The following is a 72,089-nucleotide window of genomic DNA, read 5'->3' as shown; positions in this document are numbered from 1 at the left end:
CAAAGAATGGCTAGGGCATTCAATAAGGGTGTCTGCACTTGGAGCATTGAAGAAGGAGATTTGGTCCTTAGAGAGTAGCGAGCTCCAATCCGTGACCCAAGAGGAAAGTTCCGACCCAATTGGAGTGGACCCTATAAAGTCAAGACCATATTGCCAGGATAGGCGGTCCAACTCTCTGATCTTGACGTAGAAGATCTTCGGGGTCTGGTCAATATGGACCCGCTAAAGAAGTATTTTGTCTAAGATATGCGAAGCAATTTGAACTACGTTCGACCTGATTCCTCCGAAGGGATACGTAGGCAACTCAATGTATTCGGGTGCGGTCTCAAAAAAAGAAAAAAAAGAAAAAAAAAAAAGAAAAAGAGAGAGGGCATTGTATTGGTTTCCTCCCATAAATTCCGCCAGCCGGCGTCCCTTGCACATATGAGTAAATCTCGCCATTTGGCCTTCTATTCCTTGACCTAGCTTAGGAGTAAAGTCATCTAGAGCTGGTTATTAACAAAGGATTTATTCATTCTGTGTCGTAAAATGCTAACCCAATCCTTGATGCAGGTAGTATGAGGGGACCAAAGAAAGAAGGACTCGACGAATAGTTACGTCAGTGGACTCTCCGGATGAATGTGGACGAGCCTACACTTCTAGAGGATCACCATCTTATAGTATTGGGAAGGATCAGTTGCTTCAAGCTCCATCATGATTTACTAAGGGAGGTGTCGAAGTATTGGAACCCCCAATTGCACGCGTTTCACTTTGGAAAAGTCTGGCTTGCTCCGACCCTTGAAGAATTCTGGGCTTGCATGATGTCACCCCCTCGAGGAAAGTTGTTCCTCCCAACTATGAAGAAAGAACAGCTTTTTAAAAATTTGGGAGATTTCTTTGCCTTGAATAAGAAGGAGTTAAAGCAAGTTCTCAATTATGACAAGGTGGATGCGTTGAAAGTTGCGAAGATCTTCAACAACAATGGATTTGAAGAAGAAAGACAGATCCGATGCAGAAAGTGGGCGTACTTATTCTGTATGATTGGGAGGTACTTGTTAGCATCTCCGAGAAAAGGCATGTCTCCAATAATTGCAGAAGTGGTTAGGCAAATTGAAGAAAGATGCAACATCGCTCCTACCATTTTAGCAAAAACATTCAAAGGGTTTGATACCATGAGTCAGTCTCAGAAATATGGAATAGACTTCCTTCATGGATCTCCGGCTGTGTTCCAAATGTGGTTGATGGAAAAACTAAAATTGGTCACACCAATTCCGTGTCCTCACCTCCGGCCTATGCATTATCAAATACAAAGGGAAGAGTCAGAATTCCACAAGGTCCAAGACTGGAAGAAATATTTGGAGGAGTGAGATGTCCAAGAAATCCAATGGAACTGCCCTTGGATGAAGGCCGAGATAGAAAAATCAGAAACATCAGGGTACAATTATGTGAGATTCATGGGTTTAACTGACACCAGTTTTTATATCCCTTCCTTAGTATCCCCAAGATAGGAACGACCTAAGATGGAGAATTTCAGAACCCCAGAGATGTGACACAAGAAGTGGTGATTCTGTTATCCGAAAAATGTTATAAATAAGTGATATCAGTTTGATGTTCCTCTCTTTACTTATTTGTCTGTCCTTTCTCAATTTCTCTGTCCTTTCTCATGTAATGAAACCATTTACCAATGGAATTTTTGCTTCTAAGGAAAGGGATGGAGTCTCATGTGCATTTCAAAGAAAGAAATATCCAATGAATTCATAAACAATTCGTTTATGTGTACAAAAAAGAAGAAAAAAAGTGTACATAAAAATTGCACCAGTATCCATACCATAATGTATAAATGAAAAAAGAAGAGGGGAAGGAGAGTAAATGTACATAGTTGTAACAATACTTCCAAATAAAAAAAAAAAAAAAAAAAAAAGAGGAGCGGTCATAACTCAGGGGAGTAATCGTCAACATCCAAGCCTTCCCCCTCTCTGCTTTGGGACGCTATTAGGGCATCCCTCTCGACCTCAGCCCGCGTAAGGTTGAACTGCAGCTGCTCATTTGCAAGCCTGAGTCTCTCAATCTCTCTCCGACAATGGTCGAGCTCAACCCTCTAAAAAAAAGAAAGAGAAAGAGAGGAAAATCAAAAGATAAGCAAAAAAATAATAATAATAATAATAAAGAATTTTTTGAAATAAGAACAAAAAAAAGAAAAGAAGGGGGGGAAAGATACGAAGCATTTCCATCCTATGGCCCGCGTCCACACGCGAGATGATCGTCTCATCCATGCTCGCCATCATGCGCCTCATGTCGGCGTATCGGCTCGCATCCACCTAAACATGATAATCATCCAAGATGTTAAGAATTTGAAAAATAATGGATGAAGTTAGGAAAGTTGGATGTGCTTACCCCATCATAAGGAAGAGGGAGGACTAGGTCCGTGTCTGCAGCCCGAGGAGGTGGTAAGATGACCTCAACCATCCCAGGCTCGTGGTGGCGAATAAACCATGAATGATACCCTGGAATGTGGTCATCTGGACCAGCAATCCGCAGGGCTGGAACCTCTCCAGAAGGCCCGACACCTAACTCCACCTCCCCTACTCGGGAGGCGCGAGAAGAGCTCCCACCACCATAGACCCCTGGAATCATGGGGCAACCTAGAAACTGTCAAGAAGAGAAACACATCAGAATAAAAGCTAGATTAACAATCTGAGGAGAAGAGGGGAAAATGGAGAATATCTTACCTGAGGTCCCTCACGGGTGAGGGGGACGTAAACTGTTTCTCGGAGAAGGAAGTCGGTATAGTCTATCTCGGCTAGCACCAGCCCAGTCGTAGGCTCACCAACCCTCCAGTGCCTGATCTCATCACGATCCATCAAGGCTGGCTGATGGACCCGAGCAGGAGGAGGGCAGGGCACCAAGCAAGCCTCAGACCACTGTAGGGACACTCGCTCTCCCACGTAAAAGGTAAACCCCCATGGGCCCTCAAAAAGGACCCTGCGAGTGGAGAGAGTTGAGGCCCTGTCAAACATGTCCGACTCTAAAATCAACTCCCCCAAATAAGGATGGAGAGAAGCCTGTCAAGTAAGAGTCAAGATCAATGCAAAAAAAAAAAAAAAAAAAAAAGAAGAGAAGAAAAGAGAAAAAATAAGATAAACAACCACTTTAAATTTACCTCGGTAGGTTGCAGCTAGTTCAGGAGGCCGCGAATGGACCCAAGGTCCTTATGGCAACCGCTCCTGAGCAAGTGGGACTTACGCCATCGCGTAGTCCGAGGAAAGGTGGTTCCGGGGTCATCCCCAGGTCTGAAAGTAGGGACCCCGAACCGAAGGATCTCATAGCTCCACGTCTGTAATAGACAATCATAAATGAGCTCAAATAAGTAAGAATAAGATAAAAATAAAAAAGGAAAGAGAAAAAGGCAAAGTTGAGAGAACTAACCCATAGGACATAGCAACATCCGATCAGGTTCGGCGACCCCACAACCAGATAGTCTAACATATCCAGGAAGTAGGCGTACGCCGAGCCCCCCCAATCGTATTCCGCAGCCACGTCAAAGTGCTCAAAAAAGTGAACATATGCGGCATTGGCTGTCACCGTACCCGTCATATCGCTAAAGATCACCTCTGCCAGCAAAAAGAGGAGGAAGCATCGAGAATGCTGATCCTGAAGCACGGACGACGATTGGTCTGTAACGACCTCTCATCCCAGCTACCCCTCAGGACCGACGCAGGGATCTCTCTCCCTGGAACGACAATCCCCAACTGCTGCCTGTAATACTCCAGACGCTCTAATGGCTCCATCGAGGCTATAATCCTCTCCTCTGGAGTCAGTGTCACGGGTAACCCACTAAAGGGTAATCCCGTAATCATGTAGAAATCTAGGGGGGTGACCGTCGCCTCACTAAAGGGAAGGTGAAACATATGGGTGCTCGGCCACCACCTCTCTATCAGAGCCCTCGCAGTCGGACTGTCCAACTAGCGAGCTAGGGACGAGGTGATGTATCCCAGCCCAATTCGAACTACTCGCGACTGTACCGTGGGGCAAAGTGTGCGGTACCACTCTGAAACAGCCTCCAGTCCACAATACTTCTTGGGCGAAGGAAGGGAGCTGCCTTGCAAAGAATAAGGCAAATGGTTAGCCAAAATAATAGGGACAACAATTAAATAAAAAAAAAAAAAAAAGAGAAAGAGGGAAAGACTGTAAAAAGGGGGCATTACCTCAAGTTATGTGCCAAATGATACTTAGGGTAGTGTCTAATGGCCTTGCTTTAATTTACGTGCCACTAGGTGCCTAAGACGGTATCTAGAGGCATTACCTAGATTTGCATGCCAAAAGATACTTAGGGTAGTGTCTGATGGCTTCACTTTGATTTACGTGCCACTAGGTACCTAAGAGGGTATCTAGAGGCATTACCTAGATTTATGTGCCAAAAAGACATTTAGGGTAGTGTTGATGGCATCGCTTTGATTTACGTGCCACTAGGTGCCTAGGAGGGTATCTAGAGGCGTTACCTAGATTTGCATGCCAAAAGACACTTAGGGTAGTGTTGATGGCATCGCTTTAATTTGCGTGCCACTAGGTGCCTAGGATGGTATCGAGAGGTATTACCTAGATTTGCATGCTAAAAGATACTTAGGATAGTGTTTGATGGCATCACTTTGATTTACGTGCCACTAGGTGCCTAGGATGGTATCTAGAGGCGCTACCTAGATTTGCATGCCAAAAGACACTTAAGGTAGTGTTTGATGGCATCACTTTGATTTGCATGCCACTAGGTGCCTAGGATGGTATTTAGAGGAGTTACCTAGATTTACATGCCAAAAGACACTTAAGATAGTGTCTGATGGCTTCACTTTGATTTACGTGCCACTAGGTACCTAGGATGATATCTAGAGGCATTACCTAGATTTACGTGCTAAAAGACACTTAAGGTGGTGTCTGATGGCATCGCTTTGATTTACATGCCACTAGGTGCCTAGGAGGATATCTAGAGGCGTTACCTAGATTTGCATGCCAAAAAACACTTAGGTAGTGTCTGATGGCATCGCTTTGATTTACGAGCCACTAGGTGCCTAGGAGGGTATCTAGAGGCGTTACCTAGATTTGTGTGCCAAAAGACACTTAGGGTAGTGTTTGATGGCATCACTTTGATTTGTGTGCCACTAAGGTGCCTAGGAGGATATCTAGAGGCATTACCTTGATTTACGTGCTAAAAGATACTTAGGGTAGTGTTTGATGGCATCGTTTTGATTTACGTGCCACTAGGTGCCTAGGAGGGTATCTAGAGACATTATCTAGATTTGCGTGCCAAAAGATACTTAAGATAGTGTCTGATGGCCTTGCTTTGATTTACGTGCCACTAGGTGCCTAGGATGGTATCTAGAGGCGTTACCTAGATTTGCATGCCAAAAGACACTTAAGGTGGTGTCTGATGGTATCGCTTTGATTTACGTGCCACTAGGTGCCTAGGATGGTATCTAGAGGCGTCACCTAGATTTGCATGCCATTTGGTGCGTAGGGCAGAATCTAGGGACGTTACCTCGAATCTATGTGGTGAGGTATGAAGCTAATATAAATAAAATGAATGAATTGAAAGGGAAAGAGTAAGAATATTGACCTGGCCCTATATGGAGCGGCAACCATGGCGGGCAGTGTCGGCTAGGGTAACCCCTGAAAGATACCATGCAGCTCGTGCATCGCGAGTAGTAGTACCGAGTAGTGGCTCCCGGTGAGACTGGCGTCCTCGTCGGCGGAAAGACATGATGTGAATGAATAAAAAGGGAGTGAAAAAATAAAAAACAGTAGTGCTTCGCAGTAGAAATGAGAGTGAAGAAATGAGGGAGGGAGCCCTCTATTTATAAATTCTCTATAGCGCCCACGGCGCCGTGGAATTCTCCACGGTCTTGTGGAATAGCGGCCTATGGCATTGTGGAGGTTTACCCACGGAGCCGTGCACATGGGGCCGTGCAAGCACGGTGCCGCCCATACATTGGGCCGTACAGACCCCCACACGACACCGTGGACCAAAAAAAAAAAAAAAAAAGAAAGAAGAAAAGAAAAGAAAGAAAGAGAAGAAAAGAACATAAATAAAAAAATAAAAAAATCCCTAGTGAAATCCCTCAATACTGACTTTCGATCGAGTGGTGCCTTATCACCCTCCAAACTTGATGGTTTCGGTCGAGTGGCACCTTATAACCATCCAAGTTTGACTCTTGGTTGAGTGGTGCCTTATCTAGATCTTCGGTCAAGTGGTGTCTTATCACCCTCCAAACTTGATGGTTTCGGTCGAGTGGAACCTTATAACCATCCAAGTTTGACTTTTGGTTGAGTGGTGCCTTATCACCCTCAAAATTCTATCCCAATGGAGTCCCTCATATTCGATCTTGTGGGCCGAGTGGTGCCTTATCTAGGTCTTTGGTCGAGTGGTGCATTATCACCCTCAAATTTGATCTTCGGACCGAGTGGTGCCTTATTTAGATCTTCGGTTGAGTGGTGCCTTATCACCCTCAAAATTCTATCCCACTGGAATCCCTCATATTCGATCTTGTGGGCCGAGTGGTGCCTTATCTAGGTCTTTGGTCGAGCGGTGCCTTATCACCCTAAAAAATTGTTTGAGCAATGCTCACAAGATAAAGATTTGGTTCGTCCGACCTTTTCTTTTGAGGATTATCGAAAGATTTCATCGCGATTAACCTCCTGTTTTTAGCAATTATGTCGCCTTTGAGTAAAGCGTTAGCAGTACATGCTCTTGGTGACAAAATTAGTTGGTCTTTTGTCTTTACCCTTCGGCTGTTGGCACAGGTCTCGGCCAAAGAGGGGCAAACTGTAGATGCTGATTTTTTGTCACCCCCTAATTGGCGATGATGACAACGGGACATGGACGATGAACGACGCACTCTCCCTCTTTTCAGACCCAAAGATACCTGACCCATAAGACCAAGAACCATGCTGAGCACAAAATGGCCCATTTTAGGCCCAAAAATAAGGAAAAATGGCACTGCGCTCCCACGGCGTCGTGGACGCCTTGCCACGGCACCGTGGGTACCTTCCCACCGCACCGTGGGGATGTGTACCAGATTTCCACGGCGCCGTAATTCCACGTGGACATCTCCACGGCGCTGTGGAGGACTTATCCGGCCAGGAGAGAGAAGGGGTCCCTCCCTATAAATAGGAGGGTCCCCTCCCACATTTCCAAAGGAATTTTGGGTGGAGAAACCCTCCCCAAGTGATTCCTAGCCTCTTTTCCTCCCTTTTCACCCTAATTTCTCCTCCTTCTCTCATGAGAGTGTGAGTGCTTGAAGTTTTCTTGTGACGGACAGATCCTTCGATTGTCCCTCTGAGTATAGTGCGCTTTTGCTCCTTGGCGTTGTTATCCCTTCTGTGCACAGATAACCATCAAAACTCCTTTATTATAGACAGTATTCTGTCTGTTTACTCCTCTCCAAATCACTCAAAAGAGCCGTTACTCTGCCGAGAAAGAAGCAGCGTCAGTCCATTCGTCTATCTCCCCTGAGCCAGGGGAATACAACCATACAGGTATAATTATTGCATTTTTGTTGATCCAATGTAGTCCTTTCATATTTCATCGTTTTAGTCCGCATTTTTCATATATATAATGTAGTTTATTATGCTTTAGTTCAATTCATAGCATCTGAATGTAGTTCATAATATCCCCCATCCCCGTAATAAAAGAGAGAGAACATTCGTCCTTATGCAGCATCTGACACAGAGAGACCGACTTCGGCCGGGCGAGGTTGGTGCCTAACACCTTCCCACACTCGTAACCTGACCCCTTACCCGAACCTTTGGTCGGACCATATGGAGTCACATAGCCCGATTCCGCTCACAACGGGTAGGGCTACACTTAATGGGTCCGAGGCCTTAACCCTAGGTGGCGACTTCACATTATATTAGCATATTTTAATGCATGATCCCAATCCCCTATTTATCAATATTATCCATATCCATATACACACACACATACATCTCCCAAAAACCCTATGTCGCCATATACCATAAGGGCTGAGGAAACCCTCGTCCTGAGGGACCACAGTACTTACCCCTGGCGTCAAGCCTCCATTAGAAGCTGAAGTTTATACATGAGCAAAAGGTGATTACCATTTTCAGAGACCCAGAGATGGTACACACTTTGGCTAACACAGAAGTGGGTTGTTCGCCTCTACCAGAGGTACAATTAAGAGGGTTTGAAATTGGAAATATTTGTGTCATGTCCGCAAAAGAAGAAGAGCCAATTCCAGCAAAATTCCCAATGACATGGAGTATGGCCTCCGAGAAGATCATGAAGAAGATGAAATATTTTCCAGGGTTAGGGCTGGGAAAGAATCAACAGGCGATTCTGACTTTTTCGAAGATGCAAACCAACATTAACCTTCATGGTTTAGGTTAACCCAAGAAAGAATCCGAAGAAGAATACCTTGAAACAAATAAACAATGCAACTAAAAGCTTTCCTTATTTCAGGACCTTGAATGGCTACTTTGTGAAGGAAGGAGAGGATTTTCCTTATTGTGGAAACGTGGAAACAGAGAGCCATGGTTCAATCAAGAGAAAGGCAAGCTTCAGCCAGGGTTCGAGAATTCTTAAAAAATGAAGTGGACTGGGTAGCCATGGAATTAGACCAAGCAAGTAAGGCTGGAGTCCAATAAGATCAGGGAATTGACAGACTATTCAAAATAGTAGTAATCATCGAGGAAGAAGGAGGGCCACCACCTCAGCTCCTCATACAACCTCTTCAAGGATCCATATTAAATTGGGCAAGGGTGACGAAAAATTTCCATATTAGTGAGTCTAAAGTTGTAGCCAGCTCCGATTTAGTCTCATTTGAGTCTGAGTCTGTATTTACTTTCCCAAAGAAAATTGGAAACTTCTAATTTGTCAAGTCCGTTTGGACTTCCTCTCCTATCATGAATGAAATTGCTGATTCTAAGTATGACTTATTTTCTTCTTCTTCTTCTTCTTATTCTTCTGAGGACGATAATGTTCTCGAGCATCATTACCTATTGGAACAACTGGAGCAAAGGAAAGCTCAACCCCTTTAAGAGGACACTTATCTTAAAATCTGGGAGCTGACCAATGCCCTCGAATGATCAAGATTGGTTCTTCTCTCAATAATGACAAAATATCCTGAATGACCTTTCTCCTTAAGGAATTCGAGGAAGTCTTCGCCTGGTCTTACAAGGACATGCCTGGCATCGACTCAGAAATCGTGCAGCACAGGCTACCTATGTATCCAGACGCTCGCCCTATCAAGTAGAAGCCGAGATGGATGCGACCGGAATGGAGTAAGAAAATCAAGGAAGAAGTCATCAAACAATGGAATGCAAGATTCCTCCAAGTGACTCAATATCCTCAATGGTTGTCCAATATCGTCCCAGTTCCTAAGAAAGATGGGAAGGTCAGAATGTGTGTCGATTTTCATGACCTAAACAAGGTCAGCCCCAAGGATGATTTTCCATTGCCCCATATCGACATACTGGTCAACAACACTGCAGGCCATGCCTTGCTGTCATTCATGGATGGTTTCTCTGGCTACAATCAAATTAGCATGTGTCCAAAGGATCGAGAAAAGACGGCCTTCACTATACCATAGGGAACGTTTTGCTACAAGGTGATACCTTTTGGATTAAAGAATGCTGGGGCAACATATCAAAGAGCCACCACAGCCATACTGCATGACATGATACACAAAGAAGTGTCGATCATATGATAGTCAAGTCGATTGATCGACAAGGCCATTTTGTAGCACTGAGGAAATTCTTTGAAAGAATAAAATAATATAAGCTGAGATTGAACCTCCAGAAGTGTGTGTTTGGAGCAAGGGCAGGCAAACTGCTGGGATTCCTTGTCAGTGAATGAGGAATAGAGGTGGATCCTGACAAACTAAAAGCCATCACGAAAATGTTGCCACCAAGGAAGGAGAAAGAAGTGCGAGGATTCCTAGGCCATATCCTATACATCAGTCAGCAGATTCATATCTCGCTTAACCGCGACGTGTGAACCCATCTTTAAACTTCTGAGAAAGAAAGAGCCGAAAGAATGGAATGATAAGTGCCAGGATGCTTTCATGAAAATGAAGGAGTATTTGGTCCGTCCCCCTATACTTGTCCCCCTGGTATTGGGTGAGCCCTTAATTTTGTATCTATCAGTGGAGGAAGTGTTGATTGGATCAATAATGGCATAGATTGATCAAAGAGATGGAGAATAACATGCAATTTACTACTTGAGTAGAAAATTGTTAGAGTACGAAACTCGCTATACTCTAATAGAAAAGACATGCACCTCTCTTATCTGGGTGACTAAGAGATTGAGGCATTATATGGTATCACACCCCGTCAGACTTGTTTCAAGGATGGATCCGATCAAATATCTCTTTGAGAAACCAACATTGATCGGAAGGATGGCTAGGTGGCTATTGTTATTGTCAATTCGACATAACCTACGTCAATCAAAAGTCTATAAAAGGGTGAGCAATCTCGGATCATTTGGCGGTATATCCTTTAGGGACGGATTCACGACCAACAGAGGATTCCTTCCCAAATGAAGTTTTGTGCCTTGTGGAAGAAGACCAAAAAGAAGAATGGCAATTATATTTTGATGGAGCGACAAATCAAAAAGGGTTTGGGGAAGGAGTATTACTCGTAACCCCAGAGGATTTTTACTTACCAATAACATCGCGGAATATGAAGCTTGCGCCATTAGTCTAGAAATGACATTATCTGTGGGAGTAGAAAAGATTAAAGTCTTTGGAGACTCTTCAGTCGTGATTTGTCAGACTCAAGGGAAATGGAAGACCAGGGTGTAAGTGCCGTGGTCCTCGGGACGAGGGTTCCTCAGCCTTATGGCAGCAAGGATTGGCTTCGATGAATAATGGTGTATCGTTTCGATATATCGTCATGGGGATTGGGATCATGCTTTATAAAGAAATGGAGTCGCCACCTAAGGTTAGGGCCTAGGACCCAATGGGTGTAGCCCCATCCGGGGTTAGCGGAAAGGGCTACGTGATTCCATATGGTTTGGTCAGAGATTCAAGGTAAGTAGTCAGGTTATGAGGGTGGGAAGGTGTTAGGCACCCACCTCGCCCGGATAAACCGGTCTTTCTACTTGATGCTAATTTTTGAATATTCTCCCTTGATAATATATCTTATTCTAACATGTAAGGCTAAGTTATGATACACTAATCTTAACAAAGAAAGAGAAAATCATATATTATGTACACTAAATGAGTTGCTTTAATTGTCTACATTATGCCAAAAATAATGAGAGGGGAAGAGACAGATACCTGTCTAGAGATGTAAGAAATAAATGAAAGCGCACCGAGGGCAAAATATGTGATGTCCCACGGCTCAGGTGGAGACGGACGATCGGCTTGTCTCTCTCTTGTCGGACAGAATGAGGCTATATGAGATGAGTTTTGTCACTCAGACTTCAGGCAGAGTAACGACTATATAAGAGATTCTCGTTATCTGTATACAGACAGAATAATGGCTTTGAAGGGGGTTTTTCGTTATCCGTATACTGACGGGATAACAATACCCAAGAGTAGAATCTCTCTACGCTTGGATGGGTAACCGAAGGATCTACCCACGTCGAAGAACTCTACTCACTCACATACTCATGTGGGAAAGACGGAGGAAAAGAGGGTGAAAAGGGGACAAAACAAGCCCTGGAGGGTCTCCTTACCCGAGCAAAACTTGTCCTTTGGGGTAGGGGGACTCTCCTATTTATAGGGAGGGGTCCCCTCTCTCTCCTGGCCAGATAAGTCCTCCACGGCGCCATGGAGATGTCCACAGCACCTTGGCGGACTTTTCCAAGGCGCCATGGGTGACGTCAGCAAGCTGATGTCACACCCCCCCGTGGCACCGTGGAAATCTGGTACACATCCCCACGGTGCCGTGGGAAGGAGCCTACGGTGCCATGGAAGGAGCCCACGGCGCCGTGGGAAGGAGTCCACAGCGCCGTGGGGGCGCAGTGCCATACTCTTGTCACACGAGTATAGAGAGGATCAGAAAGTTCAATGATTAATTTGTACATAGCGAGACCACCATGATGGGGGAGGGTGAGCAGTACCTCCTTCAGCATTTGGTAAAAGGGTCTTATAAATCATTTTAGGGATGTTAGGGTGATTTGGTTTAGATGTAGGGACAAGAGTCGTTCTTGAGAGAGATACCGATGTCTGTCCGTGTCCTGTTGTCATCATCGTCGGGGGGTGACAAAATTCAGTGTCTACAGTTTGCCCCTCTTTGGCCGAGGCATGTGCCAATAGCCGAAGGGTAAAGACAAAAGACCAACTAATTTTGTCACCAAGAGCATGTACTGCTGACACTTTGCTCAAAGGCGACAGAGTTGCTAAAAACAGACGGTTAATCACGATGAAATCTTTTGATAATTCTCAAAAGAAAAACTCAAAAAAATCAAATCTCTATCTTGTGAGCATTGCTCAATCAAATTTTGAGGGTGATAAGGCACCGCTCGGCCAAAGAATTAAATAAGGCACCACTCGGTCCAAATTTCAAGATAAGGCACTACTAAGCCAAAAGATCTAGATAAGGCACCACTCGGCCCGAAGGTCTAGATAAGGCACCACTCGGTCAAAAGATCAAATATGAGGGGCTCCACTGGGGATAGAATTTTGAGGGTGATAAGACACCACTCAACCGAAGATCTAGATAAGGTACCACTAGGCCCAAAGATCAAATTTGAGGGTGATAAGGCACCACTCGACCGGAGTTGCCAAACAGGCGGTTAACCGCGATGAAATCTTTTGATAAATCGATTGATCTTCATTGGGAGCAAGTGGACTCGATTGATCTTGATTGGCAACAAGAGGACTCGATTGATCTTGATTGGGAGCAAGAGGACTCGATTGATCTTGATTGGGAGCAAGAGGACTCGATTGATCTTGATTGGGAGCAAGAGGACTCGATTGATCTTGATTGGGAGCAAGAGGACTCGATTGATCTTGATTGGGAGCAAGAGGACTCGATTGATCTTGGTTGGGAGCAAGAGGACTCGATTGATCTTGATTGGGAGCAAGAGGACTCGATTGATCTTGATTGGGAGCAAGGGGACTCGATTGATCTTGATTGGGAGCAAGAGGACTCGATTGATCTTGAAAGCAAGAGGACTTGATTGATTGATCTTGAAAGAATTCATTTGATCTTGAAAGCAAGAGGACTTGATTGATCTTGGTTGGGAGCAAGAGGACTCAATTGATCTTGATTGAGAGCAAGAGGACTCGATTGATCTTGATTAGAGGCTAGAGGACTTGATTGATCTTGATTGAGAGCAAGAGGACTCAATTGATCTTGATTGAGAGCAAGAGGACTCGATTGATCTTGGTTGGGAGCAAGAGGACTCGATTGATCTTGATTGGGAGCAAGAGGACTCGATTGATCTTGGTTGGGAGCAAGAGGACTCGATTGATCTTGGTTGGGAGCAAGAGGACTCGATTGATCCTGGTGCTAACATCTTGAACAAGAGTTAGTATGATTCATGATAGATGATTGGAGTTTATGTATGAGGACTTTTCCTCAACATTTAGGGTTTTTCCCCTTTTCAGGGCCTTTCTTGAAAATATTTTTCTTTTAGGTTTTTTTTTTTTTGTGTTCTACAGGCTAAGACCCTCCTGATGCGGAAGAAGTATTGTGGTGCAGAGAAGGTGCTCGCATGGTATAGACATCATTTTGTCGATGATGGCACGTGGAAAGCCACTCTTCAGTCAATCTAAGACAATGGTATGACGTACTTATAGCTGATCTAGCTGACCTGTGGAATGACACACTCCAGTCGTTCCGAGGGAAAGATATGGTTTCAGTGAGGGATGGGTCTCATCTAAAATGCTTACTGAGGAATGAGCCATTCACGAGTTTTGACAATGGTTGGACAACAAAATTATGTGCAAGTGCAGAAGTGGTCAAGAGATCATGACGATCAGACCATACATGAGTCTGGTAGTGGCCAGATGAAATAATGATTTGGATGATAAATTATCCATGGGTTTAGACTAAAAAGGATCGATTTGTACATGAGTACAATGGAGCCCGAAAGATTCATGGGATGATCGAACTACACACGAGTATAGAGAGGATCAGAAAGTTCAATGATTAATTTGTACATAGCAGGACCGCCGTGGTGGGGGAGGGTGAGCAGTACCTCCTTCAGCATTTGGTAAAAGGATCTCATAAGTCATTTTAGGGATGTTAGGGTGATTTGGTTTTGATGTAGGGACAAGAGTCCTTCTTGAGAGAGATACCGATGTCTGTCCATGTCCTGTTGTCATCATCGCCGGGGGGTGACAAAATTCAGTGTCTACACAGGGATGAAAAGCTGAAGCCTTACCAAGTATATCTGGAGCAGGTGGCTAAATGTTTCAAAGAGATCTCTTTCGAGTACTTGCTCAGAGATAGAAATTGGTTTACGAACGCCTTGGCTACCTTAGCTTCCACGATAGAATGTGATCCTCAGGACAAGATTCAACCTTTTCTAGTGGAAAAAAGAACTAGCTCGGCATACGGAGAGCCAGTCAATCTACTCATCGAGGATGGAAGGCCCTAGTACACGCCGATAGTTGATTATATCAAAGAAAGGAAGTACCCTGAATACTTCACAGAAGGGAATAGAAGGCATCTATGAAAACATGCCACTCAATTCATTCTCCAAGGAAACCTATTGTATAAAAGGTCTTATGACGGCATTCAACTGCTATGCGTAGATGAAGAACAGGCTCAGACCATTATGGAAGAAATCCACCAAGGGATCTGCGGACCACATATGAATGCAAAAATGCTCGCCAAAAAGATCCTCAGGATGGGATATTATTGGATAACAATGGAAGCTGACTGTGCTGCCTTTGTCAAGAAATGCCATCAATGTTAGATATTTGCCAACATCATACACATTCCTCCTATAGAGTTGCATTCGTTGAATGCCCCTTGGCTGTTTTCTACATGGGGAATCGATGTGATTGAAAAAATAACTCCAAAAGCATCCAATGGTCACGAGTTCATGCTAGTCGCCATTGACTATTTCATAAAATGGGTGGAGGCTCAGTCTTATGCGGTCTTGACCGCTACTAAGGTATCAAAGTTCATAAAAGAAAACATCATTTGCAGACATGGCATACCTCAACAACTGATTTCGGATTAAGGCTTGCATTTTTGAGAAAAAGTGGAAGAACTTTGTACCAAATTCGGCATTGAAAGGCATAGGTCCACTACTTACAGGCCTCAAACCAATGAATGGAGCAATGGTAGCAGCCGATAAAAATATAAAAGTCATATAGCAGAAAATGGCAGATGCACATAATGACTGGCCCGAGAAGCTCCCATTAGCTTTATGGGCTTACCGGACGTCAATCTGGACCTCAATGGGAGCAACTCCATATCCCCTTATATATGGGGTAGAGGCCGTTTTTCCTGTAGAAATTCAGGTTCCTTCCCTTCGAGTACTGCTTAACAGCCAGTTGCCAGAAGGAGAATGGGTGAGGTCTAGATAAGAAGAGCTCAATCTCTTGGATGAAAAGAGAATGAAGGCCATGGATAACCTCAAGAAGTATCAGCAAAGGATGGCTAGAGCATTCAACAAAGGGGTAAGCCCACGAAACATTGAAGAGGGAGATTTGGATTTGAGGAAGCAAATGGCCCCAATTTATGATCCAAGAGGAAAATTCTGACCCAATTGGAGGGGCCCTTACAAGGTGAAAGCAATATTGGCAGGCAAAGCAGTGCATCTCACTGACCTTGACGAGGAAGATCTTCGCGTATTGGTCAATATGGATCAACTAAAGAAATATTTCGTCTGAACTCTTTGATCAACTTGAATTACGTTAGACCTGATTCCTCTCAAGGGATACGTAGGCAACTTGGCATGTTCAAGTGCGGTCTCAAAAAACAAAAAAAAAAAAAAAAAAAAAAAAAAAGAAAACCAGAAAAACAATAAAAAAAGAAAGAGGGCATTGTGTTAGTCCATTCCGTAACCTTGCCAACAGGCGTCCCTTGCAAATATGGTAGATCCTGCCATTTGGCCTTCAAAATATGTTCTTTGGATTTATAGTATACCTAGGGTTGTTAAGGGCTGGCTATTAGCTGAAGGCTTACTAATGTCCAGGGTACTAACAGGATCCTTGATACAGGTATTATGCGAGGACCAAAGAAAGAAGGGTTGGATGAACAGTTATGTCAATGGACCCTCCGTATGCATGTAGATGGTCCTACGTTGTTGGACGATCTCAATTTGTCGATACTTGCACGAATCAGATGTTTCAGGCTGCATCATGATCTACTCAGAGAAGCATCCAAATATTGGGATCCTCAATTACATGTCTTCCATCTAGGAGAGGTCAGAATAGCCCCAACTATTGAAGAATTTCAGGCTTGCATGTTAGCGCCCCCTCAAGGAAAGCTGTTCCTCCCGGTCATGCAGAAGGTGCAGCTTTTCAAAACTGTGGAAGATTTCTTCATCATGGGCAGAAGAGAGATAAGGTAGATTCTCAATTATGACAAGATGGATGCGTTAAAAATAGTGAGGATCTTTAGCAACAATAGAGTTGAGAAGGAAAACTGGATCCAATGCAGAGAGCGAGCATATCTATTTTGTATGATTGGAAAATATCTCCTAATGACTCCAAGAAAGGGCATGTCTCCAATGATTACGGAAGTTATTAAGCAAATGGAAAAAGGATGCGGCATCATTCCTACAGTCTTGATAGAGACTTTCAAAGGATTCGATATCATGTGCCAGTCTCAGAAATACGGAACAGATTTCTTCCATGGATCTCCAACAGTTTTCCAAATGTAGTTGATGGAAAAGTTAAGATTGATGAAGCCAATTCAGTGTCCTCACCTTCGGCCTATGCACTATCAAGTAAGAAGAGAAACACATGAATTTCACAAGATCCAAGATTGGAAGGAATACTTGGATAAAAGGACTGCTCAAGAAATCTAATGGGACTGTCATTGGATGAAGACCGAGATGGAATTACCAGAGACGCTTGGGTGCAACTATGTCAGATATATGGGTTTGACTCACACCAGTTTTTATGTTTCCTCTTTGGTGTCCCCAAAGCAGGAACAATCTAAGTTAAAGAACTTTAGGGATCCATTGGAGGAAAAATGTTGTAAACAAGTGATATCAAGTTGATGACTGGCTCATCCTTTCGTTTTTCATGTAATTAAATCCATTTTCAATGAAGTTTGTGCTTCTAAAGAAAAGAGAAACCATTTTGGTATTATGATACAAATGTATATACATCAAAAAACAAAAAAAAAATGTGTACAAATGGTACAAATAATTACAGTAATCTATTCCAAAAAAAAATAAATAAATAAACGTATATACATAAAACCAAAAAATATATATAGATCATCCTAGAGATAATCCTCCACTGAGAGGCTCGCTCCAGTACCCTCGACATTATCCCTGTCTAGTCGAAGACCCTTGATCTCAGCTTGGGCACGGGCTAACTCGGTCTGATATCTCTCAAAATCGAGTCAATGCCTCTTCGACTCCACCTGGTGGAATGTAGCCTAGGCCCTCTGAGAAAGGAAGGAAATAATCAATGAGCACAAAAATAGAGAAAAGTGCATAGATATAAAGGGGAGGGAGGAAACTCACCCAATGATGCATCATGTCCACCCGATAAATAATGGCCTCGTCCATGCTGGCCATCATGCGCCACATGTTAGCGTACTGAGCGACGGTCAGCTGGAAACAGGGGGTGAGGATTTTCAGTTTACAAATTTAAATAAACACAAAAAGGGGGGGGGAGATCTGCTTACCCTATCATACTGAAGAGGGAGGCCTAGGTCGCAATCCGGGGAGTTGGGAGGTCCCAACTCAATATCAGGCCGACTTGGTTAGGTATGTCTGACGAACCACGGATGATAGCAGGGGATGTGGTCATCCATACGCGCTAACCTCAAAGGAGGGACTCCGCCAGAAGACTCTACCTCAAGATCTACCCCTATCGTCCGAGAGGCATACGAGGACTGTCCTCAACCAAACCTCCCAGGGAAGAGGGGGCGGACCGGGTCCTACAAAAGAACCAAAATCAATTAGCATGATTCAATAAATTTCTTGGTTAATTAACAAAGAGTAAAAGAAGTCATACCCAAGGAACCTCTAGAGTGAGAGGGACGCAAACAGTCTCCTGGAAGAGAAAAGCGGGATAGTCCCTGTTAACAGTAGCCAGCTATGCCACTGGCTTGCCGATCCTCATGCGCTGGATCTCCTTCGGCTCCAAGAGGAAAGGGGTGTGCATGCGAGCTGGAGGGAGACAAGGGATGAGTCTCTCCTCAGACCACTGCAAGGACACCCACTCTCCCAGGTAGAAGGAGAATCCCCACGGACCCTCAAAGAGGATCCGTCGGGAATAGAGAGCGAAAGCCCGAGCAAATAGGACCGGCTCGGGGAGGTACTCCAGAAGGAAAGGGCGAAGGGAGACCTGCCAAACAAAAAATATATTGATAAGTAAAATAAATGCAAAATCAGGATTAAGAGTAAAAAAAAGTAGTCTTGAACTCACATCCTCGAGCTGCAACTTGTTCAAGAGACCTCGAATGGAAGGAAGATCCTTATGGCGGCCGCTCTTCAAAAGGGTTCCCTTGGACCATCGCTTGGCCCTAGGGAAAGTAATACCCTGGTCCTCTCCCCCCTTAAAGAAGGGAGTCCGAAAGCATAGGACCTCATAACTCCATGTTTGTGAAGAAACAAAAAGAATCAACAAATAAAGTTGGGCAGTAGTAAAAAAATTTTACTTAAAAAAAAAGTGAAAGAGACTCACCCAGATGACATAGGAACCCGATAAGGTTTAGGGAACATAGGACTAGGAAGTCCATCGTGTAGAGGAGGTGGGCATAAGCCGAACCTCCCTAGTCGAACCCTGCCGCAAGGTCGAAGTCCTCGAAGACGCTGCAGAAGGTAAGGTTGACGATCACGGTCCCAATCATATCACTAAACACAACCTCGGCCAGCAGATACAGGAGAAAACACCGGGCCATCTGGTCGTGCTCCACAGAGGGCGACTGGTCCGTCACCCCCTTCTCCTTCCAGAACTTCCTCATAGCTGCGGTAGGAAGGCCCCTGTACGTGACATGGATCCCTGTCATGCTCCTCCAGTAATCAATGTGGTCCTCTTGATCCGTCGGGGTCAACACCACATGCATCCCTCCAAAGGGAAGCCCTGTGATCATGTAAAAGTCGAGAGGTGTGATGGTCACCTCTCCTAGTGGAAGGTGGAAGGTGTGAGTGCTCGGCCACCACCTCTCCACTAGAGCCTAAACTGTCACGCTATCTAGCTCTCAGACAGGGCAGGCAACAATGTGCCCCAATCTGGTCTGACTCACCCGGGATAGTACCTCCGGGCGGAGCTCTCCATACCACTCTTGCACTCTCTCCGTGCCGTAATACTTCTTCGACATCGGAAGGGTCTTACCCTGCAGAAACATAAAAATCTTTTTTGATTAGATTCCAATAGATAAAGAGAAAACAAGGATTAAAATGTCTAAGTCGGTGTTCTAGGGTTTTACCTCGATTTATGTGTCAAAAGATATTCAATTTGATATCTGATGGCTTTGTCTTTATTTGCGTGCTGAAAGATAATCGATTTGGTATCTAATGACTTTATTTCGATTTACGTGCCTAAAAATACCTAAGTCGGTGTTTTAGGATTTTGCCACGATTTGTGCGTCGAAAGATAACCGGTTTGGTATCTGATGACTTTGTTTAGATTTGCATGCCTAAAAATGCATAAGTCGGTGTTTTTGAGTTTTGCCTCGATTTGTGTGCCAAAAGATAACCAGTTTGGTATCTGATGGCTTTATTTTGATTTACGTGCCTAAAAATGCCTGTCAATGTTTTAGGGTTTTGCTTCGATTTACACGCCAAAAGATATCCGATTTGGTATCTGATGGCTTCGATTTACGTGCCAAAAGATAACCGGTTTGGCATATGGTGGTTTTATTTTGATTTACGTGCCTAAAAATGCCTAAGTCGATGTTTTATGGTTTTGCCTCCATTTATGCACCGAAAGAAAATTGGTTTGGTATCTGACTATTTTATCTTGATTTGCATGCTTAAAAATGCCTAAGTCGATGTTTTAGGATTTTGCCTCGATTTGCATGCCAAAATATATTCAGTTTGATATCTGATGGCTTCACCTTGATTTACGCACCAAAAGATAACCGGTTTGGTATCTGACGGCTTTGTTTCGATTTGCATGCCTAAAAATGCCTAAGTCGGTGTTTTAGGGTTTTACCATGATTTACGTACCAAAAGATAACCTGTAAACACTGAATTTTATCACCCCCCCGACGATGATGACAACAGGACACGGACAGACATCGGTATCTCTCTCAAGAAGGACTCTTGTCCCTACATCTAAACCAAATCACCCTAACATCCCTAAAATGACTTATAAGACCCTTTTACCAAATGCTGAAGGAGGTACTGCTCACCCTCCCCCACCAAATGCTGAAGGTGGACTCCTTTCCATGGCGCCGTGGGCTCCTTCCCACGGCACCGTGGGGATGTGTACCAAATTTCCACGGTGCCACGAGGGGGTGTGACATCAGCTTGCTGACGTCACCCACAGCGCCGTGGAAAAGTCCCCCATGGCACCGTGGACATCTCCACTACGCCGTGGAGGACTAATCTGGTTAGGAGAGAGAGGGGACCCCTCCCTATAAATAGGAGGATCCCCCTACCCCAAAGAAAAAGCTTTTCTCAGGTAAGGAGACCCTCCAGGGCTTGTTTTGCCCCCTTTTCACCCTCCTTTTCTCCGTCTTTCCCTCGCGAGTATGTGAGTGAGTGGAGTTCTTCGACGTGGGTAGATCCTTCGGTTACCCATCTAAGCATAGAGCGATTTTGCTCTTGGGTATTGTTATCCCGTCAGTGTATGGATAACGAAAAACCCCCTTCACAGCCGTTATTCTGTCTGTATACAGATAATGAGAATCTCTTATATAGCCGTTACTCTACCTGAAGTCTGAGTGACAAAACTCATCTCGTATAACTTCATTCTGTCCGACAAGAGAGAGACAAGCCGATCGTTCATCTCCACCTGAGCCATGGGACATCACATATTTCGCCCTCGGTGCGCTTTCATTTATTTCTTGCATTTCTAGACAGGTATCTGTCTCTTTCCCTCTCATTATTTTTGGCATAATGTAGACAATTAAAGCAACTCGTTTAGTGTACATAATAAATGATTTTCTCTTTCTTTGTCAAGATTAGTGTATCATAACTTAGCCTTACATGTTAGTATAAGATATATTATCAAGAGAGAATATTCAAAAACTAGCATCTAGTAGAAAGACCGGTTTATCCGGGCGAGGTGGGTGCCTAACACCTTCCCACCCTCGTAACCTGACTACTTACCCTGAATCTCTGACCAGATTGTATGGAATCACGTAGCCCTTTCCGCTAACCCTGGATGGGGCTACACCCATTGGGTCCTAGGCCCTAACCCTAGGTGGCGACTCCATTTCTTTATAGAGCATGATCCCAATCCCCGTGATGATATATCGGAATGATACACCGTTATTCATCGAGCCAATCCTTGTCGCCAAGAGGCTGAGGAACCCTCGTCCCGAAGACCACGGTACTTACATAATCGATTTGGTATCTGATGGCTTTGTTTCAATTTACGTGCCTAAAAATGTGTTTAGGGTTTTGCCTCGATTTACGTGGTAAAAGATAGTCGGTTTGGTATCTGATGGCTTTGCCTCAATTTACGCACCAAAAGATAACCGGTTTGGTATTTGACAGCTTTGTGTCAACTTGCGTGCCTAAAAATGCCTAAGTTGGTGTTTTATGGTTTTGCCTTATTTTACGCGCTAAAAGATATTTAGTTTGGTAACTAATGGATTCGCCTTGATTTATGTGCCAAAAGATATCCGATTTGCTATCTGATGGCTTTGCCTCGATTTATGCACCGAAAGATAATCGATTTGGTATCTGACGGCTTTGTCTCGATTTGCATGCCTAAAAATGCCTAAGTTGGTGTTTTAGGGTTTTGCCTCGATTTATGCACCGAAAGATAACCGGGTTGGTATCTGACGGCTTTATCTCAATTTACGTGCCTAAAAAGCCTAAGTCGGCATTTTAGGGTTTCATCTTGGTTTGCATGCCAAAAGACATCCGGTTTGGTATCTGATGGCTTCACCTTGATTTACGTACCAAAAGAAAACCTATTTGGTATCTAACAGCTTTGCCTCGATTTACGCACCTAAATGCCTAAGTTGGTATCCGGCTATAGTATTTAGCAATTGTTACATGATTAAATAAATATGAATAAATACAAAGTAGGATAAGTATGCTTACTGCTTGTGACAGCCCCCTGATAGCACAACAAATGTGGCTAGTGGTGTCTCTCAGCGTCGCCCCAGATGGATACCAGCTCGCTCGATCATTTGTGTCGGTCGTACCCAGCAGTGGACCATGCGAGTACTGTTGAGGACGTCTGTGGAAGGCCATCTCACTTAGAAAATGCAGAAAAATGCAAAATAGCAAAGTCTGAGGGTCTAAAAAGATAAAAAAAAAATATCAAGGGGGGACCCCCCCTATTTAGAAGTTGAGGCAGCCGTGATCACGGCGCCGTGGAAAACTCCACGGCACCGTGGAGGATCTACATGGTGTCGTGACTCTGGCGCCTTGTAGCATCGGTGCCATCCACTCCACGGTGCCGTGTAGACCCCCACACGGCACCGTGGACCAAAAAAAAAAAAAAAGAGTTTTACCGTGATTGGACCACATGATTTTTGTGGTTCAACAAGGGATTTTTAGCTGCTTAGTTAAGCTGCTTGGTTAATTCCTCCAAGAATTATCGAAAAGTTTTTACTGCGATTAATCGCATGATTTTCCTTTGTGGTGTAACAAAGAGTTTTAATTTCTCCAAGGATTATCGGAAGATTTTCGCCATGATCACACGATTTTTTTTCCTTTGCGATTTAACAAAGGATTTTAGCCGCTTAATCGATTTCTTTGAGGTTAATTAAGAGATTTTATCGCCTGGTTTCCTTGGCAACTTTGCCACCCTTGAGCAAGGTATCAGTAGTACATGCTCTTAGGGACAAATCAATTAGTCTTTTGTCTTTACCCTTCGGCTGTTGGCATAGGCCTCGGCCAAAGAGGGGCAAATTGTAGATACTGAAATTTTGCCATCACCTTTGGCGATGATGACGACGGGACACGGACGATGGACATCGCATCCTTTCCCTTTCCTAAGACCAGAAAGATAGGGCCTATGGGCCCAGACACACTCTGAACACCAAAAATAGCCCATGTAGGCTCAAAAAGGTGAGAAGAAGGGGACCACACTATCCACGACGCCGTGGACGGTGCCCCACAGCCCTGTGGAGGCCTCCCACGGCAATAGGATACGGAATCACGCCGCCGTGGAGGGCTACGACGTCAGTAGGCTAACGTCATCCACGTCGCCGTGGATAAGTCCTCCACGACGCCGTGGAGGACCTATCCAGGTCAGAGGGTGTGGGGCACCCCCCTATAAATAAGAGGGTCCCCCACCCCTCATTTGAAGGAATTTTGGGGTAGGGAGACCCTTATAGTCCGATTGTAACCCCTTTCTGGCCCGATTCCTGCTCTTTTGAGCGTCTATTGAAGCGAGATTCTGAAGGGCGGGTAGATCCGTCGATTACCTGTTCAGGAAAAGGGCGATCCCATTCCCTTTCGAATCATTATCTCTTCAGTGTATGGATAACAAAAGATTTCCTTCACCACCATTATTCTATCCGTTTACAGATAACAAGAGATATCCAAAAGAGTCGTTACTTTGTTCCAAAAAACCAACGTTGGTCCATACGTCCGTCTCCCCCTAAGCCAGGGGATCGTCAAGATCTGAGGTATACCCATATAGAGGTATAATTGCTGCATTGCCCTTGTCACAATGTAGTCTCTCGTATTTTTACCGTTTTAATGTATATATTGTAAATATAGAAATAATGTACATTATATAGTCTCATTGTCATAAAAAGAGAGAATATTCGTCATTCTAGCATCTATAACAGAAAGACCGGTTTTCACCAGGCAAGATGGGTGCCTAACACCTTCTCATGTTTGTAATCTGACCCCTACCCAAATCTCTGACCAGACCATGTGGAATCTTGTAACCCGTTTCTGTTCGTAACGGATAGGGCTACACCCATTGGGTCCTAGGCCCTAATCCTAGGTGACGACTCATTATTTTTAATATTTTATGAGACATGACCCCAACCCCATGATGATGTGTCAAAATGATACCCCCATAATTACAAACTAATAGTTTGTCGCCAATAAGGCTGAGGAACCCCGTCACCGGGGACCGAGGTACTTACAGTATCCTTGGCCTCCATTGTACATCATCATACCACCTCAAATGACTCTCTCAGAACTTGTCATTGATTGGGCAATTCCCAAGTTAGCTCTAATACGTTCATTCCTTACTTTATCCTTCTAGTTTTTCTGCACATCTGATGAGCACATTTATGTGTGAAATTATTCCATTTAATTCTGCATTTTTATCTGCTTAGAATGGAGCTATTTAGGTACTTTTATGTATTTTCAAGGTACAGGGGTATTTTTGGCATATTGGAAATATTGGACGACAACTGCATTTTCGGAGTCTAAATTGAGAAAACCAAGTTGGAGGAGTTCAAGGCTACTCAAGCCTAGCCCAATGAAGACCTCTTGTATTTTCGAGTTCAGGGGGTGGTCCCCACCTAGCTCCATCGAATTTGGTCTCAGGGGTATATTGGTCATTTTGCATGAAGATGATGCAAACAAAGTCGAGCTTAATTTTATGGGCCAGATGTAATTTTAGAAGTTTTGAAAGAGAAAAATATAAAAAGGGAATAATTTTAAATGTAAGGGCAAAAAGGAAAATTGGAGTTTGAAGAGAAAGAGAAGCCATGTGCTGGCCACATTCTCCTATATCTCCTAAAACCTCTCCCTAAAATCTCTCTATATTTTATCTCTCCCACGTCCTCCACGTGCTCTCTCCTTCCCATCTCTCCTACTTCTCTCAATTCTCTTCTCTCTCTCCTATTTCTTCTCTCATTCCTAAAATCTCTCTTTCCTAATTAATATTTCTCCCACCATATCTCTCTCACATTCCTTGTAAACTCCTTCCACGTGATCTTTCTCTTATCTCTTTTCCTTAAATCCCATTCCTTTCCTAATTGTTGCTTACGATTCTCTTCCCTCTCTCCTTAAAAACCAAAAATCCCATCACCACTTTCTCTTTTTGACGTTATCTCATTTTCCTCACAAACTCTCTCTCTCTCTTTCTCGATTTTCTCTCCATCTCTCACGCTCTCTCTTTTCTTTTGCCATTATTATTTCCTTTTTAAAGGGAGTAAACCTTTCCATCATTCGAGAATTTTTTAGCTTCCAATTCCTTTATTCTCCACAGGTTTTTCTGGACATCATTGCGTAGAGATCAACACCATCGTTAGTTATCACACCATCGTCTCTACAGCCGCTGCCTCCGTCAACATTACATCACCATTCACCTGTGCATTGTGTTCCATGAAAGATCGTGTAAGAGTAAAATATCATGGGCAACAAGTATAAGACTAGAAATACAATAAACAAATAGTAAATACAAGACTTATCTGATTGGTATGGCAATAGTATCGCACCGCATCAACAATACACGTCCTCTTGTGTAACCTGAACAATAAATGGTAGAGTTGAGTCGCATCAAACGATGCTCTCTTTAAGGTTTTTAGATGCCCCAATTCTGCAATCTAGGTTGACCATGCATCTATACCTCAAAGATAAAACAACTCTCTAATCACATAGGTTGCAGTTCCAAATGTGATTACAAAGGGCGTCCAAAGGCTATATTCACTAGTTCATTGACACTGATCAACTATGGTGGGAAGGAAAAAACGTATTTAAAAAACAATTGTTAGAGAATGAGCAAGACCTCCTCTCTTTATATAGGAGAGGAAGAGACACCCCTAAGGGATGTCTCCAAGAGATGTGTCCCAACTCATGTCTTTTCCCATAAGGCTTGTTTCTTAGCCACTCAAACAAGTCTTCCAATAGGCACCTATTGGCTATTTAGGTGTCTATTAGGAAAGCACTCAACCCTCCAACAAAATCGTATTTTGAATCTTTAATTTTAAAACAATTAAAAATCCAACAGATCGTCGTCACCATTGCTGCCCCCTGTCTCTTAGCACCATGAGCGGCTATGTATTCTCTATCTTTAGGTATAGATGAACCTATGGTAATTGTTTAAAATTCTGATTTGCATTCTTAATTGCTTGATGTTGAGACTCCATCCCTATTTGGATGATTTTTAATTGATGTATTTAGTTGAAGAATTTTGATTCTGTGATTCATTGTTCTTTCATTTGAGCAATAATATTCTTTTCTTATGTGGTTGTACCAATGATGGATTATAGCTGAACGAACTAGTCGTAACAAGTCCTTAGGCAAAGGACGATAGTACTTGTCAAGATAATCCATACCTAGGAGGAACCTTACATTCTGTGGTGTTATTAGACCTGTGGTTGTAATAAACCGAAGCATGCATCAGAATTGAATAATAATTCCATTAGGAATTCGAACCCTAAAGATAGCCTTCTTCCCATAACTTCATATCCTCGTTAATTTAGTTTTGTTTCTTTTATTCTTAGCTTAATTCAAATTTACTACGATTTAAATTCCACTACTTCCATCTTATTATCTTAGTTAATTTAGCCTTCTAATTCCCCGTAGTTCGATCCCTTTCTTACCATTATATTGCTAGTTGTAGTTTTAGGGTTTATTTTCTATCACTTAATGATACGATCAACATCCATCTTGACACCCTTATCTCTTTGCTACATAAAGCTTTTCAATATAACACTTCTTAACTACCTAACATTCCTTCCCATACATCATAGCCGGTCGTACAATAGTCCTATAGAACTTCCTTTGAAGCTTTAAAGGAATACATTAGTCATATAGTACTCTTGATGCACCTCTTCACTTCATCCATCCCACTTTAATTCTTAGTGAAACTTCAACTTCTGTCATCTTTTTTATTTATGATTGACCCCAGATATCTAAAGTAGTCATTTTGCGATATTTCTCTTTCCTCAATTTGCACCATGTCGGTATCCATCATTATAGGACCAAAATTACACATCATATATTCCGTATTCGTCCTACTAATCTTAAAATCTCTTATTTTTAAGGTTGATCTCCATAACTCTAACTTAGCGTTTTTTGTCTCATCCACCAAAACAATATCATCGGCGAAGAGCATACACCACAGGACCTCATCTTGAATGCTTTTGGTTAGATCGTCCATGTTAAGCGCAAAAAGATAAGGGCTTAAAGTTGATCCCAAATGTAACCCAATCGTAATTGAGAATTCCTTGCCCTGATCTTCCATAGTTCTTACACTAGTCACCACGCCCTCATACATATTTTTAATTACATCCACATATTTACTCAACACCTCTCTCTTCATTAGAAAATGTCAGGTTAAATCTCTAGGGATTCGATTAAAGGTTTTTTCTAGGTCAATTAAGACCATGTGTAGACCATTCTTGCTATCTCTATATCTTTCTATGAACCTCCTCAATAAGTAGATAATTTCTGTCGTGGATTTATCTGATATAAGCCAAATTGGTTTACCGAGATATGAGTCTCTCTTCTCAAACGGGCTTCAAAACCTTATCCCAAAGTTTCATAGTGTGACTCATTAGATTTATGTTTATACAGTATTCTAAAAAAATTTATCAATCTATGTAAATCCCACAGTTTTATAATAGATAAAATAAAATAAATACTTGTGTTAGTTGTGTGGGGTCTTCATTTCTTATGAAAGAGTTTGGGAAAGAATCCAAAAAAGTATTTTCCCCATTTTGGTGTTATTTACATTTCAGTCACCTGATACACCCAAAAACATCCGACCACCCAACGATCGACACATGGCAAGATCCTAATCGATAACAGACAAAACAGATCGCGCGACACATGTAACCAAATTTGGCTTGGGGGGGCAAGCAACCACTCAAAACACAAACCAGATAATTGTTCCCTCTAACGACACTTGGGAAGGAATCTCGTTTCCCACTAGGAGACATCCCCCTCATTGAGGCAAGTAACAAACCCCACTATGGCATGTGTCAGAAGGTGGGAGACAGGGAGGCCACCAATCACCTCGATAACCGTGCCAAGTATAAAAAGAGGAGGGGACCTAGGTATGACACTCTAATTTTTACTGACTAACTACTCTTTCCACACCGCTTCTCTGACAAATCATCTGTGTGTTGGACTGACTTTGGCATCGGAGAGTCCCCCCTCGGAGTCCGCTCTAGGCCTTTTCTTTGTCTTTTCTCCCCTTGCAGGTCGTGCATGTCATCAGAAGACTTTCCGGCCGCAACATCACCCAAGAAGGTGAAAGGAGCAAAGACAGCTTAGGTATAGGGTTTAAAAGAACGGAATCAGGATCTTGATCTATCCCGCCGATCCAGATCAAATTGAAATTGGTTGGATCAGTCAGAATATGCCCTAACCCTAGAAATTCAGTATGGATTGACCGTAAGAATTTATTTATTTATTTATTTTTTGGTATAAGACCAAAAGAATTGACCGATCTGATTCCAATTCTTAACACTTCTTAACACTGGCTAGGGGAATTTTTGGGCCAAAGCAACTTCGTTCACAATCAATGAGCCCTCCCCAACCATGGAATGAGGTGTCGGTATGAGGCCGATACTGATACTTGGCCGATCTTGGATCCGGTATCGGTATCTGGTCAAGGTTAAAATCTTAAAAATAAAAACACTTAAATTTTAATGAAAAATAGAGATAAAATTGTCCGATATAGATCGATATCAGCAGAGACCAATACCGATCCCGATATCCCAATCCCTGTCCCCACCTATACTCATACCAGATGACATACTTATTCCATAGCCAACAAACTATTTTATGTTAAAGGTGGATGTGTTACACTGATCATTCGTCAGCCCAAGGCAATATTGTAAACCTAGTAATGGTTAACTTCTTCCCATACTTGTCTTTCCATCCATTTCCAGTTTTACTTCGAATGATTCACGCCTTTTTCCCCAAAAAAATGGATAGTGATTTCTCATTTGTAGCACAAAATATTACAATTTAGAAGCATTGATCAGAGAGGTGAGTAACCTTGACATGCACAGAAGCTGAGAAAAAACCCTCCAAGATCTGCCTGATTCAGGAATCACATGACCACTACCCTCAGAATAGGAAGATTTGGGTAACTATAATTAGAATAAAACTCACTCAAGATTCATATAAATACATCTGTTAAATTTTTTTTGAGTTTATCAAAACCTTCCATTCACTCTGCTGTTAGACTTCAGGCCTTTTGCATCAAATGATGATGAACTTGGAACACCATAGCTTGATCTCTTCTTCTTGTGGGTCTTCCATGTGAAGATATCCCCACTCCAACCACTTCCCCCGGAACCCTCAGTTTCAGGCCTATTGCACTGCATGGGTCCAGATTTGAGCCTTTTAGGGGTCTGCCCAAAGGAAACTTCAGTTGCTTCCTCACTGACTGTATCATTGGCATTCCTTGGATCTAATGCTTTTTGCTCTCCCACTACATTATCACTGCTTGATTCATTTGCCTCATTCTGAAGCTTTTCTCTTCTCCTCCCTTTAGACATAAGCTTTGACAAGTCTTCTCCATTTTCAACAGCCTTTATCCACTGCATTTCACTCAGTGTGTCAGCATAAACCACCTCTTTTCTGCGTCGCTTTCCTGTACTTTCGTTAGTATCAGGTTCATCTTTAGACTTGTTTCCCTTATTATCAGGGATGGAATATGCCCAGTCAGGTACTTCATGTTCTTCCATCAACCTTGATCTGTAGTTCTCCCTTTGTCGTCTTTCTTCATCCATTCTCTCAAACAACCAGAACTCCTCATCCGATCGAGCTGCAAGACGGTTGATTTCTCTCTCACTTGGCACGTCTGTCCCAAGTGAATTTGTACCTCTTCGCATGATCTCCTGCAACATATCTTTTCTGTCCTGAGCTGCAGAAAAAACATTCTGTTTATTTCACCCAAGTTTCTTAACAAATTTGGTAACCATTACCAAACAAAGTAAAATATGCATATATGCAAACAATTCAGTGAATAGTAATAAAACAGTTGCACATAATGCCAAAGACAGCCACTTCATGCAAAAACAAAGCAAAAAACATAAATCAATGTAAACTCGTGAAGTGACTAAAAACTGATATGACAAGGCGTGCTGTCACAAGGCAAAACCTAGGCATCTGAGGCGGTCTCTTTTCTTTCATCAAACAAGGTGTGTTGTTGCCTTGGACCAAAGAAGGTGCCTTGACAACCATGCTATACATGACTTATGATTTCTATAAAAAGGCCGTACCCAGTACACAAGGCTCCCACGTTTAGCAGGGTCTTGGGAGGGTCAAATCAAATGTACATAAAATAAGCTGGACAGCAGAACATCGGTTTTGAGCATGAATTTAATCCCAATCAGTGAGTTCAATTTCATAACTGTTATAGCTGTTTGAATTACAACATTCTATAACATAATTAGATTACCTGATATAACCAAAAAAAATAGGAACTGTAGAAGTGTTTTCAGAAGTCAGCTCTTAAAAGATTCCCATTCATATTCCTTATTTGGGGTTCCTTCCCTCCCCCCCCCCCCCTTTCCCCTTTTTTTTTTTTTTTTTCTGTTCAAAATTTATGATAAGGAAAAAGTCTTCTTTTGTGGATTTCACTTGGCTTGACGAAAACCTAGACTGGAATAAACCTTGATAAATTTCTTACCGTGGCATCAATCTTCTATAGTATTATTGTTCTAGAATGGCATTATAAAAAGGGCATACCCAGTGCATGAGGCTCCCGCCACTGCGGGGTCTGGGGAGGGTCATAATGTACGCAACCTTACCCCTGCTTTCACAGAGAGGCTGTTTCCAGACTCGAACTTGTGACCACTTGGTCACAATGGAGCAACCTTACCGTAGCACCAAGGCCCTCCTCCAGTAAAAACTAATTTACATAATTAAATTTTCAATCACTCAAATATTAATTCAAATTAAGTAACACGTAACACATATCCTTCTTATATCTTCTTATTCACTGTGTAATTTCTGCAACTCAGGTTAGTATATAACACTTGGTTCTACAGTTTTCCAGCATAACTTTCTAAATCTGAAATTGATAGATTCCTGAAGTTATAGATCTGAGATCACAACTCTGCCCTCAAATTTGTTAATCGAAGGTCAATCTGACCACCCTACTGTTTCAGAATTGGAGTCTGGTTTTAGATCATTAGAGTTCCAGCATGATCAGTAGCTTACAAATTAAGTATCGATTTTGTTACTGTTGTGTTCAAGTTCTGTGGTCAAGAGATCTGATTTGATCATTACTCATTACTTGCTATTGAATAGAGATATCTGAACCTGTTAAAAGTATCAACACTGTTATCTCCCATCAGATCTGCATTTAATACTCAGTCAAGAGAGTCCTATTCTGATATGGATTGTTCTAGTAGGTATTGTTGAGGTTAATTAGTCTTCTACTACCAAAAGGACTGAAGAGTCTTGTAGTCATTGCAGTATTATAACTGGTTACCTATATAAACAATGGGGAGATGACTACTGCAGGTTATGGACTGTTACTCTACCTGATGTAAGACAAAACATGAAGAAAAAGAGGCCAAAACACTGTTCACGTTACTGCTCATGTGAACGTCACAGCCCCTTATTTTTTGCATGGTGAGAATATTCCTTAAAGAATTGTTTTAAGTATTATTAGTGTTGAATTATGTACACCAGAATACCGTGGGGGTATTCTGGTCCTTTTGGGTTGGTTATTTATTATTTCATTATGTATTGCCTGCTCCTCTTATAGAGTCGGCTAGTGTAGGGGTAATTCTGTCCCTTTGTATTGTTCTCCTTATTATAAATAGAGAGCTTGTCTGATCGATTAGATCATTCAAGCATTACAATCCAAATTGTTTTGTTAACATGGCATCAGAGCCAGGTTCTCTGATCTAGGTTATACAGACACTTTTTTCCATCACTTTCTCCTTCCTTTCACTCTTTCTCGATCTCTCTTCTTCTTCTCTCCATCCTTCAAGGGCACCACTAATGAGGTGATCATATTATGATCTAGATGCTGCCCTCCATCCCACCTCACCATAGATTATCTAAATATTTTTTCGATAGCTGCTGCCTCCCCTCTTATACGATTTTTTTGTACTCCTGCTATTTTTGAAAATCAATCCTTTATCAGTTTGGGAGATTGATTGTTCACTTTGGAGCTCCACTAGCAGGCTTCAGACAACATCTATCAAGTTACTTCATCAACAATTGAAGACCTCACAAGTTACAGCCTTTTCCCCTATATCGATCTCAATTGTCAGGGTTTCAGCCATCTGATTGAGGAGATTTTTTTGATGGACGCCTTCGCTATCCTATTGGTGCACTCAACCTTAATTACAGCCCCTTCTGTTGAAGATTTTTGAAGATATCAAGTTCCCTAATTTTTTATCGATTCTGCCCATATCAATCTATTTTTTTGGTTATTTGCTTGGCTGGCTGCATTAACCTTTGCGGATTTGGTAACTTGATCTTCTCATTATGTCTGATCTTACCACAACTACCTCTGGAAGTGATGGTCAGTCAAGGACTAAGTACCTTCCTTATGCTGCTTCTATTAAACTTGATGGTACCAATTACTTAATGTGGGCCAGATCTCTCTCTTTGACTGTGGCTGGAAGAGGACTTACTGGCCATTTTACTGGTACCTCTAAACAGCCACTTGATGAAGGTCCCCTTCAGGATCGATGGACTGCTAATGATGCTATGGTTATGTCATTATTATTGAATTCTATGCAACTTGACCTTTCTAGTCAGTATCTCCTACTTGAGACAGCCACACAAATATGGACTGCTGCCAAGGAAACCTATGGACAAATGGGGAATGATGCTTAAGTATATGAGATCTGTAAGACACTCCATGCCACTACACAGAAGGAGTTATCTGTATCTAAATATTATGCTGCCCTCAGGAACTTATGCAACAATTGGATCATTACTCTATTTTCCAGCCTTCTTCCGCTGCGGACATTGCTGCCTATGAAAATATGTGGACCAGATTCGTGTTTATGATTTCTTAGCTGGTCTCAATGCTGAATAAGATCCAATTCGTGTGCAAGTTCTTAGTCGGGTTCCTTTTCCAACATTGGAGCAGTCTTTTGCTTTTGTTCACACTAAGGAGACCTGTCGGGCTGCTATGTTGTTCACTCCTACGGTTGAGAGATCAGCTTTACAAGTTGCTGGTTTCAACCCTATTTCTATATCTGAGGGCAATGTTTCGGCAAAGGAGCCTGTAAAGTGTGAACATTGCAACAAACCCTATCACACTAAGGCTAATTGCTGGAAATTACATGGGAAACCTACTGACTTTGAGGCCAAGCGTGGTCGAGGCAAAACTACAAACAAGGCTAATCGCACTGAATGTGTGGCTACAACTTCTACTACTGACACTAGTCTCTCCCAGGAGGAATTACAGGCTTTCAGGCACATGTTACAGACTTTCGCTGCCTCTACTACATCTCTTCCTGCCAATTCTTCTACTACTTCAGGTTCTAACTTTGCCCACTCAGGTATTTCATTTGGTGGTCATTGTGCTTAGGTTATCTCCACTCCGTGGATTATAGACTCCGGTGCCACTGATTATATGACAGGTTCTTTTAGTTTTTTTCATAAATATTATCCTACTTTTGGAAAGGATAAAGTCCGGGTAGCTGATGGTTCTCTTTCATTTGTTTCTGGAAATGGTTCCATTAGTTTCTCTCCTTCTATTTCCTTATCTTTGGTTTTGTATATTCCTAATTTTACTACTAACCTTCTTTCCATTAGTAGTCTTACTAAAGATCTGAATTGCAAAGTCACTTTTTTTTCCAACCCATTGTGTTTTTCAAGACCTGGCAACAGAGAAGGCGATTGGATGTGGTAGAGCATGGTGGATTGTAATTACTCGATGATGGTGCTTCTCCACAAAATTCTCTACCTTCTCAATTATATCAGAGTTCCTCATTCTCTTCTGAGCTGCTTCAGTGGCATTTTCGATTAGGTCACCCACCTTTAGGCACTTTATTTACTTTATTTCCAACATTGGTTAAAATTTGTAATAAGGAAGAATTTTTTTTGTGAGGCTTGTGTTTTGGCCAAACAGACACGTTCTACCTATTCTATTTCTAATAAACGAAGTTCTTCCTTATTTCATTTGGTTCATACTGATGTGTGGGGCCCTAGTCATAAAGCTTCTCTCTCAAGTCAACGTTGGTTTGTCTCGTTTATTGACTGTTACTCTAGGACCACCTGGGTTTACCTGATGCACTCTAAAAGTGAAGTTTTTTCTTGTTTCAGCATTTCCATAAAATGGTTAAGACCCAGTTTAATGCCACTCCCAAAGTCTTGAGAAGTGATAAAGGCAAGGAATATATGGAAGGTCAGTTCCAATCCTACCTTGCTGCCCATGGGATCCTACACCAAACTAGTTGTGTTGATACCCCAACCCAAAATGGTGTGGTTGAAAGAAAAAATCATCACCTTCTAGAGGTGGCGTGTGCTCTTCTATTTGCTCGTTATGTCCCCTCCCAATATTGGGGGAATGATGTCCTTACTGCTACATACCTTATTAATCGGATGCCTACTCGTGTCCCTGACTCTCGTACCCCTTGTGAGCTGCTACATGGCTCCTCCTCCTTTGTTGTTCACCCTAAGGTGTTTGTCAGTGTTTGTTATGCCTGGGATACTAGATCCCCTGGTAAACTTGAGCCTCGTGGGCTCCATTGTATTTTTTTGGGTTATTCTGCTACCCAAAGGGGTACAAATGCTATCATCTTCCTACCCGGCATACTATGGTTAGTATGGATGTTGTCTTTTATGAACATCTTTTCTATTATCCTTCCCCACATCTTCAGGGGAAGAATCATAGTGAAGATGTGCAACCTTTATAATGTAGCTCTAGATAGGAGAAAATCCCCACTAGAGGCCAAGCAATAGGATCTAAAAAAAGGCTGCTGGTTTGATTGGGCAGAATTAAGGTTTTTAGGTTAAATTCTAGGGTCAGGAATGGGGGAATGGGGTAATGTATATCTGATTTTAATAGGCCGGTTTTGGGGAAGCTATTAAAACAGATTTTAACAAGTTTTGAAACAAAATTCAATTTCCAGAATTTTTAGGGTTAGGGTTTGGGTTTTAGGGTTTAGAATCTAGGCTGAAACTAGGGTTTGGACTAATCAGAATGGGCTGCAGGTCTGGTCGAGTGGAGGGATTGGTATGGGGAGGCTGTGATCTGATTTTGGTGAAAAACAGATGTAGGATGAAGGCTGGACAGGTTCTAGGGTTTCACAGAGACGATGTCAGATTAGGGTTTATGAGGAAAATCAAATAAAATACAGGGGGATCGATTGGGGGGAAGGAAAAGGAATGAAAACAAAATTTAAAAATTCAAACTTACAATAGGAACCCACCGGCAGCAGCTTGAACAAAGGACGGAACAATCTTCAGTGAGAGATCCTCCCAGCTGTCACGGAGTAAGGAGTCAACTGGAGTCCACCGATCCCTTTCCACCTTGAGATCCACAAGGATGCACACTCACAAGGAGCAACAACAGCAACAAAGGCAGCAAGCATAAAGCTGAGTTTTTATTAATCAAAATTCGTATTCAATGCTGGCCTCCTTACAAACTTACATAGAAGACTAAAAAATAGACTTAGACACTAAAAAGGAAAGGCCTAACCCTATCCCTAACCTATTAGGTAACTTAAACTGACTAGGAAACTGAAATACTAAAGGAAATAGACTCAAAACATGGCTGGACTTATAGAGTCCTAATCCAGCCCAACTTACATCACATGACCACTTAAGTTGTCACATGACCGCTTAACCAAGTCACATGATCACTTAAATTGAACCAATTGGATGTAACCAATTTGAACCGGTTCAATTAAAAACATAAAAATAAAATAAGTATTGGGCTAATCCCCTATGCAACCTATATACCCCTAGTTTAGGCTCATTAAAGTGGCCTATTACATAGAAAACCCTTGGGATCAAAGGCCCAACATATATATATCCCAATCCTAGACTTATTCCTAATAAAAGAAGCCCAGTTTGGGTGATGAATCTGCATCACCTCTCCCCAGCTTGGAAAGTGATGAGGGGGAAACAACTTGTGAGTAGCAGCTTTGACCACTCCCAAATAGAACTCTGGTGAGGCAAGAATATTAGGAATAAAGTCTTCAAGGCGTGGAGCTTTCTCTTCAGAGAACCATAGTGGCATAACAAACTCTATGTGCTCGACCTCTTCAAGAACAGTATCTTAGATGTCGATGATTTCTTGTGGAGTATTCTCAACCCCCACTTCATCTTCCATGTCCTCAGCCTTGTCTACTTTGCTCTCTTCAGTGTAGACCTTTTCAGTAGTTTCTTCTACCATTGTGTTTTGCACCTCCACATCAATTTGATGGCCTAGCTTCTCAATTATGATCTCAACTACTGGTGCAGCTTGGTCTATTTGAATTTCTTTAGCTATCGGTTCTTGAATCTCTTCAACACAAACTGCCTTAGCAGAATCTTCTGTTGGTACATCCGCCATTGGTGAAACTTCAAACACAGTTGATGCCACTTGCGTTTGAGTTGACATGTTCGGCAGTCCCTATGGTTGTACAGTCGATGTGGTCACCTTTGGTTGTAACCCTTTTAGAGTAAACAAATGGTATAGACGGTGTTGATCAGGTAGGACACACGAGTTGTTTTCAGGTTCAATCCAACCTTGTCGCTCGTCCAACCAATTACAACCTATTGCAATAACGCTCCTCGGAGATGGTACCCACTTACACCAACCACCATCAGAGTATGAGGAATACTCAAATTCAACAAAGACTTGACCTGTAGGCATGATGCAAATCTCTCCTGATTGGGACAACATATCCACTACGGATTGTGAAATAATGTTGTTACGTCGCCTCTCATCAACAATTAATATGGTTGTGCTCCCATTGGGTAGACGAACTCGGTTCTTGAAAACGAAGGGAGGTGGGTCTTTCGAGGCTTGCTTGGAGCTTCCCTCAGCCATAGCTCTGATACCACTTAATGTAGCTCTAGATAGGAGAAAATCCCACTAGAGGCCAAGCAATAGGATCTAAAAAAAGGCTGCTGGTTTGATTGGGCAGAATTAGGGTTTTTAGGTTAAATTCTAGGGTTAGGTATGGGGGAATGGAGTAATGTATATCTGATTTTAATAGGCAGGCTTTGGGGAAGCTATTAAAACAGATTTTAAGAAGTTTTGAAACAAAATTCAATTTCCAGAATTTTTAGGGTTAGGGTTTAGAATCTAGGCTGAAACTAGGGTTTGGACTGATCAGAATGGGCTGCAGGTCTGGTCGAGTGGAGGGATTGGTATGGGGAGGCTGTGATCTGATTTTGGTGAAAAACAGATGTAGGATGAAGGCTGGACAGGTTCTAGGGTTTCACATAGACGATGTCAAATTAGGGTTTATGGGGAAAATCAAATAAAAATAAAGGGGGATCGATTGGGGGGAAGGTAAAGGAATGAAAACAGAATTTAAAAATTCAAACTTACAGCAGGAATCCACTGAAAACAGCTTGAACAAAGAAGGATGGAACCACCTTCAGTGAGAGATCCTCCCAGTTGTCACTGCGTAAGGAGTCAACCGGAGTCCCCCGATCCCTTTCCACCTTGAGATCCACAAGGATGCACACTCACAAGGAGCAACAGCAGCAACAAAGGCAGTAAGCATAAAGCTGAGTTTTTATTAATCAAAATTCGTATTCAATGCTGCCCTCCCTTACAAACTTACATAGAAGACTCAAAAATAGACTTAGACACTAAAAAGGAAAGGCCTAACCCTATCCCCAACCTATTGGGTAACTTAAACTGACTAGGAAACTGAAATACTAAAGGAAATAGACTCAAAACATGGCTGGACTTATAGAGTCCTAATCCAGCCCAACTTACATCACATGACCACTTAACCTAGTCACATGATCACTTAAATTGAACCAATTGGATGCAACCAATTTGAATCGGTTCAATTAAAAACATAAAAATAAACTAAGTATTGGGCTAATCCAGTATGCAACTTATATACCCCTAGTTTAGCCTTATTAAAGTGGCCTATTACATAGAAAACCCTTGGGATCAAAGGCCCAACATATATATATCCCAATCCTAGACTTATTCCTAATAAAAGAAGCCTTGTTTGGGTGATGAATCTGCATCACTTTAGAGCTGCCCTAAGAAGCCCCCCTTAAGTATATTCATGATGAGTCTTCTCCGGTTCTTCCCACTCTGGATCCCATACAGGGGGAGACCATAGAGATAGATAATAATGACAATCAAGTCCAGGGGGAGCAGACTCATAATGACATTCCAATTCAAGGGGACCAAACTCCTATTCAGAAAACCATTAGTGCATTTCAGAGGAGGATTAATGATTCTACTATGAAGGTCTATACTAAGAGCCGTACCAGACATAAGCAGCTTCAAACCACTATAGCACCAGTCAAGGTTCTAAAACCAGCGAGATCTCATACGAGTTCTAAAAGTGTATTTGTATTTCATTTACTTAAGATATTAGTCATAAATAAGCAAATACCTCCTATTTGAATCCAATAAAAATAGTAAAAAAAAATTAAATTCAAAAGGAAAAAAAATTCAACCCCCCAGTTCAAGAACAAAAATTGGATTTTCGGCGGTAGGTGCAATTTTCAACTTTCTAATGCTGAGGTTTTTTCTCCAAATCTAAAAATTCCATAAATCTTAATATGGTAAAACATTGCTAAAAACCAAAAGTGCAATAAAATATTCATTTGTTTTGATGTCCAAAAAAATATTTTCATTCAGAGCGATTTTGAGAGTACTCGCACCCACCAAATTAAGTTTGACCGGTACATAACTCCTTTAATATAAATCAGATTTAAGCAATCTTGGACTTGTTGGAAAATAGGTTTATGAGCTGATCATAGACCAAAGAAGCAAGGGTGCTCGTAGATCAACTAGCGCTTTTCCGTTGCTTGATTCTTCTCTTGATTTCAAATGTTGTAGCATTGATTGAGCGGAGCCGCTCTGAAATAGTGAAGGAGTGGTTTGTTTGTCTCAAAGGAGGCAATTTCCTTTTTGTTGTCTACTTAATAAACTCCTTTTTCGCATGCGCTCTACTGTATATGCCGCAGGTCTTATCAGCTTATGTACTAAGCGAAGCCACCTTCGACCCTGAGCTCTCATCAAAGTCTTTCCAACAAGTCCAAGATTGCTTAAATCTGATTTATATTGAAGGAGTTATGTACCGGTCAAACTTAATTTGGGGTGCGCGAATGCTGTCAAAATTGCTTTGAATGAAAATATTTTTTGGACATCAAAACAAATGAATATTTTACCGCACTTTTGGTTTTTAGCAATGTTTTACCATATTAAGATTTATGGAACTTTTTAGATTTTGAGAAAAACCCCAACATTAGAAAGTTGAAAATTGCAGCTACCGTCGAAAATCCAGTTTTTGTTCTTGAATAGGGGGGTTGACTTTTTTTTTCCTTTTGGAATTTGATTTTTTTAACTATTTTTATTGGATTCCAATAGGGGGTATCTGCTTATTGGATTCAAACATTTACTTATAAGATATTAGGCATAAATAAGTATCTGTCCTGGTTTCCCACTAAGTGAAACTCCTATTTGGATTTTGTATTTGCAAAATCTGATAGTGCCATTGTATTTAAATGGCCTAAAATTGGCTAAGTACCAAGTTTCTGACCCAAACTAGGTCTAAAACCCACCGAAACCAGGTTTCAAGTTGAAAAAAGAAATGCACCAACTTGACCGAGATCTCGGGTTTTCCCAAGGTCCAGTTCTGAGTTTTAGTACTTTGGCACCAGTACCCATTCGGTTGCCAACCCCGGATCCAGAGCCTACTCTTTCATCTGGTAAGATTCCTTCTCCTGAGTTACCTATTGCCCTTCGCAAAGGTACTAGGACTTGTACTCAGCATCCTATTTCTCATGTAGTTTCATATGCCTCTCTTTCTCCATCTTTCTGTGCCTTTGTTTCTTCTCTTTCTTCTGTGCGTATTCCTCACACTTGGCAGGAAGCTCTTACAGATGGAAAGTGGAAGGCAGCAATAATGGAAAAAATGGCAGCCTTAAAGAAGAATAATACATGGGAGTTTGTTGTTCTTCCTTCAAAGAAACGACCAATTGGATGTAAGTGGGTGTTTATGATGAAACAGAAGGTGCTTGGCTCTGTGGATAGATATAAGGCTCGTCTTGTGGTAAAGGGGTTCACCCAAACATACGGGATTGACTCTCAAGAGACCTTTGCACCTGTTGCAAAGCTAAATACTGTCAGAGTTTTATTGTCATGTGCCGTGAATTTGGGATGGGATCTTCAACAGCTAGATGTGAAGAATGCCTTTCTCAATGGAGAACTGGATGAGAAGGTATATATGGATATTCCACCAAGGTTCTCTTCTGACAAAACCCAAGGCAAAGTATGCAAGTTGAAACGTGCACTTTATGGGCTAAAGCAGTCACCGCGTGCTTGGTTTGGGAGGTTTCACAAGGCTATGATTTCTGTAGGCTATAGGCAGAGCAATGCTAATCATCCTCTCTTTATAAAGAGGGCTGGTCAGAAGGTCACTATTCTCATAGTCTATGTTGACGACATTGTTGTTACCGGAAATGATGGTGATGAGATTAGTAATCTGAAGGATTTTCTTGGTGAAGAGTTTGAGATCAAAGATTTGGGAAAGTTGATGTATTTTCTTGGAATTGAAGTTGCCAGATCTTCAAAAGGCATATTTCTCTCCCAACGAAAGTACATCCTAGATTTGTTATCTGAAACGGGTCTGATAGAGTGCCACCCTTCTGATACTCCTATGGATGCTAATGTCAGGCTTCAAGAAAGGAGGGTGAACCTGTTGAGAAGGACCGGTACCAAAGGTTGGTAGGGAAGCTGATTTATCTCTCACATACCTATCCAGACATTGCTATTGCAATAAGTATTGTGAGTCAGTTCATTCATGATCCCTATTCTTCGCATTCTCCACTACTTGAAGTCAGCCTCGGGAAAAGGCATTTTGTTGTCTCCTCATGATCACCTACAGATAGAGGTCTATACTGATGTTGATTGGGCTGGTTCTCCTGACCGTAAGTCTATCTCTGGGTACTGCACTTTTGTGGGTGGAAATCTTGTAACTTTGGCGTAGCAAGAAGCAGAATATGGTAGCTTGTTCTAATGCTAAGGCTGAGTTTCGTGTTATGGCACAAGGCATATGTGAGTTGTTATGGCTCAAGGGTTTACTACAAGATCTTGGTGTTCCTGTTAATTTTCCTATGAGGTTGTATTATGACAACAAGGCTGCAAATAGCATTGCTCATAATCCAATACAACATGATCGCACTAAACATGTTGAGGTTGACAGGCATTTCATCAAGGAAAAGTTGAACAGGGGTGATTTGTGTTCCTTTTGTGAAGTCTGCAAATCAGCTAGCTGATATTTTCACAAAGGGATTATCAAGGAAAGTGTTTCATCCTATTTTGGTCAAGTTGGGCATGTTTGACATATATGCTCCAACTTGAGGGGGAGTGTTGAATTATGTATACCAGAATACCGTTACTGTGGGGGTATTCTGGTCTTTTTAGGTTGGTAATTTATTATTTCATTATGTATTGCCTGCTCCTCTTATAGAGTTGGCTAGTATAGGGGTAATTCTATCCCCTTTGTATTTTTCTCTTTATTATAAATAGAGAGCTTGTCTGATCGATTAGATCATTCAAGTATTACAATCCTAATTGTTTTGTTAACAATTAGTGATGTAAGTCCTTAAGTGAGGGGCAATTTTGTCATTCTGTTGAATTGATGGGGACCACAGGCTGGAGATTTTGGCTGCAACTTATAAGTCATCCAAGTGGGTCCCACAAGGAGATTTGAAGACTTAAGAAGATTTTATTATGTTTCTTTTTTATTTCAGTCCTAGTTAATTAGAGTAGTTTCTATTTTTATGTTGCAACTTATTATGTTAAGTTTCTATTTCTCTTCTTACTTGAGGTGCAAGTATAGCCCCCTTTATCATGGTTCAAAATTTCGCGATACATCGCCGAAATTTCGGCAAATTTCATAAATTTCGACACTACCGAGACGAGATGGGCTTCCGAAATGAAAAATGTTCAAATTTCGTCGAAATTTAGGTATATTTCGGCATGTCACTGAAATATCGCCGAAACTGCTACATTCCTATGCATGTGATTCTTTAAACTTAAGTATAAAAGCAACATCTCGCTGGTCTCGGTCAAAATTTCGACCGAGACCATGTAGAGAGTGCTTTTGTTGCTTCTTTTTTTTTTTTTGTCTTCCAAGCCATTCTTTGTGGGGGAAACACTTGTTCTTCATCATTTTCGACGGATCGTCAGTGGAAACACTCCTAGCACATTTGTGAAGGCTTTTTCATTGTTTAAGGTAATTTTTCTCTCTAAAACTATTTTTTTGAAAATACTATGTTCAATACTTATTGGATGATGATGATATTATTACATGTTAGACACCGGAGGCCGATCTACAACCTCAAGGTGTCGAAATTTTTTTCCCATACGTATTTTATTTTTTTAATTTTCTGATTTAAAAAATTGATTTTCCTACAACAAAAATAAAAAAAATTAGGGGTAATATAAATTGGATGGGGATCAATTAAATATATGTTAGACACCAATGGCTGATCTACGGCTTCACGGTGTCAAAAATATTTTTCTGCCATAAATAATTAATTTTATTTTTCAGAAATTAAGAAAAATATTAAAAATTCAAAAAAAAATGAAATGAATAGGAAAAATATGAGGTTTTGGTTTGAAAAATCATGAAAAAATATAAAAGATGTAGCATGCCATATGGTCCCTACTAAAGTAGATAGGGAAGTTGGTGAAAGTTTGAGGGGAAAGATGAAGAGGAAGCCTTACAAGCAGAGGGTAAGGGAACAACTTGAGGAGGCAGTGAGGAGTTCAATGAAGGAGAAGGAGAATACCATGATGATGATGATGATGACAGTGATGACCCCATCTATGTGCCTGTTGATATACAAACACCATAGGAGGCTAAGGACTTTCAATGGTCTGTTTCCAAGAGTAAAGTTAGTTTTCGAGATTATCAACAGAGACAAAGAGTGGGGGTAGTGGAGGAGGTGGTAGTGGAGGGTCTAGAACTGGTGGGTTGTTTAATCCTTTTAAAAGATCACAAAGTATGAAGGCAGCTCCAACACCTCTAGCAGTACTAGTACCACCACCACCATTAGATCCTAAACTACATAAGAAGAAAGGAAGCACTCAACCCAAAATTAAAAGAGCATGGAAGAATATAAAGGGATTAGTGAAAGAGTCAATAGCTAAGTGGATGCTATACCAAACCATCCCAGCAAACACTGCACAAGGCCCCCATTATGAGACCATGATTGATACAATTGCAGAGGCTGGCCCAGGGTTTAAGGGACCCACCCCATATGAGGTAATGAATGTTTATTTACCGCAATAGAAGGCTGAGATTGAGGAGTACATTGATCAAATGAGGACTATGTGGGAGACATATGGGGTGACTATAATGGCAGATGGTTGGACTGGGCCTACAAGCAAGTCCATCATCAATTTTATGGTCTATTGTGATGGGAGGACAGTTTTCCTCAAATCTGTGGATGCATCCAAAGAGATAAAGGATGCAAAATACATTTATAGATTGTTGAAGGAAGTGGTTAAAGAGGTAGGAGTAGAGAACATTATCCATATTGTAACGGATAATGGAAGCAACTTCAAGAAAGCTAGTGAGAAAATGATGAATAACAGTATGTATCGAATCTTTTGGACTCCTTGTGCGGCCCATTGCATTGATCTAATACTGAAGATATGGGGAAGTTAAAGTTGGTGAAGGCTGTGGTGGAAAGTGTAAGACAAGTCACCAACTTTGTATACAACCACTCCTTTGTACTAAATCTATTGAGGGAAAAATGTGGGGGTGACTTGGTGAGGTCGGGCATCACTAGGTTCGCCAAAAACTACATTGCCCTAAAAAGCTTTGAGACGAAGAAGGCCAGGCTATGATCTATGTTTACTTCTGAGGAATGGTTTAGATGGAAAGGTTCTAATACCAAAAGTGGGAGGGAAGCACAGACAACCATGTCCTCGGAGGAATTCTAGACAAAGCTAGGCAAAGTGGTGAAAGTTTTGGAGCCAGTGGTTATAACTCTGCTTTCAAGGGCCCCACCATACCAGTCCTATATGCTGTCATTGACTTGATGAAGGATAGCGTCTACAATGTGGCTCCTTGTAGTAGCAAGCATTCTTGGATATTATCTATAATCGCTAAGAGAATCAACTTATGCATCCACCGCATAAGGTTGGTGAGTAATTTTGTTTATGTAACTAATTCATACCTTAGTAATATTATTAATTACCTATGCATTTGACAATATCTCATTTCTATATGTTAATTTTCAGCATACTACTTGAACCCCAAGTATCAATATAATAATAGGCTTGGGTTGGATACTCAACTTATTGATGTTGTGAAACAAGTAGCAAAAGAGTTGGAGCCAGATGGTAAACTACAAGCTATATGCAACACTGAGGTGAGTCGTATAATTCATTTGGAATATAATTAGTAATTAGTAATTACTAATTAGTAATGAGTCATTACTAATTTTAAAAATTTTCCAAATGGGTATAGATGAAGAGTTTTAGGGATGCATTGGGGAGTTTTGGAACCTATGCTGCAGTACAAGGCAGAGAACACGGTGATGCTGGTACTCAATTCAATATCTTATTCTTTTAAATTACATATGTATTGAAAGTTAAAACTTGTGAAAAGTTTGAAACGTCTTTTTTTGTTGTAAACTGTAATGAAGCTGAATGGTGGGTGTTGTATGGGGAATTGGCTGAGAATTTAAGGAGAATAACAATCAAGGTCCTTGCCCAAACATGTTCCGCATCTGGCTGTGAGAGGAACTGGAGTACATTTTTGCTCATCCACTCCAAGAGGCAAAACAGATTGGGTTCCAACGTCTATCTGACTTAGTGTATGTGCACTATAACTTGAGGCTGAAGTTACAACACATACACATGGGACATGAGGGGCAAAGGGGCACTATTGACCTCGCTACCATTTTTCAAGTTGACTCAGATGATGAGGACCCTATTGTGGATTGGGTGAGGGATAGAGGTAAGCTGGTGTTGGATCAAGAGGGAGGTAGGGCAAACCCCATGATAGCTTCCCAGATGGGTGTTGATGTGGATGAATATATGGCTGACGAGGGTCAGATACACGCACGGGAAGCATCACCCATATCATTCCAGCCCACAGGTGGCAATGCTGATGAGGATGATGACTGGTCCAGGTCCTCAGGTATTCTGGTAGGAATCAGACTCAGACTCAGACTCAGACTGGCAGATCTTCACCGACTACTCATACTGGTGGAACTGGAACTGATGGAGGTGATGGTAATGGTGATGGTAATAATGATGGCAGTGATGATGATGGTAGTGGTGGTGGTGGTGGTGAAGCATTTGATGGAATGTGAGAGCATCATGTGGTAGACGAGCAGATGGTGCCTGTAGAGCTAGTCCGATTCACCGGAGAAACACAATTTGATCACGCCACACAAGATACGAACCACGGTGCACCTGAGCCCGCACCCGCACCCTCACAAGCCCCCATATCATACACCAGGAAGCGTAGGGGTCGACAAACACAGGCTGATTATATGGATATTGATGACTTATCTAGCTTTGCTGGCGGACTGAGTATGGATGATAGGGAGGGAGGATCGAGTGGGCATTGGCATGCCCCATCTTTTGATGCATGTACCACTCCATCGTCATCGGATTATAGTGCATCACATTCATATGGATATGAGTAGTTCGTTGGGGTAGGGGACTATGACTCCCAGTCCTAGTCCTAGTCCAAAGGACATACTGGATCATCTTTTGTGGACGACATCTTTGCATACCCTAGCTACCCAACGCACCAGCCGTACATGTTGCCAGCGCCGACATCACATCATACTGGATCAGTGAGTAGTCATGGTTCTTCTTCACAGATTGGTAACCCATATCCTAGGATAGGTTACCTCCAATATGTTGATGACAACATTTACATGGCAATTGTGGATGACTACACTCGTTTCTTCACCCAAACTATACCGTGGTCCACGTATATCCTTCAGACAGAGAGCAATGGACGTCAACTCCAGCGGAGCATAAGTGGGGTCGATCCAAGAAGGCATAGCAATTATTACTAGGATTTGTTTTATGAAAGTTGTGAGTCTTTTGAGTTGTGAGTTGTGAGTTGTGACTTTGTGTATTGAGTATTGAACTATTGACTATTATGGAGTTTATGAGTTATGAGTTATGAACTTATGCACTTATGACTTTATGAGTTTAAACTAAAGGCCACATTTGACTTTATTTTTGTTTCATTACTTTGTTTAAATTTCTTATTATGTCTTTTAGTACTTAAACAACGTGTATTTAACTATTTATACATCAGGGTCCTACCGTATACTATCAATCAAGGGTGCAAACCCAAAACACCACTATAAGTTCATTTTTTGCAATATGAAGGTTTAAATGTGTTTATTTAGCTTAAATAAGGGTGTACATGAATAAAATTTTCTAAGGAGACGTTGACGATTGCCGAGAGAAATTTCTTTGAGTCATGTGACCCCTGCTTTCTCCGGCCTCCATGACCGGCTCTGGCCAGGTCTCATTGTCCTCCTCTCCTCCTCCCTCCCCTTCCCACCCTCCGCAGCCATCTCTCACCCCTTTGACCTCCCCTCTTTACCCTGCTTGGAAGTCCCTTTTCGGTTCAGCTCCCTCTTCTTCTCCAGACGGTCTCCCTCTGCACTTTGTCTCCCCTTCCTTTGCCGACGGCTCCAAGATTGCTCTCTGCTCTTCAGGTCTCCTTGATGATGAAGCCTCCTTGTGGGAAAATGCTCTCATTGGACACTTCATTGATAACCGCCCACCATTCCACATTGTAAAGCTCTCTCTTTCCAAGCAATGGAGACCTCTAGGGTCTTTCGAGACATTCATGTTTTTTTTTTTTTTTTTTTTTGATAAGTAACGAGACATTCATGTTAGGTAATGGTTTGTTCATTTTCAAGTTCTCCGACTCCATGGATAAGAATCATGTCCTGGAAGGAGGGCCTTGGCTGGTGGGTCGAAAACCAATTTTTTTGCGCCAATGGACTCGCCATATCCAGCTCCAGCGTGTTGACCTCTCCTCTATCCCACTCTGGATCTCCTTCCCTGGGCTACCCTTCCATTATTGGTGCTCCGAAGGCCTAAGTTTGGTCGGGTCTGTTCTTGGTACTCCCCTGCATTCAGATGCAAAAACCAGTAGGAAGGATAGGCTCACTTTCGCCCGTATTTGCGTTGAAGTTTCTGCAGATGAAGCTCTCCCTTCAACCATCACCGTTGTTGAAGAAGATGGTCACTCTTTTGTGCAAAATGTTTCCTATGAATGATCACCGCCCCACTGTCTGATCTGCAAAACTTTCGGCCATCTATTGCCCCCCATCCCTTTGAGTTTTTCGCCGCCGTAACCCTAGCTCCCCTCCTTTTCCTAAGAATCGTCCCTACATTGCCTATTCCTTGGCCTGCCTGGAGAGGATTGCACCCCTAAGCTCCACTATCAGAGATCATGCTCTCTGTTGTGAGCCAATGGATCCTGGATAGATATCTTCGCTTCGTTGGCTTTAGTTGTTTTTTGTTCTGGTGTCTCCCCTTTAGTGTGCTTTTTGTTGGGGATCTTCCCCTTTTTTGTTTGTCCTTGTCTTGATTAGGCAAGGCTTTGGTTTTGGCTTTGGCTCGTGCTTGTTGTTCCCTCCCCCCCCCCCCTTTTCTTTCCTTTGGTTAATGAATTTTTTATTCATCCAAAAAAAAAAGGGTGTACATGAAGTATCAGGCCTTAATATGGCCAAAAACCCACTGAGATGGAGTGCCGAAATAGGGCAGAACAAATACCATATTTTGCCGAAATTTCAACCAGCCTGAAATGGCGAGACGAGACGAAATTTCGAACTATGGTCTTTATATTGTAAGGCTGCTATGCCTCTCCTCACGATTTTATGAGTGAATGAAAATTGCTTTCAGCAAATTATGTTTCCTTCTCAAGTGATGTTTGTGACTTGAAGGGTTTAGAAACCTGGCTGAGAGAGCCGAAGCATCTTTATCCCTCTGTTCTCCTATCTTCTTCTTCCTACCCTGCTTGAGTTCTGTTGGTGACTGCTGCTGTGAACCTGCAATGCCTGTGACTGTTGCTGCTACTGGAGATCACCAACCGAAGATTGAAGACATCCCTCCACTTCAATTGTTGCTGCTGCTGCACCCCTGCAAAACCCCTTGGCAGCTAGTTTCTAATTCCATAACTCCTCATTCCATCCACTAACCCTGCTGGGTTTTGAAGCACACCATCCTCCATTCATTCCCTCCACTCGATCCTCACTTCCACCCCATTCCACAGGCTGAAACCTTCTATTTTCGTTAACTTTCTATTTTCATTCAACCACCATAACTTCACTTCTACCCATCAGAACTTCACCAAACTTGCAGCAAAACCTCCTTCCCATAGATCCTACACTTGATCCAAGTTAGAGCCCAAACTGGTGGCTAGTTTGGTCTGCAGAGAATTACTTTCTATTTTGGAAGTTGCTGTCATATCTTCCAGCTCAACTATCAGAATCAATTGAAACTTTCAGCATTGCTTCTATCCTATACAAGCATCATTCGATCCAAAGCTGGGTGAATTTCTTTGGCTGGTTTGGTTGATTTCACAAACTTTCTAATTCTGCCTCTCGTTTCTATTTTGGATTTGTGGGTTTATCGATCCTACTGTAGAGTGGTTCTTAGCTGAGCCCCTTCTACATTATTACCTTGCAAAGGTCTCTTCTCTCCCTTCTTCCTCTCTTCTTCTCTCTTCTTTTTTTAACATTGTTAGTTCTAGTTATTTGTTTCTGGTATTGTTTCATGGTATCAGAGCACACATAATCAGTGCTTGCAATCTCTCCAGCACTGTTCTGAGAGACTCTATTTAGTGTTTTCTATTGTGATTTGCAGCTACCTTTTGCTGCAATTTTCTACTACGAAGATCACCCTAGGAGAGCCACCGACTCCAACTACCGTCCATGTACGATCCATAACTTAAAACTCTACTGCATGCTCAATGGAATTCATTGCTGGTACATTGTTAATAACTGCCAAGGCAAACGTCTGAGGTAACTTTCATGCAGTGCAATGGTGTATGAGCAAAGCTGCATCACATGTAATATTTATACTGCCTTAATTTTGTTTTATTTTTTAATAACTTTTTTAGGTCTCATTTCAAACTTTTCCACTCGTATTCTGAGAACCCTTTTCCGAGAACCTAATGACCTATGCAATTTGAGCCCAATTGAAACCTTTTTCACCCTTCGCAGCTCATGATTTGATTCAATTTTTTTCCCGGATGAAAACAGCAATTTTATTGGAAAGAATAAAAAAAAGTACAAGCCCAAAACCAGGCAAGAACTCACCCTCTCTTACCATAAACAAAACATTAAGAAGTGGAAAATACGAACATAAAGAGACAAGCTAATATATCAGAGGGAAAGAGTTTGTCCTTGGCTTCTAATGGAACGAGCCGTTCCTTTGTTAAAATGAGAGAATTTATGTGCCTAATAACATGGGTAAACCTCTAAGCACCATCCTTATCAGGAGGCATCCAAGGTATGATTTAATTCAAATTTAAAATTGATCTCTGGTACACTAAAAAACTTGGCTCATTAGTTTATTACCTATCAGGTGATATACTTTAAAAAATTCTCATTACATATTAGTTCATACTAAATAGGATCTATAATCCAGATTCCATATAAAAAATACTTATAAATCTGATAGTATGGATCCTAATTATGTTATTGTCAAACACCCATAAAACAAATTAATTCCAAGAAATTCTCACAACCTCACCTATTCTATTGTACTGCTTGGAAATTGGAAAATGAAATTATCTGTTCTTCGAATTTTACCATTTAACTCAAGGGGGGAATGATACAAGTTAAGACACTCAATGCTGGCATTAAAAAAAAAAAAAAAAACCTTTGCATCCGAAGTGGTGGCATGTTGAGAGCTGTTTTGCACATGCATAGACACCCAAAGCATATCTGGTTGGCCTGACAAGTTAAACTTATCTGGTCAGCCCAAAAATTTGCGAGTGGAAGCTTGGATGTGACCCAAATTTTGTGGACAGGAAGACCCCTATGTCTCCTGCTCACATCTCAAGTTTCAACCCAAACAAAGTTTACCAAGTATATATGGGGATGCACGCCAATACACAGGAAGTACATGGCTGAATTTGAGTCTGAAATTTGACAAATGCAAATCCAGACTGTCCACCATTATCCAACGGCCTGGATATGCACACACACACACATGCAAAATCACTATAGCAAGTCACCCTATAGAGGATGAAAGATGTGTGTGTGTGTGTGTGGGAAATTTCCATAAAGCATCCTCCAGTGACCAGTCAAAACCACCACCTTCTGATTCTCTTCCTGAATGAAATAATGTCAAGAATAATATGCAAAATCACTATAGCAAGTCACCCTATAGAGGATTAAAGATAATAACAAACCTGTGGAGGTTGTATTGAAGAGACCCGCCTGAATGACCTTGGCATCAATGCCCATTTTCTGTTTAGCGCGTTCCAGGATAACCTCTTCGATTGATCCAACACTAACCAACACAAAGACCCTCACTTCCTTCTTCTGCCCTATACGATGGGCCCGATCCTCTGCCTGTTGGTCCATTTGGGGGTTCCAATCGCTATCAAATATTATAACAGTATCTGCGGTTTGTAAGTTTAGACCAAGGCCCCCAGCACGAGTGCTCAAAAGAAACATGAAGAAAGGTGAGTCCGGTGCATTGAAGTGCTTTAGTAGAGTCCCTCTTTCTTCTGTCTTTGTTGTACCATCCAGTCTAAGATACTTATAATCATGCAGCTGCAAATAAATTTCAAGGATGTCTATGAGACGAGTCATTGTTGAGAAAAGCAAAACTCTATGCCCTGTTCTTTGGAGTTTTGGGAGCAAGCGGTCAAGCAGCTCAAATTTCCCAGATGCTCTGACCATCTCCTCCTTGCGCCAAACGTTATATTCTCCCACAAAGAGGTATGGGTGATTACAACACTTTCTGAGTTGCATTGACAAGTTCTGGAGACTCTTGGACTTCCCAGATCCTGCAGATTCTTGTCTTTTAGTAAACAGGTCATAATTTCCGTTCTCTTTTCCAAAGTAATATTGAATCATGGAGCAAAGGTACTAGGAATTAATCATCTTAAATGAGCAGGAGACAGAAAATTAACTTAAAAAATAATAGCTCCAGAGAGATATGAGACAAATTCTGAATGACAAAGAAGTTCAATTCAATTAAAGACTGAACTTTGTCCTTGCACATTTTCTCAGGGCTGAAGACAGCATCTTTCTAATGACTGGACAAGGGGGAAATGACATTAACTGTAAAAGATACTCATGTAAAACAAAGACCAAACTCTCTTGACTGCAAATGTGATGGCAATTTAGGACTAACATCGAAGACGTGATGCTATATCTGATTAGTTTAACAGTTTAACAGCACCTTAGTCATCTTTTTTTCTGAATGAACTCGTCCAAAAGGTTTTCTGGACAGGCACCTATTTTTTTTCCACATGGCGATATCAGATGGGGCTGAAATTTTGTGGACTTGTAGAACGCAAGGTCCCCTGCTCACATATCAAGTTTTAGCCCAAACGGAGTCTGCCAAGTGGCAAAATTAAGCAACAAAAGATTCATGACTACCAAAAGGGTGCAGAGTGCCAAGGTGATGCATGGACATACACAGGGGGTATGCCACTACGAGAAAGAGTAAATGGTTGAATTTGGGTCTGAAGTTTAACTATGTCTATCCGATGGTCAGAATTGTCAAATCACCCTTCCAGGTGGGAAACTAGCTGTGCCCATCCAGAAAACTGTTTGGATGTGCCCGCCCAAAAAGATTTTAATTTAAAAAAAAAATTAAAGTACCAGTTTTAAGAGCATGGATAGACATTTTAAGTAGAAAACTATTTCCACAAATTTACAGCTGCAACCCAAACAAAAAGAAAAAAGACATACATACCAGTATCCAACCCAACTCTTCCCAAGTCAGTGACCTGTTGATAGTATACTTTCTGCCAAGCTGACAAATCGCATTTTAATATGACCTGTGTTTTCCCAGGAAGAAATTTCTCCACCTCACTTTTCTTCCTCCTCAATATGAACGGCCTTATAACCTGGGAATTGAGGGAAAACGATTATAACAAAAAAATACATCAAGAAAACAATTTGATACAGTTATAGAACATGCCAACACCCACCTGATGCAAACGACGAATAATCAATAGCTCTTCCTCATCTGTAAGAGTAACATCACATCGATCTGCAAAGGGTGCATTAAACCACTCCTCGAAATTCTCAACTGAATTAAAGATTGTGGGGAGGAGAAAATTAAGCAGGGCCCACAACTCTTGCAAACTATTTTGTATCGGGGTACCGGTTAATAGAAGCCTCCGCCTAATTTTGTAGCTGCACAATAGGAGAGCAATAATGTCTTGAAAAGTTCAACACAATGAATTGTACAGATGGTAAAGGATTAAAATGTTACATATAATGAAACATTTGTGGTATTGTACGAACTACTTCCAGGAGACAGCCGTCAGCTAATTTACTTTGTGGAATATGAGCCCAACATAGAAGCATAATGATCCAAAACTGGGCCAGAACTTTAAAATGTAGTCTCAAATGCAATGTAGCAGCTATAAGCCTAGGGATTGAATGGGAATTAAGGAAGGGAATGTGTACTAGATTGAATTTAAACCAAATTGAAAAAATTATGAAAGGGAAACTATTTTTATACTTTAAAATAAATTTGCAGTTCAGTTGAAAAAATTGGACATACATTTTCTGAAGCTAGAAGTGGTAATCATCATATTCAACCATTAGCAAACATCTGAGAAATTAACCTTTTACATCCACCAAATACAAATCAAAGAAAACAAACTAAAAGCTTGAGATGGAGATGAAATGAGGCTCTAACTATGATGCAACCATCTATTGGAGGAATCAATCAAGAGTCAAAAGTTGCGCATAACATTAAATAGCTATTTAAAGTTCTACTTCCATACATGGTACAAGATCTCAGTGAGATCTCGCTTTTATCTCGGTTTCGTGGACTACTGCAACGAGATGCTTGGCGATATATAAAATATACCATATCTTGATCGAATTCTCGCTATCTCGGTGAGATTTCGATGCTTGTTTTGATTTCGGTTCATCTCGGTCGAACCAGGCCCATTTCTATTGTTTTAAATACCCAATTTCGAACCAAAACTCACCTAACTCGACAATCGACATATCTCGCTCTCTTGTTTGGAAAACTCCTCCAAACAGTTGCTTTTCACAATTTTTGTTGGGAAATGACACATAAACTGCGGGCACCATCTAGTAATGGTGGCTCTCGATCGAGTTCCTTACGTTTCGGAGATATATACCCTAGGTTAGGGTACCTCCAATACGCTGATGATTCCATTTATAGGGCTGTTGTGGACAACTTCGAGCATTACTTCCAACATAATATGTTATGGCCACCAATTGTGATTCAATCAGAGCAGATTCGACAAAAACAACATGGTCGGGCCCGGCACTCATTTCAGTACTAGCTACTAGGATAGTAGGATCCTAGGATCCTAGGACTTGTTACACTTGTATTTGTTTAATCTATGTCTCTTTCTAAGTTTCTAACCGTTCGCTACCATTTCACCTAAAAGCTAGAACTGCTAGGGAAGGGCAATGTCAATTTATATATCAACACTAACAATTATTAACAAACCATGTATGATTATGAATATGATGCCTAATGCATTAAATGGTTTATAGTTTGATGTTTTTTAATTCTTAATGCTTAATTAAGCTGTTTTACACCTCTACTTTAATTATATGTGTTCTAAATATTGTGTAGAATAGCCTAGGGTAGAGCTCACCTATGCCGTAGACTACCAACCTAGGGTCCGAAGTCAAAGTACCATTTTGGGTTTGAATTTGTAAAAACTAATGTTTCCATTGTGTTTAGAAGGTCTAAAATAGGGTGTATGTCAAGTTTCAGGACCTATCTTGGCCATATGGCCACCTAGTTTTGATGGGGGGAAAAAATACAACAACTCGCCGAGATCTCGGCAGAACTCGGTTTCATGGCTGGTCGAAACCGAGTCCTTAAACCTTGCTTACATAGGAGTTAATGGAAACCCAAAACCCAGTACACGGTCAAACTTGTCAGCTGCAAACTCTAACCAAAGAAGAGACAGAACTAATTGTTGTCTTTCCATGTTCACGTTCTAGTGCAGGTCTCCTAGGAAATTTTCCTTTTATCTGCCTCCTCCCCAAATAAGTATGAAATTATTTGCCGGCCTGGGGAAGTGGTTACATGCGTATAATACAGATTAATAATCTCATTAAGTACTATGTATGTCACAACTACATATCACCAATGTGAAAAATGAAAATGATCATGGAATGCTACAAAATACTAACACTATTAAGACTTCTCGTATGGAAGTTCCCAACCAGAATCATGTTGTTTAGTCTTTGCTTATTGGAACTCGTTTCATGCATAGAAAGAAAAAAAAAAAAAAGAAAACAGGCCTTACTCCATCTGAAGATCAGTGTAGGATTTACTGAAAGAATGAGAAGGAACACCACCATATCTCCTACTTCCTAATACATTTGTTTATTCAGATCTTTTTTCTCATGAGACGAAAATGGTGACCTTGATCTACAATTTGGTATAATCTGGAAGGCAATGTTCCAGTGTCCTAGTTCATGAAAGCACAAGGGAAAGAACTCCAGGTTCACCTACATACATATGATGCATCATGCATGAGCAGCATGAATTGTGCATGAGCGACATGAAAAAGATATGAAATATTTTTTCCTATTAGCTGTATTGCTGGTATAGAAACAAATTATAAACAAAATAAGTGCAGCTGAAATGAGTAAGTTGAGATGGATGAGTGGAAAAACTAGAAAATATTGAAAATTAGTTGAAAAACTAGAAAAGATAGAATAAGAATGGAAAAAAAACTATGGTGATCTAGGAGTGATGCAAAGGAAGCTAAGTTGAAGGAGCATCATCTAATGCGGTATGGACATTTGCAACAGAGGCCATCGAGTACAGTGGAAGGAGAGTGATATGATAGAGATTAGAGTTAAAAGACTGGGCTTAGATCAAAAGTGACTCGGGAAGAAGTAGAGAGCAAATATATGAATTGCCTAGGATTGACAACTACCCTGACCTTAAAAAAAAGCCGAGTGGTGAAACAGAATCCACTAGTCAACCCCATTTAGTTGGGAAAGGCTTAGCTGAATTGAGCTGTATTGCTGTTATCTAACTCATTTGACCTGACATGCAACTTTTATAAAAAATAGTCATTCCTTACATAGTTTGAATGCATAAGACCTGGGCTTTTTTCTTCTTTTTTTTTTTATAATTTTTACCGAAAATAAAAAATTATCATCAATTGTCATAAACTCATAATCATATTCAGTCTAAATTGATATATTTTTGTATTACATCTAAGGTGGGAAAATAGATGAGAAAGGAGAGGAAATACATCCGTCTTACAAATTCTTTCTTGTTGGTGAATCACCAAATAGTATATTATGCAACCTGAAAAAACAGAATGACATTCTTGCCACCATTTAGAGATGCCAAAGTTCTGCCCACCCTCTAAACCTAGGATAAACCTCTCCCCCCCACCCTACCCCAACCCCCACCCCCACCTAAAAAAAAAGAAGAAAGTGATAATCTAACAAAGCACATGATTAGAGGAAATGAATGTCTTGGAAACAACACCCAATAAATATGTTAAATTATCACTATTAAATTTGGACATAGAAGCTCCCAGAATGATGTTGCATGTCAACATATAAAAAGACTAAAGGAGAATGAAAGTAATATGTACAGACAACCAAATGACACGTACTGGCAAATAAGGCATTACACCATGAAAAGAGAAATAAACAAAGTTTTATAAACTTCTTTTTTTTTTAGGGGGGAGGGGTGAGAAGGGGCTTAAAGAAAGAAAGAAATAGGGGGGAAAAAAAATGCTCTGTAAAAAGTACAATTAGCATACTCTGCCAAAGTCCGGGCAAGAGCAGACTCATGATTTTTCAATCGATGTCCTTCATCAACAATCATGTAGTGCCACTGAATTTTCTTCAAAAATGATTTGTCTCGCATAATGAGATCATAGTGGGTTATCATCACGTTGAATTTTCCATCCCCAGAATACTCTTCCCTCATAATCTTTCTCTCATCTTGACGCCCATCATATAAAATAGCCATGATACTGGATAATAAAAGAAGTCCTCAAGAAAGTCAAGTGTAAATAAATTATAAAAGATAACAAACACAAAAAATGAAAACTTAAGAGGGGGGGGGGGGGAGTGTAGGATCTTCAAACAGTACCCAGGAGCCCAGGTTGCAAATTCATTGACCCAATTTGGCAATACAGCCTTTGGAGCCACAATCAAGTGGGGCCCAACCACACCCTTTTTCTCCATTAGATATGCAACCAATGATATGGTCTGAATTGTCTTTCCTAAACCCATCTCATCAGCTAAAATCCCATTTAGATTGTTGTTAAACAAAGATAGCATCCACTGAAGTCCTTCCAACTGGTATGGTCTTAATTCTCCCCCTTGAAGCATGGCTGGTTGCTCCATCACCTGTAAAGTTAAAAATTTAGATTCTCTGCTCCTGGTTTAAATCAAATATCTACTATGAGATACTAAACCTTGCAGAAATCAAGCAGTACTTTTGCCTCTTAATTATATAAAAAGTTACAGGAACTTTCCATAGATGGGGTTGTACTGAACTATACAGGAAAATGAATTTCCAAACAAACAAGGGGGAATAAAGAGAGGAAGATGACATTTTTCTTGGTCTACAAAATTTTGAATGCAATTGGGGTTCCAAGATTTTCACTGGAATATATCCAAAATAATGAAAATTCTGTGCAAGCAGTGAAATGTTCGGAAAATGCAATTTCAATAAGGTGCCATTAGGAAAAAAAAACATATAATCATTATTAAGACTCAAAGGGCTATAACAAGCATCTATGTATATATGGGCTTAGCCTGGTGCTTCTCAGTTGGAGGTCTATGGACCTCTACACCGTGGGATTGTATTGTCTAGGTAGTTTCTAAGTAGTTTAGATAATTTTTATTTCTTTCTTTCCTATAGTAACTAGACTAGACTTTAGTTTCCTATTATGTTTAGACTTTAGAGTTCGATTTTGACTATGTAATTGTTCAGCCATAATATAAATACATTGGCTTGGGGCAATAGGAATTTATCTTCTATTGTACAACCTTTCTCCCTCTCTCAGTCTTCCATCTTCTTACTCTCCTCTCTTTCTCTGGTTCTGATATTTGGTGTGTTTAAGTTCTGATCTAATTTCATGGTATCAGAGCTACATCAGTAATTATTACCTACACTTGATTCTGGTTTTGAAAGTCCCAAGGGTTCTTTGTGATGTAGATCACAGGTCCATGTGTAGCCATAGGAACAAGGCCCCAAAACCAGCAGAGTGTAGTTGTGGGATTCAACTGCTGTGGAAGGCAGCCGGGTCTTGATGGACCAGATTTCTAATTTTGAGGAGCATATCATAAGGAATGAGCAAGAACCTGTCCAGGTTCATCCCCTCCCCCCTATCGTCCAGCATATTTTGTGGAAGATTATCTTCAGATTAGCCAGCATATTTCCAGATTTGAAGAGGATATCGTCCAGCATGTCAAGCCAATATTCTGCCTACATTACAGGGATCGACCAGCTTTCTTTTTGGGAAGTGATTGGCCATATCGACTAACCTTATTTGAAGAGATATTTCCAGAATCAAATAAAGATTAGCCATTGTACAGCCTACAGAATATATTCTTCAGAGTTTGGTGGCCCCCATGGCTATTGCATGGAGAAGACTTTAGAGGATTATGACGGCTTGTAATTAGTCCTATAATTTAGGGAATTATGGTTTCTTGCTTAGAGGTTTATTAATTAAAGATTAGTTTCTATTTTATAGGTTGTTTTATGTAATTGGTAGTTCTTTTCTAAGCAAGAAAGAGTTCTTTTTTATGTAATGGAAAGTTTCTATTTTTAGGATTCTTCAGTTTTAGTTAATTAGATTGTTATTACGATTTTATTTTATTTCTAGAAGACTTTGGTTGTAATCGATTACTATTTAAATAAAGAACAAGGCTGAATACAGCCCACAGTTGAGTTGAAAAAAAAAAAAAAAGAGCTTGGTTAAAGCCATTAATGGCTGTGAGAGACAGGTACAGTGCGAGGCTGTGGGTGAGAGACCCAGGAGAGAGTTGGATACTCAATCCAATCCTATCCTACTTCTCTATTTTCTATTTTCTTCTTTGTTTCTATTCTGTTTTTATTTCCCTGCAAATCTGAGATCTACCAAGGTTCCAAACTACTGCTGGGATTCATTAATTCAATAGAAGATATCATGTTACCATAGTTGCTTATTGAAGAAAACCTTAAAATACTCTATGGATGCTGTTCTTCATTGAACAGTTTACGATCCTCCTGGAGAATTGGTTATTTTGATGCTGATTGGACTGGTGCTGCCAACGATCATCGATCAACCACCGAATATTGTACATTTTGTTGGTGGTAATCTTGTATCTTGGAGGAGTTAGAAACAGAGTATAAAGCTATGGCTCATACTACAACAGAATTGATGTTGGTTGAATTCTTACAAGAATTAGGTTTCTTAGTTCCTAAACCAACGAAGATGTATTGTGATCAAGGTTTCTAAATCTCAGTTTCGAGGCCGGTTTTGACCCTAGCCAAAACCAAGATTTCCCAGGTTTCAACCGTAACCTGGGATTTTCTGGGCAAAACTCAACATGTCATGTGCTGTCAAAATTGGTCAAAACTAGTAAAAATGGTCAAAACTTGGTATTTTCTGGTTGAAACCACCGAAATGTGCGAAATAAGGTTGAAACTGGTCGAACCTTGGTACGATTCAGTATCGACTCAAGGTTTCGTCTCGGTTTCTTGCAAAACCGAGATATCTCAGTTTCAACCGAGATTTAGAATCATGATTGTGATAATCAAGCTACAATTTGTATTGCTACCATGGTTCAAAATTTCGCGATACATTGCCGAAATTTTGGCAAATTTTGTAAATTTCGACACTACCGAGACGAGATGGGCTTCCGAAATGAAAAATCTTCAAATTTCGGTATATTTCGGCATGCCACCGAATTTGAACAATTACGAAATTTCAGCAAATTTCGTAAATTTCGACACTACCGAGACAAGATGAGCTTCCGAAATGAAAAATGTTCAAATTTCGCCAAAATATCGCCGAACCTGTTACATTCCTATGCACGCGACTCTTTAAACTTAAGTATAAAAGCAACATCTCGCTGGTCTCGGTCGAAATTTCGGCCGAGACCTTGCAGAGAGTGCTTTTGTTGCTTCTTTTTTTTTTTTTTTTTTTGTCTTCCAAGCCATTCTTTGTGAGGGAAACACTTGTTCTTCATCATTCTCGACGGATCGTCGCCGGAAACACGTTGGAAACACCTCCTAGCACATTTGTGAAGGCTTTTCACTATTTAAGGTACTTTTTTTTCTCTAAAACTATTTTTTTTTGAAAATACTATGTTCAATACTTGTTGGGTGGTGATGATATGATTATATGTTAGACACCAAAGCCCAATCTATAATCTCACGATGTCGAAATTTTTTTTCCATAAGTATTTTATTTTTTTGATTTTCTGATTTAAAATTTTGATTTTCCTACGACAAAAATAGGAAAAAATTAGGGGTAATATAAATTAGATGGGGGTCCATTAAATATGTTAGACACCAATGGCCGATCTATGGCTGCACGCTGTCGAAAATATTTTTCTGCCCATAAATAATTAATTTTATTTTCGGAAATTAAGAAAAATATTTTTTTTTTTTAAATAATTAAATAAGGAAAAATATGAGGTTTTGGTTTGAAAATTTCTGAAAAAAATATGAAAGTAATTTCTACATGTTTTTTAAGTGGATTAGATATATTATGTTTAATCATTTCGGTTTTGTTGTGTTAGGTCAATATTTATATGAAAATTATTTATAAAAAAATGTTTTTAATTATGAGAAAAATATTAAATAGGTATATAATTGTTTTAGTAGTCTCAAAATCTCAATTGAAGTGCTTCTACATTAAGTTTTTAATTATTTGTTTTACTTACATTGCAGTAAACAAGTATTATTATGGCGGATCGTGAAAGACAACATGCGAAAGGAAAGCAGAAGGTAGGGGAAAGTAATCAACAGAGGGAGCAAAGGGAGTAGAGGCAAGCCAAGCGGCCTAGGGGTGACATTGCATGGTTACATGAGTGCCAATTCATGGGGGTAAGAGAAAATCACAATGAAACTATTGCCACATGCAGTTTTTGGGAGGTGGGTCCAGTAGACTTAAACAACATCTAACTGGAGGATCTAAAGATGTTGTACCTTGCCATATGGTCCCTACTAAAGTAGCTAGGGAAGTTAGTGAAAGTTTGAGGGGAAAGATGAAGAGGAAGCCTGACAAGCAGAGGGTAAGGGAACAACTTGAGGAGGCAATGAGGAGTTCAATGGGAAGAGGAGAAGGAGAATACCATGATGATGATGATGACTCTGATGATGATGATGATGACAGTGATGACCCCATCTATGTGCCTGCTGATATATAGATACCACAGGAGGCTAGGGACTTTCAACGGTCTGTTTCGAGGAGTAAAGTTAGTTTTCGAGATGATCAGCAGAGATAAAGAGTAGGGGGTAATGGAGGAGCTGGCACATCTAGAGGAGATGGTAGTGAAGATTCTAGAGCTGGTGAGTTGTTTAATCCTTCTAAAAGATCACAAAGTATGAAGATAGCTCCAACGCCTCTAGCGGTACCAGTACCACCACCATCATCAGATCCTAAACTACATAAGAAGAAAGGAAGCACTCAACCCAAAATCAAAGGAGCATGTAAGAATATGAAGGGGTTAGTGACAGAGTCAATAGCTAAGTGGATGCTATACCATACCACCCCCACCAAACACTGCACAAGGCCCCCATTATGAGACCATGATTGATACAATTACAGAGGCTGGCCCAGGGTTAAAGGGGCCCACCCCATCTGAGGTAATGAATATTTATTTACCTCAACAGAAGGCTGAGATTAAGGATTACATTGATCAAATGAGGACAATGTGGGAGACATAAGGGGTGGCTATAATGGCAGATAGTTGGACTGGGCCTACAAGAAAGTCTATCATCAATTTTATGGTCTATTGTGATGGGAGGACAGTTTTCCTCAAATTTGTGGATGCATCCAAAGAGATAAAGGATGCAAAATACATTTATAAATTGTTGAAGGAAGTGGTTGAACATGATGTAGGAGTAGAGAACGTTGTCCAGATTGTAACGAATAATGGAAACGACTTCAAGAAGACCGGTGAGAAGATGATGAATAACAGTAAGTACCGGCTCTTCTGGACTCCTTGTGCGGCTTATTGTATTGATCTAATGCTGAAGGATATGGGGAAGTTAAAGTTAGGGTAGGGGACTATGACTCCCAGTCCCAATCTCAGGGAGTTACTGGATCATCTTTTGTGAACGACATCTTTGCATACCCTAGCTACCCAACGCACCAGCCGTACATGTTGCCAGCGCCGGCATCACATCATACTGGATCAGTGGGTAGTCATGGTTCTTCTTCATAGATTGGTAACCCATATCCTAGGATAGGTTACCTCTAGTATGTTGATGACTCCATTTACATGGCAATTGTGGATGACTACACTCGTTTCTTCTCCCAACTATACTGTGGTCCACGTATGTCCTTCAAACAGAGAGCAATGGACGTCGACTCCAGTGGAGCATGAGTGGGGTCGATCCAGGAAGGCATAGCAATTATTACTGGGATTTGTTTATGAAAGTTGTGAGTCTTGTGAGTTGTGACTTTGTGTATTGAGTATTGAACTATTGACTATTATAGAGTTTATAAGTTATGACTTATGAACTTATGCACTTATGACTTTATGAGTTTAAACTTTAAAGTTTAAACTAAAGGCTACATTTGACTTTATTTCTGTTTCATTACTTTGTTTAAATTTCTTATTATCTCTTTTAGTACTTAAACAATGTGCATTTAACTATTTATACATCAGGGTCCAACCGTATACTGTCAATCAAAGGTGCAAACCCAAAACACCACTATGAGTTCATTTTTTGCAATATAAAGGTTTAAATGTGTTTATTTATCTTAAATAAGGGTGTACATGAAGTATCAGGCCTTAATATGGCCAAAAATCCACCGAGATGGAGTGCCAAAATATGGCAGAAAAAATACCATATTTCGCCGAAATTTCGGAAATTTTGGAAATTTCGACCAACCCGAAATGGCAAGATGAGACGAAATTTCAAACTATGATTGCTATCAATCCAGTTTTTCATGAAAGGACCAAGCATGCTGAGGTCGATTGTCATTTTATGAGGAATGCAGTTATGCGAAGGATTATTTCAACTTCGTTCGTCAACTCTAGCAGCCAACTTGGTGATATGTTTATAAAGGCATCATTTCAACCTGTATCTCTTGATGGTTGTTCCAAGTTAGGTATGGGACATATATGTTGGAATATGGGTATATCGTGTGACATGGGTCGATCCATAAGATAAGATCGACCCATGGGGTGTTACTTCTATTTTAGTTATTTCCCATTCCTAGTTCCATTCTAACTCTATTTAATTAGTTGGAGAGTTATAGAGTTAGAGTCATATTTGAAATAGGAGTCCTATTTGTAATAGGTTCCAGCTTTACTATTATAAATACATATCGTGGAGGGCTATCATTGTAAGCCATTCACTTATTTCTACATGGTATCAGAGCCTAAATTCGATATCTGAGAAATAATTCTAACCTCCTCCATCGTCTCCCTCCACAATTGATCTCTCCTAGATCAACTAATCCATAGTCCTAAAACCCTAAACCAACCGAGACCCTTCTTCTCTCTTCTCTTCTCTAGTTTCCTTTGTTTCACAGGGGCGGTACTTGGAGGTGATCAAACTATGATCTAGTGCCTGCCCTAGAGCCTACCTACTTTCTTTTATCCTTTTTTTATGATCTCCATGCACAGCGAGATCCCTGTTTGAAGTTTAGAAGACCTGCAGATCAGTTTTTCAAAGCACTGCAGAATTCCTCTTGAGAACTGCAACTTCTTCTTGTTCGAAGATCTGCATACTCCTTTTTTGTTTGAAGACCTGCAGTTTTTTTTGTTGAAGACCTGCAGCAGTTTTTTTTGTGAAGACCTGCAGAATTTTTTTTTCGCAGAAGTCCAGTTGTTTTATACTTGAAGACCTGCAGATTTATTTCTGTAACTCTGCAATTTATCCTTGTTCAAAACAAATCTACAGTTGTTTATTTACACAACCTGCAGATTTTTATTTTTGAAGGCCAATTATTTTTTACCTATTGTAGAATTTTCTGCAACTTTCTGAATCTCTCAGTTATTGAAGATCTCACAGTATGCTTGACTCAGATGCATCTACCACCACCACTGGCCAATCCTTTACACAGGGAAACCATCATGACTATCCCTCTTTTCCTGTCAGCCCGATAAAGCTCGATGGCACTAATTACTTACTTTGGTCTACACAAATGTTTCTTTCCATTGATTCAAGGGGCTATAAGGGATATATATATGGTACCACTGTCAAACCCAGTGAAGCTGGTCCATTACAAGACAAGTGGAGTTCCAGCAACTCTCTTGTTATGGCTTTTCTTCTTAGTGCAATGACTCCATCCATTGCCCGTGGCTATACACTACTTGATTCAGCCGCAAAAATTTGGAAAGCTGCTAAAGGTACCTATTCCCAGGTAGGGAATGATGCACAAGTTTATGATATTCAACGAAAGATCCATGCAACCAAACAGGGTGAACTTACTTTATCTGAATACTACTGTGAACTCCGTAGCCTGTCGCAAGAGCTTGACTAGTATGATAACTTTCAGCTTGATTGTCCTTCTGATATTACCAAATTTCAGCTTAGGAAGGATAAATTCAGAGTATACACTTTTTTGGCTGGCCATAATGTGGAATATGATCAGCTTCGGTCTCAAGTTCTGAGTCGTTCTCCTTTTCCCACTTGGAGCAAGCCTACTCTATGATACAATTGGAAGATACTCGTTGTTCCACCATGTTACCACCTACACAGCCAGAGAGATCTGCTTTACTGTCTTCTAAGGGTAACTCTTCTAGTACACGTTCCTCGTCTGAGAAGGAACCTCTTAAATGTACTCATTGTGGAAAGGAACGACATACTGTGGATTTTTGCTGGAAGTTGCATGGTCGGCCATCTGACTCTTCTAATGGTGGTGGTCGTGGTCGCGGTAGAGGCCGTGGTCGTGGTCGTGGTGGTCGTGGTGGCACACAGGCCCATCTTTCTGAAGCCACTGAAACAGCCCCTACTACCACACTTTCTGCAGAGGAACTTGCAGTCTTTCGTCGTATGATGACTAACTTCACCACTTTATCTGCACCTGCCTCTACCTCGACTGCGGTTCCTTCTTCTGAATCGAACCTTGTTCTCCAAACCAGCTATTTCTTTTGCTGGTCATTATGCTCCGGCATTATCTCATCCTTGGATAATCGATTCCGGAGCCACTGACCACATGACTGGTCAGTCCAATTTATTTTTCCGTTATTCTCCTTGTTCCGGCAAAGATAAAATTAAAATAGCCGATGGTTCTCTTTCCTCTGTCTCCGGGAAGGGAGCCATCCATTGTTCTCCTTTATCTTTGTCCTCTGTTTTACATGTTCCTAAGTTAACTTCTAATTTGCTTTCTATCAGTAGTTTGACATCTGATCTTAATTGCAAAGCTATTTTTTATCCTTCACATTGTGTCTTTCTGGACTTGGGGACAGGGAGAACAATTGGAACTGGTAAAATGCGTGGTGGTCTTTACTTGCTTGACAATGATCTTATCTATAATACTGTCAATAAATCTGGACAGGCTCTTACTGCTACTTCCGCTGAACATCATTTATCTGAATTGCACCGATGGCATTGTCGACTGGGACACCCACCTTTAGGGACCTTAGCTAAAATTTTTCCTGCTTTATTTCAGCATTGTAACCCTCACTCTTTATTATGTGAGGCTTGTGTTTTTGCAAAACAAACTCGTTCTATCTATTCTAGTTCAAATAAATGATGTTCTAAGCCTTTTTCTATGATTCATTCTGATGTCTGGGGTCCCTCACGTACCTCTTCTTTTTCTAGTTTTAAGTGGTTTGTCACCTTTACTGATTGTCACACACGCACCACTTGGGTTTATTTGATGCGACACAAGAGTGAAGTTTTTTCATGTTTTAAAGTCTTTTATAGCATGGTTCAAACTTAGTTTCAAGCTACCATTCAAACTCTCAGGAGTGACAAAGGTCGTGAATATTTAGATGGAGCCTTTCAATTATTTCTAGCTACTCAGGGTATTATTCATCAAACCAGTTGCGTTGATACTCCACCCCAAAATGGAGTGGCTGAACGCAAAAATAGACATCTTCTTGATGTAGCTCGCTCTATTATGTTTGAAATGCATGTTCCTTCTCATTTTTGGGGAGAGGCTGTTTGACAGCTGCCTATCTTATCAATAGGATGCCCTCTCGGGTACTTGACTATAAGTCCCCTCTTGATCTTTTGAAGGGGTCTTCCACCTATATTATTCCTCCAAAAATTTTCGGATGTGTTTGTTTTGTTCGCAACCACTATGCCCATGGTAAACTTGATCCCCGCGGGGCTCCGCTGTATTTTCATTGGCTATTCTCCCACCCAGAAAGGGTATAAATGCTACCATCCTACATCTCGTCGTATTTTTATTTCCATGGATGTGGTTTTTCATGAGGCGGTGGCTTTCTTTCCATCTTCGGCACCTCTTCAGGGGGAGTCCATTCCTACTTTAGAAGAAGTGTTGATTCCTATTCCTCCGCTACATGAACCTATTGATGACTATCATGTACCTTTAGATGATGATGTTCAGGGGGAGCAGCAGGTACAGCCAGCAAAAGACTTTAGACAACAGTATTATCGAAAGAACAAAGAAGGGCAACAACAGCCCACCACTGCAGCATTACCATACCAAGAGTTATCCTCTGAACCAGGACCGAATGACACCTCCTCTGGTAATAATTCTAATCCTTTAGATGCTGCTCTTTCTCCTATTCCTTCTGATCCATCACTTGATCTACCCATTGCTCTTAGAAAGGGAAAAAGGTCTTGTATGCAACATCCAATTTCACAGGCTGTTTCGTATGAATCTTTATCCCCATCATTTCATGCTTTTGTTTCCTCTTTATCTTCTGTTTCCATACCACAGACTTGGCAGGAGGCATTTGCAGATACTAGGTGGAAGGAGGCCATGTTCGAAGAAATGCAAGCTCTAAAGAAGAGTGGTACATGGGACCTTGTCACACTTCCACCACAAAAGAAGACTGTTGGCCGCAAATGGGTCTTTATAATTAAACAAAAAGCTGATGGAACTGTTGATCGTTTTAAAGCAAGGCTAGTTGCTCGCGGATTTACTCAGACATATGGGATAGACTATTTGGAGACTTTTGCACCTGTTGCCAAACTGAATACTATCAGGGTAATACTCTCTTGTGCTGTGAACTTAAGATGGAGTCTACAACAACTTGATGTTAAAAATGCTTTCCTCCATGGTGAATTAGAGGAAGAGGTATATATGGATATTCCTCCTAGTTTTTCATCTGCTGCAACTCAAGGCAAGGTTTGTAAACTTAAGCATGCTTTGTATGGTCTGAAACAATCACCAAGCGCATGGTTTGGTCGCTTTCAGACGACAATGTTGACATTTGGTTATAAACAGAGCAACGCAGATCATACCTTATTTATCAAGACATCGGGCAGCATTATTACTCTCCTCATAGTATATGTTGATGATATCATTGTAACTGGAAATAACTCTGCTGAAATTTCCAAGTTGAAGAATTATTTGGCCAAGGAATTTGAGATTAAGGATCTAGGCATACTTCGCTATTTTCTAAGGATTGAAGTGGCCCATTCTTCTCAAGGGCTGTTCTTATCTCAACACAAGTATACTCTAGATCTTCTTTCTGAAACTGGCATGTTAGGTTGTTCTCCTGTGGATACTCCCATTGAGGCAAATGTTCGTTTCCGAGACACTGATGGTGAACCAATGGACAAAGGGAGATATCAAAGGCTGGTTGGGCAACTAATTTATTTATCTCACACTAGGCCTGACATTGCCTATGCTGTGAGTCTTATCAGTCAATTCATGCATGATCCTCGGTCTAATCATCTGGAAGCGGTATTCAGGATTTTGAGATACTTGAAGTCAGCTCCTGGAAAAGGAGTGTTATTCTTTCGTCATGAGCATTTACAGATTGAGGCCTACACTGACTCAGATTGGGCTGGTTCCCATGATCGAAAATCAACCTCAGGTTACTGTACATTTATGGGTGGAAATTGTGTTACATGGCGTAGCAAGAAGCAAACAGTGGTGGCCCGTTCCAGTGCAGAGGCTGAATTTAGAGCTATGGCTCTTGGTATTTGTGAACTATTGTGGCTCAAAACCTTATTAGAAGATTTAAGCATTCCTATTACTCTGCCTTACGCGACTCTCTTTGCATGAAGAAATCAGCAATAAGCATTGCCCATAATCCATCAGGCATGATAGGACGAAACATATTGAAATTAATCGTCATTTTATCAAGGAGAATTTGGATAATGGGACGGTTTGTGTTCCTTATGTTCAATCTGGAGAACAGTTAGCTGATGTGTTCACCAAAGGTTTAAGTGGAAAAGTTTTTCAACCTCTAGTGTGCAAGTTAGGCATGACTGATATCTACGCACCAACTTGAGGGGGAGTGTTGGAATATGGGTATATCGTGTGACATGGGTCGATCCATAATATAAGATCGACCCATGGGGTGTTTCTTCTATTTTAGTTATTTCCCATTCCTAGTTCCATTCTAGCTCTATTTAATTAGTTGGAGTTAGAGTTATAGAGTTAGAGTCATATTTGTAATAGGTTCCAGCTTTACTATTATAAATACATATCGTGGAGGGCTATCATTGTAAGCCATTCACTTATTTCTACAATATATCTATATATATATATCAAGTTCTGTTGGTTGGATTGGGGGGATGTAGGTTAGGTTCTGGTGGAGCAGGTTAAGGTTCGGATTTTCGAGAGGCTTGGGACTGGCGTCTCCTCCCTCTCGGGAGGATCGCCCCCCTGATCCTGGTCTTAGGGGGCCCCTGCAGGGTCGCGGCCTGCATCTTTCGTTGCTGTTGTTTCACGATCACTGGCTCCGTCACCGGTTCAAGTGGAGGTGAAGAAGCCCTCGACTTTTTTTGGGGTTTCGACGGTGTTTTTTTCCAAGGACGAAGTGGCACTATCGGAGCGAGCCTTTTCCTCCTCTATGATTGCTAAATGTAGCTATGGTCAACCGTCTTTGTACTCAATTAAGGAGTTTCTACAGAAGAATTTCTTCCTTCAAGGAGAGGTTATGGTTTCGGTGTTGAACCTCGGCAAGTGCTGTTGTAGTTCTCTGTAGAGGCAGATTTTGTTAAGACTTGGATGAAGGAGCAGGTCCATGTCCAGGGCTACCTGCTGCGCTTCATGAGGTGGACGCCGGACTTTGGTCTAGGCTAGGAGGCTCCATTCGCTCCAGTGTGGGTCTCTCTGCCAGGCTTACCAGTCAACTTCTACTAGGGCAACTTCCTGGTGTCTATCGCTGGCTTTATTGGTAGGGTGTTAAAAGTGCATGGCACGACGGTGAACTACACTCGCACGGTGGTGGCTCGCTTTTGCGTTGAGGTGGACTTGAGGGCTTCCCACCCTTCGCCAGTTTGGATTGGTTGTGGCTCTGATGGTTTCCATCAAAAGGATGTTTATAAGCAGGTTCCGTCATACTGTAGCTTTTGCTCAAAGATTGGCCACTCAAAGGATGCGTGCAGGAAAGCGTTGAAGGTTTCATCGAAGCACCCTGGTCCTCCTCCGCAGGGTACCAGCAAGGTAGTTCAGGGCTCTGTTCTTGGCGAGGGGGCGACTACTATGACAAGGAGGCTGATCACAACTCTTTGGGGGGTTTTAATCCCTACGAGGGATGGACCTTCACAGCCTGGGGGTGTCTTGCATCTTGGGAGTCACGCGACTGGCCGTGGTTCCCATAGAAGGGGTGGAAGGTGGAGACCAACAGGCATGAGGATTGACAGTGCTCGAAATGGGCTGTCGGGTGTGGCTGCCCCCGTGGGCAAGGAATTGTTGCTGGTGTTGCTTTTGTGGAGGAGGGCGCGATTCCTGCAGTAGCTGATGTGGCAGGAGTCCCTGCGCAGGGTGTCATTGAAGGTGAGAGGGCTGCGGTGGTTGGTTTGGGGGACATGTCGGGTACTATGCTTTCGCAAGTGGGGCTGGAATCTACTCGTGAGGAAGCTGGTGAAGAGGGCAGCGTTGATGTCCGTGTGGCAGCTTGCTCTCGTTCTTTGGATGGTTGCTCTCGGTCTGTGGATGGTGGTTCTCGGCCTTACTTTGAAGGGAGGTCTGGAACTCTCAGTTGCAGGGATGATTTACAGGTGGACAAGGTACAGGCTGCCCAAGTGGATCGTGTTGCCTTGCTAGAAAGCTTCAAAGCCTTTCAAGCTTCTCTAAGGGGGAGATTTCGTAGAACTCTTGAGAGGTTGGGTGAGGGGACTTCGAATACCCCCTTGGTGGAGGGGGGGCCCTGGCCTGCCATGGTCAGCACTGCCAAGGTCTATAAAAGGAAATTGCCAAAGCATGCCCACTTGCCAAAGGGTGCTCGGTGGGAGCACTTGGGCTAAAAAAAGGTGCTCGGCCAGTACAGGGTGGAAGCCAAAGACACATCACAAGGTCTATGGGACCGATGGACTCACGTGCTACAACCTCCACATAAATTGCTTATTTTGGAATGCCAGAGGGGTTGGGAATAAGCCTACTTCTAGGCGCCTGAAAACCTTGATTAATTTGCATAATGCAGACATTGTTGCTATTGCTGAACCAAAGGCGTAGTCATCCAAGGCGTGTTCGATCCTAAGGAGGATTGGTTTGGATTCGATGCTTCTAACGGACAGAATCTAGATTTTTTGGAGGGCTTCGACGCAGGTGCATGTTGTGGTGGAGAACTGCCAATTTGTTACTCTTGATTGCCTGGCGGCCAGCTCTTTTCATTGCCATATCACTTTTGTTCATGGTCTGTGTTCAGTGGTGGAAAGAAGGGATTTGTGGGAGGCTCTATTTCAGTTTTCCCTTTCTTCTGGCCTTCCCTGGGCGGTTGGAGGTGATTTTAATGTAGTTCTGTTGCCTCAGGAGAAGATAGGAGGGAGACCTGCCTGCGCGATATCGATGGATGAGTTTGGAGACTTTGTCAATATTGCAGGCCTCATTGATGCAGGTTACGTGGGTAACATGTTCACTTGGTCCAATAACCAGAGTAGTGCAGGAAAGGTTCTGACCAGGCTGGATCGCTTTCTAGTTAACTCGACTTGGCTAGCAGTGTTTCCCAAGTGTGAGGTGTCCCATTTGAACAGAGCTTACTCTAATCATGCGCCGTTATGGCTTTCCTGCACTGCTTCCTGGAGCCGTTCTTTTTCTAGCTTTAAATTCCAGCATATATGGTTGCTTCATCCGAATTTTTAGGAGTTTGAGAAGAGTCAATGGGAGGTTCCTGCTGTTGGCTCTCCTCTCGTGGTTCAGTTTTTTAAGCTTAAACGCCTTTGGGGCTCACTTCGTACTTGGAACAGGGAGGTGTTAGGTAATGTCCACCAAAAAGTTAGGGATGCGGAGGATGCAGTTAGCAAGGCAGAAGTGGCTTCAGACCAGTTGCAGATCCTCAGTCTATTGAGGCCCTTGTGGAGGCTAGGAAAGTCTTGGAGGGGGTTCTGTTGCAAGAGGAGATCTTCTGGAAGCAAAAGTCCAGAATATCTTGGTTGAAACAAAAGGACAGGAACACCAAATTTTTCCACTTCATGGTCAATGTCCGTAGAAAGCATGGGGAGATCCACAAAATTAGATCTAGTGATGGCTCCTAGGTCACGGATCAGGAAGGGGTGCAGGCGGTTGCGATGAGTCATTTTTCGGAGATCTTTGCTTCTCAGGGTTGTGTTGTAGATAAGGAGCTGCTCTCTTTTATCCCCTAGGATTTGACGGAGGAGGATAACATCTCTTTGCTAGTTTCGCCTTCTTTGGAGGAGGTGAAAATGGCGGTGTTTTCGCTGTTTTACGACAGTGCCCCGGGCCCGGATGGTTTCTTAGGATATTTTTTTACGGCCTATTGGGATGTGATTTGGTTTGATGTCTACGCAGCGGTTAGAGACTTTTTTGAAGGGGGGGAGCTCCCGAGAAGCTATACGTCTGCTAATCTTTTGCTCATCCATAAGAAGGACTGCCCTGAGGTAATGTCGGATCTTAGCCCCATTAGTCTTTACAATTTCTCCTATAAGATTATTGCCAAGATTATTGTGTCCAGGTTGGCTAGTTTACATCCCTCCTTGATTGCAGAGAAGCAGGGTACTTTTGTGCAGGGGAGATGCATTCAGGATAACATTTCCATAATCCAAGAGGTCACCCAAGACTTGAACAGGAAAGCTCGAGGTGGGAATGTTGTCCTTAAGCTGGATATGGCAAAGGCCTATGACCGGCTGGAGTGGAATTTCCTCTATTTGGTGCTCTCTAGGTTTGGTTTTGCCAAGGCTTGGATAAACTAAATCAGGAAGACTTTGGAGAACTGCTGGTTCTCTATTGTGATGGGGGGTAATGCGTCCAGTTTCTTCAAATCTACCAGGGGTGTGCACCAAGGGGATCCCCTATCTCCTGCTCTATTTATCTTAACTAAAGAAGTTCTTAGCAGAGGCATCAACAACCTAATTGTTGAA

General features: G+C 41.5%; 1 protein-coding gene across 1 annotated transcript; it reads right to left on the bottom strand.

The window, feature by feature from the left end:
- Positions 1-29,055: 29,055 nt before the first annotated feature.
- Positions 29,056-64,779, bottom strand: LOC122648958 (probable ATP-dependent DNA helicase CHR12). Its single transcript, XM_043842292.1, has 7 exons — positions 64,726-64,779; positions 56,589-56,848; positions 56,254-56,469; positions 52,444-52,651; positions 52,206-52,359; positions 50,686-51,288; positions 29,056-30,005 (listed from the first exon to the last, which is right to left on the bottom strand). The coding sequence occupies exons 1-7, from the start codon at positions 64,777-64,779 to the stop codon at positions 29,293-29,295; spliced, it is 2,208 nt and encodes a 735-aa protein (XP_043698227.1). The 3' UTR covers positions 29,056-29,292.
- Between the last annotated feature and the right edge of the window lie 7,310 nt (positions 64,780-72,089).

Source organism: Telopea speciosissima, chromosome 1, assembly GCF_018873765.1.
Source record: "Telopea speciosissima isolate NSW1024214 ecotype Mountain lineage chromosome 1, Tspe_v1, whole genome shotgun sequence".
NCBI classification, from domain to species: Eukaryota; Viridiplantae; Streptophyta; class Magnoliopsida; order Proteales; family Proteaceae; genus Telopea; species Telopea speciosissima.
The sequence above is the reverse complement of the archived record's forward strand: the minus strand, read 5'-3'. Positions and strand labels throughout refer to the sequence as shown.

Excerpts from the sequence above, each read along its gene's own strand:
- LOC122648958 (XM_043842292.1), bottom strand. The coding sequence starts at position 64,779 with ATGACCAGCAAAAGAAATAGCTGGTTTGGAGAACAAGGTTCGATTCAG. Across the intron at positions 56,849-64,725 it reads AAGGTTCGATTCAGAAGAAG|GTGATGGAGCAACCAGCCAT; the intron begins GAACCGCAGTCG and ends TTAACTTTACAG. Across the intron at positions 56,470-56,588 it reads TTTGCAACCTGGGCTCCTGG|TATCATGGCTATTTTATATG; the intron begins GTACTGTTTGAA and ends TTTATTATCCAG.